We start from the raw sequence: 72,089 nt of genomic DNA, 5'->3' as shown, positions 1-72,089 counted from the left end.
GTAATTGATATCTAGTCTCATGGCATTGTGGTCGGAAAAGATACTTGATACAATTTCAATTTTCTTAAATTTACCAAGGCTTGATTTGTGACCCAAGACATGATCTATCCTGGAGAGTGTTCCATGAACACTTGAGAAAAATGTGTATTCTGTTGTTTTTGGATGGAGTCTCCTATAAATATCAAATAAGTCCATCTTGTTTAATGTATCATTTAAAGCTTGTGTTTCCTTATTTATTTTCATTTTGGATGATCTGTCCATTGGTGAAAGTGGGGTGTTAAAGTCCCCTACTATGAATGTGTTACTGTTGATTTCCCCTTTTATGGCTGTTAGTATTTGACTTATGTATTGAGGTGCTCCTATGTTGGGTGCATAAATATTTACAATTGCTATATCTTCTTCTTGGATTGATCCCTTGCTCATTATGTAGTGTCCTTCTTTGTCTCTTCTAATAGTCTTTATTTTAAAGTCTATTTTGTCTGATATGAGAATTGCTACTCCAGCTTTCTTTTGGTTTCCATTTGCACGGAATATCTTTTTCCATCCCCTTACTTTCAGCCTCTATGTGTCTCTAGGTCTGAAGTGGGTCTCTTGTAGACAGCATATATATGGGTCTTGTTTTTGTATCCATTCAGCCAATCTGTGTCTTTTGGTGGGAACATTTAGTCCATTTACATTTAAGGTAATTGTCAATATGTATGTTCCTATTCCCATTTTCTAAATTGTTTTGGGTTTGTTATTATAGGTCTTTTCCTTCTCTTGTGTTTCTTGCCTAGAGAAGTTCCTTTAGCATTTGTTGTAAAGCTGGTTTGGTGGTGCTGAACTCTCTCAGCTTTTGCTTCTCTGTAAAGGTTTTAATTCTCCATCAAATCTGAATGAGATCCTTGTTGGGTAGAGTAATCTTGGTTGCAGGTTTTTCTCCTTCATCACTTTCAGTATGTCCTGCCACTCCCTTCTGGCTTGCAGAGTTTCTGCTGAGAGATCAGCTGTTAACCTTATGGAGATTCCCTTGTGTGCTAGTTGTTGTTTTTCCCTTGCTGCTTTTAATATGCTTTCTTTGTATTTAATTTTTGACAGTTTGATTAATATGTGTCTTGGTGTATTTCTCCTTGGATGTATCCTGTATGGGACCCTCTGTGCTTCCTGGACTTGATTAACTATTTCCTTTCCCATATTAGGGAAGTTTTCAACTATAATCTCTTCAAATATTTTCTCAGTCCCTTTCTTTTTCTCTTCTTCTTCTGGAACCCCTAGAATTCGAATGTTGGGGCGTTTAATGTTGTCCCAGAGGTCTCTGAGACTGTCCTTAGTTCTTTTCATTCTTTTTTCTTTACTCTGCTCTGCAGTAGTTATTTCCACTATTTTATCTTCCAGGTCACTTATCCATTCTTCTGCCTCAGTTATTCTGCTATTGATCCCATCTAGAGTATTTTTCATTTCATTTATTTTGTTGTTCATCATTGTTTGTTTCACCTTTAGCTCTTCTAGGTACTTGTTAATGGTTTCTTGCATTTTGTCCATTCTATTTCCACGATTTTGGATCATCTTTACTATCATTATTTTGAATTCTTTTTCAGGTAGACCACCTATTTCCTCTTCATTTGTTAGGTCTGGTGGGTTTTTTATCTTGCTCCTTCATCTGCAGTGTGTTTTTCTGTCTTCTCATTTTGCTTATCTTACTGTGTTTGGGGTCTCCTTTTTGCAGGCTGCAGGTTTGTAGTTCCCACTGTTTTTGCTGTCTCTCCCCAGTGACTAAGGTTGGTTCAGTGGGTTGTGTAGGCTTCCTGGTGGAGGGGACTAGTGCTTGTGTTCTGGTGGATGAGGCTGGATCTTGTCTCTGTAGTGGGCAGGTCCACATCTGGTGGTGTGTTGTGGGGTGTCTGTGGACTTATTATGATTTTAGGCAGCCTCTCTGCTAATGGGTGGGGTTGTGCTCCTTTTTTTGCTAGTTGTTTGGCATACGGTGTCCAGCACTGTAGCTTGCTGGTCATTGAGTGAAGCTGGGTGCTGGTGTTGAGATGGAGATCTCTGGGAGATTTTCGCTGTTTGATATTATGTGGAGCTGGGAGGTCTGTTGTTGACCAGTGTTCTGAATTAGGCTCTCCCACCTCAGAGGCACAGCCCTGACTCCTGGCTGGAGCACCAATAGCCTTTCATCCACACGGCTCAGAATAAAAGGGAGAAAAAGTAGAGAGAAAGAATTAGTAGAAGTAGGAAGACAGAAGGAAAGAAAGAAAGAAAGGAGGGAAGGAAGGAAGGAAGGAAGAAAGAAAGAAAGAAGAAAAAAAGGAAAGAAGGAAAGAAAGGAGGCAGGGAGGGAGGGAGGGAGAAAGGAAGGAAAGAAGGAGGGAAGGAGGAAAAAAGAAAGAAAGAAAGAAGATACAGTAAATTAAAATAAAATATAGTAAAGCTATTAAATTAAAAAAATAATTATTTAGGAAAAAAAAGGGACAGATTGAACCTTAGGACAAATGGTGGAAGTAAAGACATACAGACAAAATCTTACACAGAAGCATACACATACACCCTCACAAAAAGAGGTAAAGGGGAAAAAATCATAAATCTTGCTCTCAAATTCCACCTCCTGAATTTGGGATGATTCGTTGTCTAAAGGAGGGAAGGAAGGAAAGAAAGAATGAAACAAAGGAAGGAAGGAAGAAAGAAAGAAAGAAGGTAAAGTATAATAAAGTTATTAAAATTAATTATTAAAAAACAAAACAAAACAAAAAAATGGATGGATAGAACCCTAGGACAAATGGTGGAAGCAAATGTTTACAGACAAAATCTCACACAGAAGCATACACACACACACTCACAAAAAAAGGAATAGGGGAAAAAATCATAAATCTTGCTCTCGAAGTCCACCTCCTCAATTTGGGATGATTCATTGTCTATTCACATATTCCACAGATGCAGGGTACATCAAGTTGATTGTGGAGCTTTAATCCGCTGCTTCTGAGGCTGCTGGGAGAGAGTTCCCTTTCTCTTCTTTGTTCTCACAGCTCCCAGGGGCTCAGCTTTGGATTTGGCCCCGCCTCTGCATGTAGGTCGCTGGAGGGCAAAAAACCCTGTTTTTTGCTCAGACAGGACAGGGTTAAAGGATCCGCTGATTCGGGGTCTCTGGCTCACTCAGGCCAGGGGGGAGGGAGGGGCGCAGAGTGCGGGGCAAGCCTGTGGCGGCAGAGGCTGGCATGATGTTGCACCTGCCTGAGGCCCGCTGTGCGTTCTTCCGGGGGAAGTTGTCCCTGGATCCCGGGAACCTGGCAGTGGCGGGCTGCACAGGCTTCCCGGAAGAGGGGTGTGGATAGTGACCTGGGCTCACACACAGGCCCCTTGTTGGCGGCAGCAGCAGCCTTAGCATCTCCCGCCCGTCTCTGGGGTCCGCGCTTTTAGCCGCGGCTCGCACCTGTCTCTGGAGTTCCTTTAAGCAGCGCTCTTAAACCCTACTCCTCGCGCACCAGCAAACAAAGAGGGAAGAAAAAGTCTCTTGCCTCTTCAGCCTCTTCCAGACCTTTTCCCGGACTCCCTCCCGGCTAGCCGTGGTGCACTAACCCCTTTAGGCTGTGTGCACGCAGCCAACCCCAGTCCTCTCCCTGCGCTCCGACCAAAGCCTGAGCCTCAGCTCGCAGCCCCGCACGCCCCGGCAGGTGAGCAGACAAGCCTCTCAAGCTGGTGAGTGCCGGTCGGCACCAATCCTCTGTGCGGGAATCTCCCTACTTTGCCCTCCACACCCCTGTTGCTGTGCTCTCCTCCGCGGCTCGGAAGCTCCCCCCTCCGCCTCCTGCAGTCTCTGCCCACGAAGGGGCTTCCTAGTGTGTGGAAACCTTTCCTCCTTCACTGCTCCCTCCCACTGGTGCAGGTGCCGTCCCTATTCTTTTGTCTCTGTTTTTTCTTTTGCCCTACCCAGGTACGTGGGGAGTTTCTTGCCTTTTGGGAGGTCTGAGGTCTTCTGCCAGCATTCAGTAGGTGTTCTGTAGGAGTTGTTTCACGTGTAGATGTATTTCTGGTGTATCTGTGGGGAGGAAGGTGATCTCCGCGTCTTACTGTTCCGCCATCTTCCCCTCTGCCCCAGGAATAATTATGTTTTAAGAATATCTACTTTAAAATAATCTCTCCATACTTTGGTAACTTGAAACTTTAGAGTTTTGCTAAAGTAAGTTAAATGGTGAAATTTTATTGAATAACTAAAAGCCATTCCCAAATAAAATAATATACTGAAACATTAATTACTGAATATTGGCTTCCTTTTACACAGAAACTGAAGATATTTAAGACTATTAATAAATATGTTTGGTGCCATGCTAGGACATTTTCTATAAGAAAGCACATAATTTTAGAAATTATTATTGGTATTTATAAGTTTGCCAATCTACAGAATGCTAATGTAAAAGACAGTTCACAACTGCTTACTTCTTACTTTTTACTAGAAATTAAAGTTTTTAAGAATTGAGAATTCTAATTTAAATCTGTAATTAAAGCTACTAGAAATAATAAGGGAAACGTTTCAGTATACAAGGAAAGTACGATGTGTGTTTTCAGTATAAGAAAGTATGAGGGGCTTCCCTGGTGGTGCAGTGTTTAAGAATCCACCTGTAAATGCAGGGGACAAAGGATCGAGCCTTGGTCCGGGAAGATCTCACATGCTGCAGAGTAACTAAGCCCACGCACCACAACTACGGAGCCTACACTCTAGAGCCTGTGAGCCACAACTGCTGAAGCCCACATGCCACAACTACTGAAGCCCACACGCCTAGAGACCATGCTCTGCAACAAGAGAAGCAATCACAATGAGAAGCCCGCATACCAAAATGAAGGGTAGCCCCTGCTCGCCACAACTAGAGCAAGCTCGCACGCAGCAATAAATACCCAACATAGCCAAAAATAAATAAATAAACAAATAAATAAATAAAATAAATCTAAAAAAAAGAAGGTATGAGGAATGAAATTGCATTTTTTTTTTTTTTTTTTTGCGGTACATGGGCCTCTTACTGTTGTGGCCTCTCCCGTTGTGGAGCACAGGCTCCGGATGCGCAGGCTCAGCAGCCATGGCTCACAGGTCCAGCTGCTCCGCGGCATGTGAGATCCTCCTGGACCGGGGCACGAACCCGTGTCCCCTGCATTGGCAGGTGGACTCTCAACCACTGCGCCATCAGGGAAACCCCGAAATTGCATTTTGTTAAGGGAAAGAAAGCAATTTTGTCTCAATGCTGTTATTTCTAAATAAGAAAGAAAATAAGGGTCAAATTAATATGGACATAGAAATTTGTAGAAGGTTCCTGGGAAAGAAAAAAAATATTTATAATGGTATTCTATGTGTGGTCAGAACTGACTAAGATTAGAATAAATTTAATTGAGTTCTAATATTAAAGGTAAAGTGGTTCTAACCTGAATTTGGTTTCTGTCTCTGTTAAGAGGGCACAGTTTTCTTTAACTATTGATCTGCTTTTGATAACAGATTGTAAAGTTTCTTTACCTTTAACTGGTAACCTGCTACAACTTTCTGTATTTGCCTTTGAAATATTTTATTGTCACTTTGGTTAAGTGAATAAGTATTGTTTCACAGTGACATATGATCCTATTTGACCACGTGTTTGAAAGCCTTTTGATATTTTTGACAAACTTCCAACTCACATTCCAATGAAGTTCCTTGGACCTCTTACTAACTTTGGAAGGGCTTCAAAGGGCCCATGAAACATCCCAAAGAGAGATATTAAACTAATTAGGTTCATTTGATATGTTGAATTACATGGGAAGCACTGTCAAATGAGTAAGAAACCTTTCGATGTTATATGGTATGGGTAAATGTTATTTTAAATATTCTAGAAATTATATGGAATTTCTAAAAATTAAATATGACCTGATAAAATGTTATTGGTCATAATCTAGTTATTATTTTAAAATGTTGTATGTCACAACAGTAACTGAGTTTCTTTGTCAATTGCATTGTAATCAGTTCTTTAACCATGCCGTCTTAAGTCTTTTGTCATTCATAGACAGTTTTAGGTTTACTTTGATGTCTTTGCAAAAATACTTCATCTTCAGGAAGATTCATAGAAAGGACTTTTTGACAAGTACAGGTTTCTGATAACTTTCAGATCATACCGCTGAACTGGATAAAACATTAAGGAATGGAAACCCTGATGGCTTTATAAAACTGTTAACAAGAGATCAAGGATTAGGTACATAAGACTGAATTATGAATATTGTTATAATTTTTATGGTTTCTGTCTAAAATGTTAGTAGCTTTTAATTTGTGTTTTCCAGATATTAAGAAACACTTCCCCTCAAGCTAATTATGACTTAGAGCAGTTTGGTAAATTATTCTTTTATAAGCAGAATTTAAAAATTTATCTTTTCTCTCTACCTGATCCCTCCATAGATAGGAAACGCTTAGGTTCCCAGCTGCCTTATCAGGTAAGTAAAGCAGTACACCTCCTGACAGGTGCAAGAATCTCAAGATATTTTGAGAATCTCAGAAAGAGAGGAATTCGCCCAAATCTATAGATATTGCAGGCAGAATCTGATGGAAAGCCAGTTTTAAAAGAGCCTGTATGATCAACTACACTTATGTAAGTAGTCAGGCCAAATGTATTGAAACCAGAATTATTTGCAAACAAATTCGTCTTAATTTGGCTATATTTGGTGGAAATGCGGGTAAATTTAGAGAGAAAAAATTTGTTTCAGCAGTATACCTTTGTGGATATTAAATTCTAATGTTGTTTGTCTAAGACTCACTTCCTTATTACTCACTCATTATTCTTCATTACTATGTTACATTATTGTAAAATTTAATTGAATTATTAAAAGGACATTCTAAGCTTGTTTCTTTTTTCTATTTATACATTTTTAATTGAAGTACAGTTGATTTACAATGTTTCAGGTGTACAGCAAAGTGATTCAGTTTTTTATATATATATAATATATACATTATATATATATATTATTTTTCGGATTCTTTTCCATTATAGGTTATTACAAAATATTGACTATAGTTCCTTATGCTATACAGTAGGTCCTTGTTGTTTATCTATTTTATATATAGTAGTGTGTATCTATTAATCCCAAATTCCTAATTTATCCCTGCCCCCCTGCCCCATTGGTAACCGTAAGTTTGTTTTCTATGTCTGCGAGTCGATTTCTGTTTTATAAGTAAGTTCATTTGTATCATTTTTTAAGATTTCACATATAAGTGATATCATATGATATTTGTCTTTCTCTGTCTGACTTACTTCACTTAGTATGATTATCTCTAGGTCCATCCATGTTGCTGCAAATGGCATTATTTCATTCTTTTTTATGGCTGAGTCTATTCCATTGTGTGTGTTTATACACACACACACACACACACACGCACACCACATCTTCTTTATCCATTCATCTGCCTAGACATTTAGGTTGCTTCAATATTTTGGCTACTGCAAATAGTCTAAGCTTGTTTCTGAAGCTTAGACTATCTTTGGATGGAGATCAGCTGCTCCATGACCTGCAACCAGGAGGTTATGCATACTGGAAAAGACATCATTTAAAGGACTAACTCCAACCTAGATTGAAAGAACCTTATCAAGTGCTCTTAACTAGCTCATGTACAGCAAAACTGAAGGGAATTAACTCTTGGATTCATATTTTCCACTTAGAAAATGTCCTTGCACTGGACTGGTCTATAGAGAAGGCTGTTGACCTCAAACTCACCTTAAAACAACACTCAAACAGAGGAGAAACTAAGAGACCAAAGTGAGAAGAAGATGACATCTGAAGTAGCCAGCTGACCCAAGATACCAGACCAGGCCTGTATACCAATTACTTTGATAACTGCTCACACTTTTGCTTATGAACCAAATGTATTTCTTTCTTGGGTCCAATCATATGTAAGTTTCAAAAAAGAAAAAGAAACCAATCCAATTGTTGGGTTTATGTTCAATTACCTACATTCAGTACTTCTGGGTTACTTTGGTGGATTTCTCCTTTCCAAGGCTCTAATTGGATGGCCCTTAGGAAATGTATTCTAGAAGAAAGAAGTTACAGTTTTGTTCAGGCTACTATTGATATTACTAGATGGAAGCCCCTCACTTGGACAATCAATCTACTTGCTCTGACCATAATAATAAATATGAATTTTCTTTTAAAGTCACTTAAGCTCAATCAGAGCAAAGAGCTAAATTTCAGTCAAAGAATATAAGCTCCCTGTTATGGGATTGATTTATATGTTTAACACCAGGCCACAGTCGTTTAAGTTTAAAGATCTCCCTTGTGTTGGGAACAATTAAACCATACTAAGGATAATCAGCCTAATAACACTAGGAAATTGGGCTAGGTGCCTTATGAACAATGCCAATATATCATTTCCCTTAAAGACAAGGATTGGTACAGAACAGACTAAATCAGATGACCTGGGGATATACTGGGATGCACCTAATGGAAGTTCTTGGCTTAAATTCTTACTTATGACCTTACTAATGCTACTATCTATATTACTTGTATTCTGCCCATTTTACAAGATTGTTGCTTCTTACATTACCAAATGTATGACTGTGCCTCTGATAAAATGATGACTAGGTGACTTGAAACGGTTGACCAAATACATAGTTCTATAAGATCAATTGATTGTAATAGTGTAACTCTAGATATGGGAGGAAGCAATAAGAGGGAATCATTTCTTGGACCATAGCAGACTAGTAAGTCAGATGGTCCAAAGACTTTTGGCTACTGTTAACGGGGCCTAGTCCAGTAATACCACGTTGAATGGTCTATCTATGAAATCTTAGCCTGACCTAGGAATGAACATTCCTAGTACTGTGGGACAAAATGGTCATGAAATGCCTCCCAAAACATGGTCAATTTTATGACCATGGAGTGGGGGAGGGAGCGTTGGGGGGGCCCTGACTACAAAAATATGGCAATTGCCACCTGGTTCTATAAGAATGAAGTAACTTAGCCACTGAAGTTACAGACCTTTAACACAACCTGAAAGGAGATCAGGGCAGAGATCACGAATGAGGTACTCTGTGCTCTGGGAAAACTGGCAGACCAGGCCTTCAAATCCATCAGATAATTAAATATTTTCAGAAGAAAATTTTATGAACCCAATTTTTTGCATCTTCTCATACCTAGAAAAGCACTTAAAATCATTAACAGAGACATCTGGTCCTCGTGAGTAGCAGCAACCTTCCCATGACTAGCAGCAACCTTCTACTGAGATGTGTGCTTGATTGCACATACTCCCTTCACCAAAACTATGTATATATACACTGACCTCTCCCCTGACCTCTTTGGAGCAGTTCCTCAGAGCTATCTGAGAGGCTGTCTCCCAGGCTACAGTCCTCAGTAAGTCCCCAAATAAAACTGAACTGACAGTTATCATGTTGTGAACTGTTTTTCAGTCAACAATTCATGCCCACTAATATGAGTAGAATCAAAATTTCATATGATAACAAATGGTGAGGATGTGGCAAATTCAGAAATCTCATACAGTGTTGGTAGGTATGTAAAAGGGTCAACACTGTGGAAAACATTTTGGCAGTTCCTCAAATGATTAATCATATTATTGCCATGAAGTATGAAAACATTATGCTAAATCAAGAAGTGAGCCTCAAAAGAACACATATTATATATTGTTTCATTTATATGAAATGTTCAGAATGGGGAAATCTACAGAGATAGAAAGTACGTTTGCTTTGTATGGTTGCTTTGACCTGGAGAGGATGGGAGGATAGGAGAGTGATAGTTAAAGAGTACTTTCTGAATTTTTTTTGAGGTGATGAAGATGTTCTAAAATTGACTGTGGTGATGGTTGTACATATCTGTGAATAAAGTAAACAATTGAAGTGTACACTTTAAATGGATATTGTATGATATGTGGATTATAGCTCCACGATGCTGTTATTAAAAGACATAAATAGAGTCTTAGCCCGATTTGGTTATTAATTGAATATGAGAGACAATGAAGAAGGATTCAAGGATGATGGCCTGGTTCTGAGTTGGCCAATGGGTGGATACTAAGGCAGAAAACAAAGGGAAAAGAAGCAGGTCTAAGGTGAGAATAAATGACTAGAGTTAGTGAGACAGCATATATAGACACTTTTAACCTTTTTTAGGGCCAAAGAACCACAGCCTCTTTTGAGAATCTTCTAAAAATTATAGCCTTTCTTCCCACAAAAATGTGAATATATAATCACCCCCCATACAGATAATTTTGAATAACATTTAAGGTGTTCCACAGACTTCCATGTTTGCATGCCTAATATAAGGTTACTCAGAATTGTTAGCAGAGAATGTTCCTTGGACCCTGGCATAAGTGAGGGAGTATCAGGGTGGGTATGGACTGGAAGATAGTGACCCTGCAGCAAGGCTGGGTTCTTCCTGAGTGCACTGGAGGTGAGGAGGTAAGGGTGAGGATCTCAACTCTCTGCACTTCCCAAGCCAGGTGAGAGATAGCAGAAAGGTCCCAAAGAGGTTTCCACTTGGACAAGGTGAAAAAAAGGAGAGAGCAGGCAGACCTGGGAGGCTCTCTCTGAAGGAATTACTTTTCTACAATTATTGTAATCCCCCACCACAGAGGTGTAGAAGAGCCCCATCTGGTTTTGAGTATGAGAACAAACCCCTCATCTATGTGGGAGATAAGTCACTAGGTAGGATTTTGGGGAAGAAATGGAGGGAAGGAACCAAAGGAATTTACTCAGGTCAAGACCTTGGTCACCTATCTATATTTTTGGAGTAAGAAACAATCAGGAGCCTGAATGTAGGAAATGGGAGGCTCTGGAATGTGGCAGCAGGAAGACCAGCCCCTTCCCAACCTCTTGATAGGGCAGTGGTGATCCGATTATCTCCGCATCCCTCAACCTGCATCAGCCTCATAGCTCTTCCCTTTGCTTAGGTCTTCAAAACCAACTTTAATAACAGCTGTTAAATTTAAGCAGATGACTTCAGTTGCCAGCAAATGCTTTTCCATATTTAATGAATGTTTATTATAGTAGAATAAAATGTAAATGTTTATTAATAAAACTTGAAATCTGTCCCAGAAGGAATATAAAGGCAGATTATTTACATAAAATAGCCAAGATTTGACAATCAGACTTCTCCGTGAATATTAACTTCACAGATAATTTTCAAAACATCGCGACTGTGTTTAGTAAGATTTCCCCCATTTTTTTAATTCCATAAAATTCTGAAACAAGCTAGAATATTCTAAAAATGAAGTTGTGTGGAGCCCAAAGAAAATACTTTCTGTGTGGTGCAAGAGAACATAAACAATGAGTTTTCTTTTTTTTTTTTTTACTTCCCCAGCTTGAGGCATGTCTTTCAAAAAACGAAATTTCGTAATTTTCAGGTTTTTTAGAGGCATACTGATTTTTAAAAAGGAAATAAAGAGAAATTACTAGGAAGTAAATAACATACAGCTAGTGAGAACAGGAGAAAAAAGCAGAAAGGGCCAAAGTCAATACCAAGGCCTTGGAGTGGTGGGAAGGGAGATGCAGACTCTCCCTGGTAACCAGAGAAGGTCAAACCCCAAACATAAGAGCAGTGAGGCCGCCTGTGGGCCCTCGGATCGGAAAGGACCAAGCTGAGGAACGGGACATAGCGCACAGCTGCGTGTAGGGGGAGATCTTGCGTGCTGAGGTGGAGGGGAGGGTCCTGTTGAACTCTGCGTCAGCCCGGGTGGGTGGGGAGGAGGATCTGAGGGCGAGGTCCGCGGTGACGCGAAGCCTTCACGTGACCGCGAGCTGCAGAGCGACGCAGCCTTTGGTGCAGTCGTCACTCGTGTCTGGGTACCAGCTCCCCGCTGCCCTGCGCACGGCGGGCTGGCATCGGGCCCGGGGGAAGCGGAGCAGGTAAGGGCCCCGAGGCCCACGCGCTGACGCCTGGGCGGCAGCGGCCAGCCAACCCCAGAGGCCGGTGCACGGGTTCTGCGCAGGGGATCACCGCGGCGGGTCCCGGTGAGCTCTCTCCACACCCTTGCTTTCTTGGGAACAGAAATAGGGGCCCCCTGGCGTGAAGGTTGCAGGGGCAGCAGGGTTCCAGGCCTCAAAGCAACTTAAGAGCAATGGGAAATCATCCCTGAGTTCCTGCAGGGCAATGGTGAACCCGGGAAGGGGGCGGTGGACGCAGGTCGGGGGTGGCGGCGAGGGGTGGGCGGTGAGGGGCGGTGGTTCAACGCCGAGAGCTTGGCGATAGTACTCGCTCCCTCCATCCCTGCCTTCTGCAGGTCTGCGGATCTAAGTGTCAAGTGTTGCGGCGACGCACTTGCAGCGAGAATCGGGAGGAGGAGGAGACAGCAAGGATAGGCCCAGGTCGGTGCAGGGGACGGTGTGTGTGGGTGGGTGCAGAGCCCCGTCATAACCCCCCCCGCCCCCCCCCCCCCCCCCCCCCCCGCCCCGCCACCTTCCCCATGCCCTGTCCTCCACTTTGTTGTTTGAAGAGGCCTGGGGGAGGGATCAGTAAGGAAAATGGTGGGTTTGGGAGGAGGGAGGGAAAGAACTGAGCGGGGGAGGGCTCGGACTGGGGGCCCCCTAGAGGGCTCATGAAGCCTTTCAGGTGGGAAAATGAAATTTAAAAAATAATAATAACACATGCTATCCAGGTCTCTGTCCTTGGTGCTGGTCTATCCACGAAAAATGCAGCCCTTTTTCTTGTCTTTTGTCTCCTAGGAGCAATGGCGTCCAAAGAGGAACAAGTGATGAAAAATATCAACATGGAAAATGCCAACGAGGAAAATGATAAAAAGGATGAAAAAGAGCAAGTTGCTAATAAAGGAGAGCCTTTGGCCCTACCTTCGGAATCCGGTGAATATTGTGTACCTGGAGGAAATGATAGGCGGTTCCATGTTAGGCAGCCCATCCTGCAGTATAGATGGGACATGACTCAGAGTCTTGAAGAGCCACAGGCAAGGATGAGAGAGGAGAATATAGAAAGGATTGGGGAAGAGATGAGACAACTCATGCAAAAGCTGAGGGAAAAGCAGTTGAGTCATAGTCTGCGGGCAGTTAGCACTGACCCCCCTCACCATGACCATCATGATGAGTTTTGCCTTATGCCTTGAATCCTGATGTTTTCCCTGAAGTTAGTAGGGAGACACACCTGCTTCCTAAACTTACATGTTCATGATGTACCTTTGTTGTAAACCTGTTGATGCCACTCATTTCTGGTGGGTCTCATATTACCAGCTTCTAGTTGAATGTGTTTTTGACCCAGTCTGTAAGATTCTGTTAGCAGAAGAATTTTACCTATTGCATGGCAAGATGCTTATTATATACTGTGAAGTTAATAAAGCAGTTTTAAAAAGCAATCTATGTATTCTTTTTAATTTCAAATCTCATATTTATCTAATACATGAGGAGAAAATGCTGAAATTAAATGTACCAAAAGATTAATACAGGGACTCGATTCTGTGAGATGGTTTGATGTGTTTTCTTTTATAATTTAGTTTGAGAAGATATGCAAACTATTTTTAATGACTGTATGAGAGCCATAGGGTCACAATAAATACTTGGTCCCTAAATTTGGATCTTTTAGCCAGATGAATAAACCCAGGAATTCTTTATAAATTAGGAACTATATTCACTTTACATGACTGTGAAACAAGGTCAGGAGTGTGTGAGCTGTGTTTCCCTATTTTTGCCCCCATCCCCACATATTAGGCAAGAACCACCTCCCCATAAGTTTTCCCTTCAAATATTTAGCAGAGTCCCCAAAGATAGATCTGCCCAATACAGCATCCCTCTTCCCCTTCAGGCCTGCAATTTCTGCTAGTCAAGGTGTGATTTCTGCCCGACAAAAACTTAACAAAGTATGATTAATAACGATTGAATCAGGAGCTCTGAGTTCTTGTCTCATTCCATCCCTGAATAAAATAACCTTGGATATGTAACTTCAGTTCTCTAGAGGAGATTACCTGCAATTTCTAACGGAACACTGAATTTATTTAATAATGTCCTAGTGTTTCTAAAAGTATGCTGATCAGCCACCTGTGTGAGAATCATCTGAGGAGTTTCTTGAAAATGTCCCACTCCAAATCTACTGAATGGAGTTCCAGAACTTTAGTTTTTAACAAACTTCCCTGGTGATTATGATGCACATTAACATTTAAAAGGCTACTGGTGTGTATATACTTACTATGATCTCAATTCTTCAATAGGAACAAGAATAATTAGAAGAACATAAAGATGAATATCTGAATTCAATGGAGAGAAGCATTAAAATGCAAAGGATGAAAAAAATTTAAAGACTTTTAGACTTACTACATAAAAATTGAAAGTGTATACACTAAAAAGTTAACAGTGGTTATCTCTTGAGGGATATTGGGTGATTTTTTTCTTTGTATTAAACTACATTTTTCTTAAGGAATATGGATTACTTGTGCAAAAAAGAAATAAAAACCAATAATAGATCCAGATCCAAAGAACTCTTCAGTGAGCTTATAAATGCAATGGAGGCACTTAAAACATTCTCATTGACAGAAAGATATGTAGATTTCAAATTACTTATGGATATGGTATTCATGTCTTGGTTTAATTTTCTCTCCTATTGAATGTAGGCAAAATCACTGTCTTACTTCTAATCAATAGAATACAGCAAAAGTGATGTGTTGTAACATCTGTGATTGCATTTACAGAAGATTATGACTTCTCTCTTGCTAGGAGGCTCTCTCCCTGTCCCCTACCCCCTTGCTGGCTTTGATGAAACAAGCTGCCATGTTGGAGAGGCCCGTATGGCAAAATCCTGAGAGTCTTACAGCCAACAGGCAGTGAGGAACTAAGACTCTCAGTTCTATAGCTCTTGAGGGAGTGAATCTTGCCAAAAAACATAAGTGAGTTTGGAAACAGATGCTTCCCTACTCAAGCCTTCAGATAAGACCCTGGCCCTGGCCAACAAATTAATTGCAGATTTGCAAAAGACCCCGAGGCAGAAGACACAGATTAGCCACACCCAGACTTCTGATTCACAGAATCTCTAGGACAATAAATGTGTGTGGTTTTAAGTTGCTAAATTTGGGGGTAATTTGTTACACAACAATGGTTAGCTGATACAGTATGTATATCTAAAGGATAATTATGCTTTTAAAACATAACCACAGTACCATAATCACAAACAAATGTGGGAAACAATTATTTAATATCCAGTCATTGTTCAAATTTCCAGTGGTCTCATATTTTTTAACCCCAAACTATATAAACTAACAAAATATAAAATTTTAACCACAAACTACATGTTAACAAAAAATAAATTGGCCAACAATATTGGCCTTGTCAGGTTACAAATAACAGGAACAACCTAATGTAAAGTTTTCTACTGGGAATTTGACAAGAGTGTGTGTTTGAAAAAGAGTCTCATATCCAACATAGACCTGAAGCCACAGATTCTGAAAATCTAGCAAATATTAAGAGAGAAACTAGTCTGTTCTATACAATGAAAATATAGGGTAGAGTCAGGGTCAGGAAGGGGAATTACACAGACAACTTCATAACCCAAAACAGTCATTTGAGATTCTGACACCTGCATTTTGCAGAAGTATTGGAAAACAGTTATATATATATTTTTTAAAGGTATTTTTTTTTTTTAGCTGTACGCGGGCCTCTCACTGCTGTGGCCTCTCCCGTTGTGGAGCACAGGCTCTGGACACGCAGGCTCAGTGGCCATGGCTCACGGGCCCAGCTGCTCCGCGGCATGTGGGATCTTCCCAGACTGGGGCATGAACCCGTGTCCCCTGCATCGACAGGCGGACTCTCAACCACTGTACCACCAGGGAAGCCCGAAAACAGTTATACTTAATCAAATTTGCCAAAATAATGTGTTTAACTCCGGAAAGAAATGCAATTGGATAGAAAAAGTGGCTGTCAGGCTGGCAAAGTTGGAAAGATGCAGGTATAAATCATCATATTACTAATCATTCCTGTGGTTGAGTAAATACCTACAAAAAAAAAGTGCTCTTACGGTTAGAGGAAACATAGGACTGAGATAACAGGATGAGCAAGCAGGTATATGAAACCATTTTATCATCTAGTTTGATTGAATAAGGCATGGGGTATGTTTTTAAGAAGTCTTTTTTTTTCCCCAAGAAACACAAAATTCAGAGGACTAATGTAAGTACATGGAGGATGGGGATTCCCTGACGGTCCAGTGGTCAGGACTCGGCACTTTCACTGCTCGGGCCGGGTTCAATCCCTGGTCAGGGAACTAAGAACCCACAAACTGCATGGTGCATCCAAAAAAGAAAAAAGATAAGTACATGGAGGATATAATTTGTGGGTCCCCAGGACCTCAAACCTTGAAAATGAGGATGCCCTCTGAGAGTTCTAAATGGATAAATCTGATAGATAATGAACATGGCTTTCCATCTCTGTGAATAACATAAGAAATTATCTGTGAATGTGATACTAAAAAGGTTGCAAAGATCCAGTATTCCAATCAGCATCATTTGGGACTTGTCCAATGAAAGCAGGAACATGGAAATGCTCCAGGAAGGAAAATAATAATAATATGCCCATAAGAAGCAAGGTCTTGGAAATCCTTTAAGAGACTTGAAGTTAAAACAGGTAGAAGTCCAAGGAATATTTTAGAAGATTTTTAAGGGAAAAAGCTATGAAATAGAAGGCATAAATGTGCCATAAGAGAAGGAAACATGCAAAAACAGGACAAAAATTAAAGCAAAATGAACTGAAGGGGGTTCTGACCATAATATCCAGCTGTCCCAGTGAGGAAATATATTCAGAAAAGATATCAGTTAATGCATAGTCAAGGTACTAAAAATAGATCTCTTTAAAAAGAATAAAAAGGAATTTCATTTCATGCATAACTGGAAAATAAAGTTGTCTTCTGAATGTCAAAGAACTAAAATTCACCATACACATTAGGAATCAATGTAATAAGCTAGGGAGTTAATGTAAGAGTTTGGGTTCCAGAAAATAACAGAATTTACAAAACCAAAGGGAAAAGTAGATGGGCAGATAAGCTACCTAACACCTACATTGATCCCCAGACAGAAAAAATCAGATGTGTAACCAGTGCTAAAGCCAGTGGTGTGCTGATAAATTAAATGTTAAACAACTAGGTTTCCAGTAAACTATGTGTAGTGTTAGCTTATCTCCATTGTGTAAATACTCCTACTACAGCTGATTTTCAGCTGCCAACATGATGTCACTTAATGCAAAGTTCAGAAGAGATATGTATAATTAACTGTCCTGAGCCAGTAAGAGCTGGCTTTAGCACACCACTGGCTGAGAGCTTCCCTTATCACGGTGGATAAAACAGAGACGATACTATGCAATGAAAATGAAAGATGAGAATGGGAAAAGGAAGTATGTTTTGGAAAGGAGATGTAGGATGAGCATAAAGGAGAGAAAGATAAAAGAAAAAGAAACAGGGGCTTCTCTGGTGGCACAGTGGTTGAGAATCTACCTGCTAATGCAGGGGACACGGGTTGGAGCCCTGGTCTGGGAGGATCTCACATGCCGTGGAGCAACTAGGCCCGTGAGCCACAACTACTGAGCCTGCATGTCTGGAGCCTGTGCTCCGCAACAAGAGAGGCTGTGATAGTGAGAGGCCCGTGCACCACGATGAACAATGTCCCCCGCTTGCCACAACTAGAGAAAGCCCTCACACAGAAATGAAGACCCAACACAGCAAAAATAAATAAATAAAATAAATTAATAAACTCCTACTCCCAACATCTTAAAAAAAAAAAAAGAAACAGAGGATAAGAGAAAAAGGACTAGAGGAATGTGTGTGTGTGTGTGTGTGTGTGTGTGTGTGTGTAGAGGGAGAGAGAGAAGGAGGGAGATTGGTAGATTACCTAGACGTGGATACTCCTAGGCAATTTAAAGGAGTGTTTGTAAAAGCACAGACTGGAGTCAGGCAGACTTTAGTTCAAATATTGGCAACATCACTTACAAGTTTTTTGACCTTAAACAAAATTGGTCAACCTCCCTTAGTTTCATTTCTCTCATTGGTAAAATGTGGAAAGTGTTTAGCAAGATGCCTGTCATATACTAAGCTCCCAGTAAATGTTAGCTGTTAATGTTATAACACATGTAAAATGAAAAAAAAAAAAGGTTTAGGTCACCAAAAATGAGTAGCCTAATGTTTCAGAGTTAATAAAATTAGTGGATTTTTGAAAGTATGTATTGATCCCAGTAGAAAATTTAAAATTAGATACATGGCTTACATTATCTTTATACTGAAACACACCACTCCAAATCATTTTAAGATACAACACATCTTTTAATTAAAAAATAATCTTATTTTTAAAATTTCTGATAGCAAATGGTACACATTCATTTTGGAAAACACAAAGGAGCATAAATAAGAAATTATAAAAAATCATCTTAACCCTGCTAAACTTTGTTAAATATTTCAGTTTCTTTTCTTTTAGTCTTTTTTCTACACAAAATATTCACAAATGAAATCTAGTTTTATAAAATTTGAATAATACTGTACACACTGTTTTGTATGCTCCTCTTTCACTTAACATTTTAAGATAATCCTTTTCCACTATCCTTAAGAATTATTTGAAACAAAGTTGTTACTTAAATGGATTGACAAATTGAATATAATAATAACAGAACTGGGAGAACGTAGATGATTATTTAACTTAAGCATGCTAAAGACATTTCTCAACATATAACCCAAGGCTGAAATTATGCAGAAAAATAACTTTTATTACTTTAAAACTAAGCCTTTAGAGACCTTCAAGATGATGGAGGAGTAAGACGTGGAGATCACCTTCCTCCCCACAAATACATCAGAAATACATCTACATGTGGAAAAACTCCTACAGAACACCTACTGAAGGCTGGCAGAAGACCTCAGACTTCTCAAAAGGCAAGAAACTCCCCACGTACCTGGGTAGGGCAAAAGAAAAAACAGAGACAAAATAATAGGGCCAGGACCTGCACCTCTGGGAGGCAGCTGTGAAGGGGGAAAGGTTTCCACACACTAGGAAGCCCCTTCACTGGTGGAGACGGGGGCAGCGTGGGGGAAGCTTCAAAGCCACAGAGGAGAGCACAGCAACAGTGTGAAAAGGGCAAAGCAGAGAGATTCCCACACAGAGGATAAGTGCCGACCAGGGCTCACCAGCCTGAGAAGCTTGTCTGCTCACCCACCAGGGCAGGCAGCGGCTGGGAGCTGAGGTTCAGGCTTCGGAGGTCAGATCCCAGGGAGAGGACTGGAGTTGGCCACGTGAACACAGCCTGAAGGGGGCTAGTGCACTTCAGCTAGCCGGGAGGGAGTCCGGGAAAAAGTCTGGAGCTGCCGAAGAAGCAAGAGACCATTGTTTCACGGTGTGTGAGGAGAGGGGATTCAGAGCACTGCCTAAACAAGCTCCAGAGATGGGTGCAAGCTGCGGCTATCAGTGCGGACACCAGAGATGGGCATCAAACGCTAAGGCTGCTACTGCAGCCACCAAGAGCCAGTGTGCAAGCACAGGTCACTATCCACACCTCCCCTCCCGGGATCCTGTGCAGCCCACCACTGCTAGGGTCCCGTGATCCACGGACAACTTCCCAGGGAGAACACACGAAGCACCTCAGGCTGTTGCAACATCACACCGGTCTCTGCCACCGCAGTTTCGCCCCACGTTCCATACCCTTCCCTCCCCCTGGCCTGAGTGGGCCAGAGCCCCCTAATCAGCTGCTACTTTAACCCCATCCTGTCTGAGAAAAGAACAGACGCCCTCAGGTGACCTACATGCAGACGTGGGGCCAAATCCAAAGCTGAACCCCAGGAGCTGTGCAAACAAAGCAGAGAAAGGGAAATATCTCCCAGAAACCTCAGGAGCAGCGGATTAAATCTCCACAATCAACCTGATGTACCCTGCATCTGTGGAATACCTGAATAAACAACAAATCATCCCAAAATTGAGGTGATGGACTACGGGAGCAACTGTAGATTTGGGGTTTGCTTTCTGCATCTAATTTGTTTCTGTTCTTATGTTTATCTTAGTTTAGTATTTAGAGTTTATTATCATTAGTAGATTTGTTAATTGAATTGGTTGCTCTTTTCCTTTTATTTATATACATATATATATTTCCTTTTTCTCTTTCTGTGAGTGTGCATGTGTATGCTTCTTTGTGTGATTTTGTCCGTATAGCTTTGCTTTTACCATTTGTCCTAGGGTTCTGTCTGTCCATTTTTTTTTTAAATATACTTTTTAGTGCTTGTTACCATTGGTGGATTTGTTTTTTGGTTGGTGTCTTCTTCTTTCTTTCTTTTTATTACTTTTAATTTTTAATAATTTTTCCATTTTTATTTTAATACTTTTATTTTATTTTGTTATCTTTTTTTTCTCCTTTTTCTTCTGAGCAGTGTGGCTGACAGGGTCTTTGTGCTCCAGCTGGGTGTCAGGCCTGTGCTTCTGAGGTGGGAGAGCCGAGTTCAGGACATTGGTCCACCAGAGACCTCCCAGCTCCATGTAATATCAAACAGTGAAAGCTCTCTCAGAGACCTCCATCTCAGAACTAAGACCCAACTCCTTTCAATGACCAGTAAGCTACAGTGCTGCACACCCAATGCCAAACAACTAGCAAGACACAAACACAACCCCACCCATTAGCAGAGAGGCTGCCTAAAATCATAATAAGGTCACAGACAGCCTAAAACACAACACCAGACATAGTGCTGTCACCAGAAAGACAAGATCCAGCCTCATGCACCAGAACACAAGCACCAGTCCACTCCACCAGGAAGCATTCACAACTCACTGAATCAACTATACCCACTGGGGGCAGATACCAAAAACAATGGGAACTATGAATATGCAGGCTGCAAAAAAGAAACCCCAAACACAGTAAGTTAAGCAAACTGAGAAGGCAGAGAAACACACAGCACATGAAGGAGCAAGGTAAAAACCCACCACACCAAACAAATGAAGAGCAAATAGGCAGTCTACGGGAAAAAGAATTCAATACTGACAGTACAGATGATCCAAAATCTTGGAAATGGATGGAGAAAACACAAGAAACGTTTAACAAGGACACAGAAGAACTAAAGAGCAAACAGTGATGAACAACGCAATAAATGAAATTAAAAATTCTCTAGAAGGAATCAATAGCAGAATAACTGAGGTAGAAGAACAGGTAAGTGACAGAGAAGATAAAATAGTGAAAATAACTATCACAGAGCAGAATAAAGAAAAACGAATGAAAAGAATTGAGGACCGTCTCAGAGACCTCTGGGACAACATTAAACAAACCAACATGTGAAATATAGGGTGCCCAGAAGAGCAAGAGAAAAATAAAGGGACTGAGAAAATATTTGAAGAGATTATAGTTGAAAACTTCAATAATATGGGAAAGGAAAGAGTCAACCAAGTCCATGAAGCACAGAGTCCCATACAGAATAAATGCAAGCAGAAACATGCCAAGACACATAATAATCAAACCATCAAAAATTAAATAGAAAGAAAAAATATTAAAAGTAGCAAGGGAAAAACAGCAAATAACATACAAGGGAATCCCCATAAGGTTAACAGCTGATCTTTCAGCAGAAACTCTGCAAGCCAGAAGAGAGTGGCAGGACATATTTAAAGTGATGAAACAGAAGAACCTACAACCAAGATTACTCTACCCAGCAAGGATCTCATTCAGATTCGACAGAGAAATTAAAACCTTTACAGACAAGCAAAAGCTAAGAGAATTCAGCACCACCAAACCAGCTTTACAATAAATGCTAAAGGAACTTCTCTAAGCAGGAAACACAAGAAAAGGAAAAGACCTACAATAACATGCCCAAAACAATTAAGAAAATGGTAATAGGGACATACATATCAATAACTACCTTAAATGTAAATGGATTAAAGGCTCCAACCAAAAGACATAGACTGGCTGAATGGATAAAAAACAAGACCCATATATACACTGTCTACAAGACACCCACTTCAGACCTGGGGACAAATACAGACTCAAAGTGAGGGGATGGAAAAAGATATTCCATGCAAATGGAAACCAAAGAAAGCTGGAGTAGCAATTCTCATATCAGACAAAATAGACTTTAAAATAAAGACTATTGAAAGAGACAAAGAAGGACACTACATAATGATTACGGGATCGATCCAAGAAGAAGATATAACAATTGTAAATATTTGTGCACCCAACATAGAGGCACCTCAGTACATAAGGCAAGTGTTAACAGCCATCAAAGGGGAAATCAACAGTAACACATTCATAGTAGGGAACTTTAACACCCCACTTTCACTAACAGACAGATCATCCAAAGAGAAAATTAATAAGGAAACACAAGCTTTAAATGATACATTAAACAAGATGGACTTAATTGATATTTATAGGACACTCCAACCAAAAACAACAGAATACACATTTTTCTCAAGTGCTCATGGAACATTCTCCAGGATAGATCATATCTTGGGTCACAAAACAAGGCTTGGTAAATTTAAGAAAATTGAAATTGTATCAAGTATCTTTTCTGACCACAATGCTATGAGACAAGATATTAATCACAGGAAAAGATCTGTAAAAAATACAAACACATGGAGGCTAAACAATACACTAATAACGAAGTGATCACTGAAGAAATCAGAGAGGAAATCAAAAAATACCTAGAAACAAATGACAATGAAAACATGACGACCTAAACCTACGGGATGCAGCAAAAGCAGTCCTAAGTGGGAAGTTTATAGCAATACAAACCTACCTCAAGAAACAAGAAACACCTCCAATAAACACCTGACCTTACACCTAAAGCAGTTAGAGAAAGAAGAACCAAAAAAACCCCAAAGTTATCAGAAGGAAAGAAATCATAAAGTTCAGATTAGAAATAAAGGAAAAAGAAATGAAGGAAACAAGAGCAAAGATCAATAAAACTAAAAGTTTGTTCTTTGAGAAGAAAAGCAAAATTGGTAAACCATTAGCCAGACTTATCAAGAAAAAGAGGGAGAAGACTCAAATCAATAGAATTAGAAATGAAAAACGAGAAGTAATAACTGACACTGCAGAAATAAAAGGATCATTAGACATTACTACAAGCAATTATGCGCCAATAAAATGGACAACCTGGAAGAAATGGACAAATTCTTAGAAAAGCAACCTTCCAAGACTGAACCAGGAAGAAATAAAAACTATAAACAGACCAATCACAAGCACTGACATTGAAACTGTGAATAAAAATCTTCCAACAAACAAAAGCCCAGGGCCAGATGGCTTCACAGGCAAATTCTATCAAACATTTAGAGAACACCTACGCTTCTCCAACTCTTCCAAAACATAGCAGAGTGAGCAACACACCCAACCTCGTTCCACAAGGCCACCATCACCCTTATACCAAAACCAGACAAAGATGTCACAAAGAAAGAAAACTAGAGGCCAATATCAGTGATGAACATAGATGCAAATATCCTGAAGAAAATACTAGTAAACAGAATCCAGCAGCACACTAAAAGGATCATACAACATGATCAATTAGGGTTTATCCCAGGAATGCAAGGATTCTTCAATATGTGCAAATCAATCAATGTGATACAACATATTAAAAAATTGAAGGGGAAAAACCATATGATCATCTCAATAGATGCAGAAAAAGCTTTCCACAAAATTAACACCCATTTATGATAAAAACCCACCAGGTAGTAGGCATAGAGGGAACTTACCTCAACATAATAAAGGCCATATATGACAAACCCACAGCCAACGTTGTTCTCAGTGGTGAAAATCTGAAACCATTTCCTCTAAGATCAGGAACAAGACAAGGCTGCCCACTCTCACCACTATTATTCAACATAGTTTTGGAAGTTTTAGACACAGCAATCAGAGAAGAAAAAGAAATAAAAGGAATCCAAATTGGAAAAGAAGAAGTAAAGCTGTCACTGTTTGCAGATGACATGCTACTATACATAGAGAATCCTAAAGATGCTACCAGAAAACTACTAGAGCTAATCAATGAATTTGGTAAAGTAACAGGATACAAAGTTAATGTGCAGACATCTCTTGCATTCCTATACACTAACGATGAAAACTCTGAAAGAGAAATTAAGGAAACACTCCCATTTATCAATGCAACAAAAAGAATAAAATACCTAGGAATAAACCTACCTAAGAAGACAAAATACCTGCATGCAGAAAGCTATAAGACACTGATGAAAGAAATTAAAGATGATACAAACAGATGGAGAGATATACCAAGTTCTTGGATTGGAAGAATCAACAATGTGAGAATGACTCTACTACTCAAAGCAATGTACAGATTCAATGCAATCCATATCAATTTACCACTGGCATTTTTCACAGAACTAGAACAAAAAATTTCACAATTTGTATGGAAACACCAAAGATCGTGAATAGCCAAAGCAATCTTGCAAAGGAAAGACAGAGCTGGAGGAATGAGGCTCCTGGACTTCAGAGTATACTGCAAAGCTACAGTAATCAAGACAGTATGGTACTGGCACATAAACAGAAATACAGATCAATGGAACAAGATAGAAAGCCGAGAGATAAACCCACACACATATGGTCACCTTGTTTTTGATAAAGGAGGCAATAATATACAATGGAGAAAAGACAGTCTCTTCAATAAGTGGTGCTGGGAAAATTGGACAGCTACATGTAAAAGAATGAAATTAGAGCACTCCCTAATACCATACACAAAAATAAACACAAAATGGATTAGAGACCTTAATGTTATGCCAGACACTATAAAACTCTTAGAGGAAAACTTAGGCAGGACACACTATGACATAAATCACAGCAAGATCCTTTTTGACACACCTCCTAGAGAAATGGAAATAAAAACAAAAATTAAAAAATGGAACCTAATGAAACATAAAAGCTTTTGCACAGGGGAAGAAAACCATAAAGAAGACGAAAAGACAACCCTCAGACTGGGAGATAATATTTGCAAATGAAGCAACTTAAAAAGGGTTAATCTCCAAAATATACAAGCAGTTCTTGCAGCTCAACATCAAAAAAACAAACAACCCAATCCAAAAAATGGGTAGAGGATCTAAATAGGCATTTCTCCAAAGAAGATATACAGATTTCCAACAAACACTTGAAAGGATGCTCAACATCACTAATCATTAGAGAAATGGAAATCAAAACTACAATGAGGTATCATCACCTCACACCAGTTAGAATGGCCATCATCAAAAATATCTACAAACAATAAATTCTGGAGAGGATGTGGAGAGAAGGGAACCCTCTTGCACTGTTGGTGGAATGTAAATTGATACAGTCACTATGGAGAACAGTATAGAGGTTCCTTAAAAAACTAAAAATAGAACTACCATACAACCCAGCAATCCCACTACTAGGCATATACCCTGACAAAACCATAATTCAAAAGAGTCATGGACCACAATGTTCATTGCAACGCTGTTTACAATAGCCAGGACATGGAAGCAACCTAAGTGTCCATCGACAGATGAATGGATAAAGAAGATGTGGCATACATATACAATGGAATATTACTTAGCCAAAAAAGAAACGAAATTGAGTTGTTTGTAGTGAGGTGGATGGACATAGAGTCTGTCATACAGAGTGAAGTAAGTCAGAAAGAGAAAAACAATTACCTTATGCTAACACATATATATGGAATCTAAGAGAAAAAATGGTTCTGAAGAACCTAGGAGCAAGACAGGAATAAAGACGCAGATGTAGAGAGTGGAGTTGAGGACACGGGGAGGGGGAAGGGTAAGCTGGGATGAAGTGAGAGAGTGGCATGGATTAATATATACTACCAAATATTAAATACATAGCTAGTGGGAAGCAGCCACATAGCACAGGCAGATCAGCTTGGTGCTTTGTGACTACCTAGAGGGTTGGGATCGGGAGGGTGGGAGGGAGATGCACGAGGGAGGAGATATGGGGATATATGTATATATATAGCTGATTCACTTTGTTATAAAGCAGAAACTAACACACCATTGTAAAGAAATTATACTCCAATAAAGATGTTACAAAAATAAAAATATGCTTTTTCATGATGTAAGTATAATTTTAAAATGCAAAGAAACTACTGGAAAAATAACATATAGGAAAAACAAAGAGTTAATATTATAACTATATATTGAATTGGGTTCAAGTTATCAAGGAAACGGCAACACAGATATCAAAATGGACAAGAAAGATAAAGGTAAACCATTTTACAATTGAGTAACAGACATGTGGAATAAATGATGTTTCATCAGTATTCAAGGAAATGCAAATGAGAACAAGAAAACATTTTCAAGTCACAGGTTGGTAAATAATCTTAATAACGATAACAACCAACATTTATTGACCACTTATAATCTAAGCACTTTACATGACTTATTTTATTTCCCTAACCACGCAAGTTGCTTGCAGATACCATTGTTAGGCCCATTTTGTAGTTAAGGATAATGAACCACATACCCAAAGCCACATCACTATTAAGTTTTGGAGCTGGAATTTGAACAGACACTCTGACTTCTGAGTCCATGCCATTATTAGTGATTTATCCCAGAGGTGAAGGTTCAGAGAAATGGCCATGTTCATGCAGTGCTGGTGAGAATGAGAACTGACAACTTTTCTGAAAGTTAGCTTGAAAATATGTTTCAAAAACCTTATAATAGGGCTTCCCTGGTGGCGCAGTGATTGAGAGTCCGCCTGCTGATGCAGGGGACATGGGTTCGTGCCCCGGTCCGGGAAGATACCACATGCCATGGAGCGGCTGGGCCTGTGAGCCATGGCCGCTGAGCCTGCGTGTCTGGAGCCTGTGCTCCACAACGGGAGAGGCCACAACAGTGAGAGGCCCGCGTACCGCAAAAAAAACAAAATGAACAAACAAAAAACCTTACAATAATTCTACAGCCTTTAACCCCAAAATTCTATTCCTATGACTACCTCCCAGATGAAAAGTCATACAATGTTCTATGTCCGAGCTGCTAAAACATCCAAGTGTGCAAGTATGTTACTATATGCAATAACAGGATTTTATTTCAGCATTTTTGAAATACGAAAATTCCCACAAAACGGAATACAACTTTAATACTTATAAATAAGGGTGAAAATAAATACATTAAGGTGCAATAATACTTTGGAAAGCTATACAGCCATTATAAATAATGGAGTAGGTCTGAACAGAATAAAATGGAAAATTCTGTAAGAAATATTGTTATATCCATTCTACTGGATGGGGGAATTTTAGCTGTATGTAAAGAATAATTGACTGAAACTCGGTAAAATATTAAGGAAGTTTATGATTTCATTTAGCCAGAAAAGCAGAAGTAGATAGGACAAGCTTCAGGACTGATTGATTCAACAACTAAAGTGTGTCATTAAGGTTCCTTCTATCTCAATCTTAAATTTACTAAGACTTGTTTTGTGTCCTATCGTATAGTCTATCCTGGAGAATGTTCATTTTGCACTTGAGAAGAACATGTATTTTCTTTCTTTTGGATGGAATATTCTATAAATATTTGTTACGTTCTTTTGCTCTAATGTATGATTCAAGTCTATCATTTTCTTGTTGATTTCTTGTCTGAATGATATACCTAATGCTGAGAGTGGGGTATTGAAATCCCCTACTATTATCATATTGCTGTCTATATCTTTCTTCAGGTCTGTTAATATTTACTTAAAACATTTGGGGGCTCTGATGTTGAGTGCATATATATTTACAATTGTATATCTTCTTGGTAAATTGACCCCTTTATCATTATAGAATGACCTTCTTTGTCTCTTATTAGCATTTTTGACTTAGAGTCTATTTTGTCTGATATAAGTATAGCTACTCCTGCTTTCTTTTGTTTTCCACTGCATGGAATATCTTTTCCCATCCCTTCAATTTGTGCCTATGTTTGTCCTTAAATCTGAAGTGAGTCTCTTGTTGGCAGCATGTAGTTTGGTCTTGCTTTTATATCCATCTAGCCACCCTGTGCCTTTTGATTGGTGAATTCAATCCATTTGTTTACATTTAGAGCAATTATTGATCTGTAAGAATTTACTAAAGCCATCTTCTTAACTGCTTTCTGGCTATTTTGTAGTTCCACTATTTCTTTATTCCTCTGTTTCTGTCTACCTTTTTGAATTGGTGATTTTCCATGGTGGTATTCTCTGTTTCTCCTTCCTTTACCTTTTGTGAATGGTTACCATGAGGCTTACATAAAACATCTTACAGATAAAATAGTCCATTTTAAACTGACAGCAACTTAACTCTGATTGCATACAAAAGTTCAACATTTTTATTCCCTCCTTTTATATTTTTGATGTCAAAATTTAACAAGAAAGATGTCTCTTTTTATATTGTGTATTCATGAATAAATTATAATAGCTATAGTTATTTTTAATATTCTTTTCCTTTAGCCTTTATACTATAGTTAAGTGGTTAATCCCCTATCATGTTACAAAATTAGAGTTTTCTAAATATGACTGTATATTTACCTTTACCAATGTGTTGTATACTTTCATATGTTTTTATGTCAGTGACTAGCATCTTCTAATTTCAGCATGAAGCCCTTCTTTCAGCATTTCTTGCAAAGCAGGTCTAGCAGCAATGAGATCCCTCAGCTTTCATTTGTCTGGAAAAGTCTTTTTTTCTCCTTTATATATGAAAAAATAGCTTCACTGGATAGGGTATTCTTGGCTGATTTTTTTTCTTTTAACACTTTGAATGCATCGTTCCACTCTCTTCTGACCTGTAGGGTTTCTTCAGAGAAGTGTTCTGATAGCATAATGGGGGTTCCCTTTTAGGTTACAATCTTTTTCTCTCTGATGGCTTTCAGGAATCTCTATCATTGATTTTTGACAGTTTCATGTAGTGTGTCTTGGAGAAGGTCTTTTTGCATTGAGATGAGGGTGATTTATTAGCTTCATGAACTTGGATGTCTAAGTTTCTCCCCAGGTTTGGGACGTTCTCATCTATTATTTCTTTAAATAAACTTTCTGCCCCTTCTCCCCCTCTTTTTCTTCTGGAGTCCCACTTATTTCAATATTTTATATTTAGTTTTCTTTGCTTTTTAAAATTCTTATTTCTTTGTTCTCTAATTCTTTTATTTCAAATTTCCTATCCTTCAGATCACTTATTATATCTTTCATTTGGTCTACTCTGTTGTAGATACAGTTTATTGCATTTTTCATTTCATTTATTGAATTCTTCAGCTCCAGAATTTCTGTTTGGTTCTTTTTAATGATTTCTGTTCCTTTGTTAAATTTCTCATTTTGTTTATGTATTGTTTTCCTGTTTCATTGAATTGTCTTTCTGTGCTTTCTTTGAGTTTCCTCGAAACTGCTATTTTGAATTCTTTATCAGCTAGATCTGTGTCATTGAGTTTGGTTATTGGAAGATTTATTATTATCTTTTGGTGATGACATGATTCCTTGATTCTTCATGTTCCTTGAGGTTTTCTGTTACTGCTTTCACATTTGAAGTAGCAGTCACCTCTTACAAACATTATTAGCTGTGTTCAAGTGGGGGATATTTTTCATTGGTCTTTCTTATATCTAGGGTTTTCCCAAATCTTGTATGGATACACCTGCTCTGCACTTCCAACTCCCTCTTGTAGCAGAATTTTTAACTTTTATGTCCTCTATGGTTCTTACAACTTGCCAGGCTATTTGCTGGAAACGTCTCTTTTGTTTTCCAAAAGGTGGCACTATAGCTCAAGTGTGTGTTTTTTCCCCTGCCTAGAACCGTGGCCTGTTTTTCTGAAAACACTCTGTTTACCTCTGCACTTGGGGGTGCACACATGGAGCCAGCCACAGAATGGGGAAAGTGTGGGTTTAACACTCAGAGTTTTGGGAGTGCCCATGGGCCCAGTGGGAGGATCTTCCAGTGAAGTTTTCTCAGAGGCTTGTGGTCCAACTTCCTGTTGAAGTCCTGTGTACAGTGAGCAAGTAATGTCCCTTTAATGCCCTTCAATATTCTTATCTGCCTCTTTCCCAAAATACTCCCTTTCCCAAGTCATCGAGTTCTTGCCTCAGTCCTTTGGGTGCTTCTGGAGAGAAATGAGTCCAGCAGCATCCCACAAAGCTGGAGTAGCCAGGTACTCACTCACTGCTCTCCTTTTCCCCTATGGGAGAGGTCACCAGCTAGGTCACCCCCATGTTTTTTTGCCTTAGGGGATGGGCAGCATTGGTAAAGTTCCTCTTACCCTCTTGAATGCATCCAAACTCAAGGAAAAATATAATTATTTAGAATGGTAAATAGCTTCTAAGCAGAGTATTCCTTATACAAAAAACTATTGTTCACTAACCTAGAAACTCACGTGGTAGATAAGAATTGTTCTAACGCTGAAAGTTTTATTACTGTTTTATTCATGGTCATTAAAGATTTTTTGTTGCATCTATTTCAAGTTGAAACATTTTCCATATGATAACACAAGTTGCAAACAATGGTGATTGTAAAAATTATTGGTGCTTTAAAACATGTAACAGTTAATGTAACATATCTAGTTCAAAGCTTAATAAGATTTTTATTAAAGAAAGAATTTTGTTCATCCCCTATGAAAGCCAGATTGTCTTGATAAAATCAGGAAGGATTATTTTAAAATTTTCTTCCAATTGAGACAGAAACAAAAGTGAGTGTGATAGTTTTCCTAAATTTTAAATACAATGCAAAAGATTGTGTTTTATTTACATCTCCATCATGCAGAATCACATATAAATTATATGCATACATAGAAGCATCTCACTCCTTTCAATGGCTGCATAGCATTCCACCATATTGGTGTACTCAAAATTGTTTAACAAGTGTTGTTGATGCCTCATAAGAAGATTGACCCCTCCCCACCAAAACACCAATGTTGCTCCTGTTGAAAAACATTGGGGGTTTTGGATTCTTAACAAAATTCCACAATCATCAAATCACTCCCATGAAGCTCCATGAATGTTATTTGTTCTCCAGAACGATTGTGAAATTTAGATATTACAGTAGCTGTTTGCCCACACTTTCACCAACAGTTATTTTTAAATTTAAATGCAATATGGCAAACATATATATATGTGTGCAACGAAGTGCAGAGAGTAATTTTACAAACACAAAAGTACCCATTATCCAGATTTGCCACCTGCTGGTGTTTAGCATTCTCTTTATAGTCCTAACACTAACTGCATTAGAGCAACATACTAGAAAGGTAAGTGACATGCTGTGGATGAACAGCGTATGGGTGGTTCCTGCCAATAGTGGGATTGGGGATTGTAAGTGAAGCCTCAAGAAGGAAGTGCCATCTGAGCTGAGAAAGGATGAGTAGTCAAGGAAAAGTTTCCAGGGGGGCATTCCAGGTATGATCCATGGTACAGAAGAAAGAATGTGCAAAGGTATATACTTGGTAGTTATGATGAACAGTTCAGTGTTGCTTCAGTGTAAGGTACTTTGATGGATGAGGTGAGAACTAATGAAGGGATAGGACCAGACAAGTGTCTGAGAGCCTAGAACCTGTGACCAGTCTATTCTTTGACTTTACTAAATTTATCTATTCTTGTTGATGGGCATTGTTTTGTTTTCAGCATTGGGTTATTATGAATGATGCTGCTATGAACATTTTGTATATTTATTTTTGGCATACATACAAATTAATTGTTGTTAAGTATTATATATTTGCCTATGGGTACAATACAGGCTATCAGGATAACCTGTAGGCTATCAGGTATGTGTAAGTTCAGCCCTAGTAGATGCTGCATAACAGTTTTTCAAAATGGCTGTACCGATTCACACCCCACTTACGCTACATCTTCACCAACTGTATTTTTAGTTTTACTTTCAGCCATTCCAGAAGGCATTGCATTATGTTTTTAGTCTGGATTTTCCTAATAAATAATTATGTTGAGCAGCATTTTATATACTAAGTGGTCATTTGGATAAAGTAGGGTCATATCTTTTTCTCACAGCATATGCTACATTTGGCTAAAACATATATATGAAATTTATGTATGTGTGCACTTATACACACTTATATGAAGAATATGGACCTGACTATTATTAGTGGCAATATTAAGCATTTGTTCTGTGCCATGTATACTTCTAAAGTGCCTCATTTATATGAACTCATTTAATCCTTATAAAACTTTAAAGGGTACATTTTCAAGCCAGTGAAGGATTCAAAATGCAGAAATATTAATATCACACCTATTTGTTATACTGGTTGTCAGTGGTTAATGGGCTCCCTGATTATATGCATTTTCTTCTTTATGCTTGATTGAAATATTGAACGTTACCAGCACCTCAGAGGACTTCTTATGCATGTAAAGGGATGAATATGTTACCTTCCCAGTGGTCACTAAAATTCCTCTTAGGACTGGTGTGGCAAACAAATTATGTGGCATTAATCCCTTGCACTCTGAGTCTTTGTATATTTCATAGGTCATAAAGGTGTTATCTGATATAAGTGCAGAGACAAATGTTCCCAGGTCATTTGGTAAAGTATTTAGAAAAGAACAAAGTTATACTCCAGCACCTGCAGTATAGTTCCATTTAATTTTTTTATTGTATGCATAATGTATACATATGTGCATCTATGGGCATATACAGAAAAATAATGTAACTGAAAAATAGTCAAAGATAATGATAATAAGTATCAGGGCATTTTCTCCGAACTTCTGCCCTTCAAAATCTGGCTCCTTTGTCACATGACAAAGTCCTCTGAAAGTGCAGACACCCTTCCAGTCCTAAGGTGAAGTGGATGTGAAACAAGCATTATTTTGGTCTCCAGAAGAGCTTTCTGCCCCCTATAGAAAAACCTGCAAGGGGAAATATTGCACAATGATAACAGCGGTTGCCAGCAGGTGGTGGGTCTATTGGCTGCCTGTGCTTCCATTATATTTTCATGTGTCCACAATTTTAAGAAATTGTAAATGGTCACCAATGGAACAGAAATGAGACAGGCTGGGCACTGAGGTAATACATTAATTAGAAAATGGTTCAGACAACAGATAACGGGTTGGGGTAGATTGAAAGTATGTATGCCAGCAAGAATGTAACTTTTATCTGCAATTATATGGTTAAGAAGATGGACTTCACTAGAGGGACAAATGTTCCCAGAACATTAATAGATATTTGGTGCTTTAATAGATATTTGGCTTAACATCTTTGTACTTAATGGTCTAGTTTTTGCTTTGCTTTGTTATAGATTTCTGTGGAGAGGGACAAATTTAGAGCATCGAGTGAGTGTATTTGTATGTATTAATTTTCATTAAACAAAGCAGATTGAACGACATTATATTGTGACATGTTTCTTAAAAGGATAATTACTACATAAATTGCTAAAATATGCATACACAAATACAAACACTACATTGAAACTGTAACAGCAGTTGTCATTGGAAGAGAGGAATACCAAAGAATTTCACTTTCCATGCCCTATACTTGTGTACTTATTTTTGTTTTTTACAAATGGAGCTTATGTTCTTTTTTTCATTTATTTTATTTTGGTAAAATACATAGAACATAAAATTTACCATATTCACCATTTTTAAGTGTACAATTCAGTGATATTAAAAATTCATAATGTTGTGCAACCATCATCACCATCCACCTCCAATTTTTTTTCATCTTATAAAACTGAAACTCTATACCCATTAAAAAATAGCTCCTCATTTCCCTTCCTCCAGCTCCTGGCAACCACCATTCTACTTGTCATCTACTCTAAATACTTCATATAAATGAACTCATATAGTATTTGTCTTTTTATGACTGGCTTATTTCACATAGCATAATGTCCTAAAGGTTCATTCATGCTGTAGCATATGACAGAATTTCATCCATTTTACAGGCTGAATAATATCCCATTGTATGTATATACCACATTTTGTTTATCCATTCATCTGTGAATGGACACATGTTGCCCCCAAATTTTAGCTATTGTGAATAATGCTGCTCTCTATGAATGTGGGTGTACAAATATTTCTTCAAGACCCTGCTTTCAAAGTTTTTGGATAAATATCCAGATTTGGATCATATGGAAATTTCCTTTTTAATTTTCATGGAACCACCATACTGTTTTCCACAGTGGCTGTACCATTTTACATTCCCATCAATAATGCACAGGGTTCCAGTTTCTTCACATCCTCACCAACACTTGTTGTTTTCTGGGTTTTTTTCTTTCTGATATTAGTTATCCTAATGAGTATGAGGTGGTATCTCATTGTAGTTTTAATTTGCATTTCCCTAATAATGATGTTCAGCATTAGTGATGCTGAGCATCTTTTCATGTACTTATTGGACATTTGTATATTTTTTAGAGAAATGTCTATTCATGTCCTTTGCTCTGCTTATTTTTGAATCAGGTTGTTTGGTTTTTGTTTTTATTTTTTAGGATATTAATTTCTTATTATATATGATTTGCAAATATTTTCTTTCATTCTGTGGGTTGCCTCTGTGGGTTTACTCTGCTGATAGTATCTTTTGATGTACAAATTTAAAATTTTTCATGAAGTCCAATTTTTCTATTTTTTTCTTTTGTTATCTGTGTCTTTGGTGTCATATCGTAGAAATCACTGCCAAATCCAATGCTGTGAAGCTTTTGTTTTCTTTTTAGAGTTTTATTGTTTTAGATATTACATTTAGGTCGTTGATCCATTTTTAGTTAACATTTCCATATGTTGTTAGGTAAGGGTCCAACTTCATTCTTTTGCATGTGAATATTTAGTTTTCCCAGCACCATTTGTTGAAAAGACTTTTCTTTTCCCATTGAATAGTCTTGGCACCCTTGTCAAAAATCATTTGACTAGGGCTTCCCTGATGGCGCAGTGGTTGAGAGTCCGCCTGCCGATGCAGGGGACATGGGTTCGTGCCCCGGTCCGGGAAGATACCACATGCCGTGGAGCGGCTAGGCCCGTGAGCCATGGCTGCTGAGCCTGCGCGTCCGGAGCCTGTGCTCCACAACGGGAGAGGCCACAACAGTGAGAGGCCCGTGTACTGCAAAAAAAAAGAAAAAAAATCATTTGACTAGATACATGAGTGTTTATTTCTGGGATCTCTATTCTTTTCCTTTTGTCTATATGTCTGTCTTTATACCATTACCACACTGGTTACTGTAGCTTTGTAGTAAGTTTTGAAATCAAGAAGTGTGAGTCCTCCAAATTTGTTCTTTCATTTCAAGGTTGTTTGGGCTATTTATGGTCCCTTGAGATTCTATATTAATTTAAAGATAGATTTTTCTATACTTGTGGAAAACATCATTGGGATTTTGATAAGGATCACATTGAATATATATATTGTTTTGGATAGTGTTGACATTTGAACAATGTTATATCTTCCAATCCATGAATATGGGGTGTGTTTTCATTTGTCTATGTCTTCTTTCATTTCTTTCAGCAATGTTCTGTTTTTATTGTTCAAGTCTTTAACATCCTTAATTTCTATTTTCTCATTCTTTTGATACTATCATAAATGAAATCATTCTCATAATTTCCTTTTCAGATTATTCATTGTTATAGTGTAGAAACACAATTGATTTTTGCATGTTGACTTTGTATTCTGCTAATTTTCTGGATTCATTTATTAGTTCTAACAGCTTTCTGTAGAGTCTTTAGGGTTTCTACATATAAGATCATATCATCTACAGATAATTTTACTCCTTCCTTTCCAATTTGGATGCCTTTATTTATTTATTTTTCTTGCCTCATTGCTCTGGCTAGAACTTCTAGTACAATGTTGAATAGATGTGGTGAAAATAGACATACTTGCTTTGCTCCTTGCCTTAGAAAGAAAGCTTTCATTCTTTCACCATTGAGTATGATGCTTACCATGAGTTTTTCATATGTCTTTTATTATGTTGAGGTAGATTCCTTCTATTCCTAGTTTATTGAGTATTTTTTATCATGAAATGGTGTTGAATTTTGTAAAATGCTTTTCCTGCATCAATTGAAATAACTGTGTGGGGTTTTTTCTTTCATTATGTTGATGTAGTGAATTACACTGATCAATTTTTGTATGTTGAACAATACTTGAATTCCTGCATCTAATATAAACTGGATCGAGCTCCCTCAATTTGTGTTTGTCTGAGAAAGTCTTTATCTCTCCACTTCTGAAGGATAATTTCATTGGATACAGAATTCTAAACTAGTGATTTTTTTCTTTTCAAACCTTTAAATGATTTACTTCACTCTCTTCTTGCTTTCATGGTTTTTGAAGAGAAGTCTGATTTAATTCTTATCCTTGCTCCTCTATAGGTTTTTTTCCCCTTCTTTGCGTTCTTTCAATATTTTCTCTTTGACTTTGATTTCCTGAAGTTCAAATATGATATACATTGGTGTACATTGTTTGGTATTTATACTGCTTGGTATTCCTGAGCTTTCTTGATCTGTGGTTTAATATCTGTCATTAATTTTGGAAAACTCTTATCCATTATTACTCAACTATTTCTTCTGTTCCTTTCTTCCTTTTAATTCTGGTATTCCTATTACATATATGTTACACCTTTTGTAATTGTCCCACAGTTCTTGGATATTCTATTCTATCATTTTCTTTCTTTTTTTCTTTTTACTTTTCAGTTTGGGAAGATTCTACTGACATATCTTTAATCTCACCGATTGTTTCCTCACCCATGCCCAGTCTATGGGCATGAGCCTATGAAAGACATTCTTCATTTCTCTTACAATGTTTTTGTTTTTAGCATTTACTTTTTTTTTTTTTCACATGGGCCCAGCTGCTCCACAACATGTGGGATCCTCCCGGACCAGGGCATGAGCCCGTGTCCCCTGCATCGGCAGGCGGACTCTCAACCACGACGCCACCAGGGAAGCCCTAGCATTTACTTTTGACTCTTTCAATCTCCATGCTTACATTACCAAACTGTTCTTGCATGTTGTCTACTTTACCTATTAGAGCTCTCACCATAAGTTCTTGGTCTGATAATTCCAAAATCTATCATATCTGAGTCTGGTTCTAATACTTGCTCTCTCTCTCTCTTCAAACTATGTTTTTTTTATATTTGTTATGACATAAGTTTTTGTTAAAATCCAAACATAATGTACTGAGGAAAAAGAATTGAGATACATAGGCTTTTAGTGTGAGGCATATGTTTACCTGACTAGAAGTTACACTGTTTTCACTGTTTGCTGTAGCTGTAGGTATCAGAGGTTAAAATTTCCTCTGGTGTCCTTGCTTTTGTCTTTCCTGTTGACTTTGGATTTTACTAGAGACTTCTTTTTAAGTAAGTTCTTATACATGCAATGTGCAATTTTTTCCATTGTATCCCTCTCTTATTTTACAGGAAGCTTATTGGTGTGATGGTAAGATGTGGGGGGAAGGGAAGTGTTCTACTATCTTATGATTAAGTTTCAGTCTTCTAGTGTGACTGTGCCATGGGCTGTGACCTTCAAAAGTGCTCCTCAGTCCTGCCTGCGCAATTAGGTGAGTCAGGAATGCTAGAGGGGGATATTTCCCTTCCCCCACTTGAAAAACTGGAGAGAACAAGAGTTGGGTATTTTCCTTCCCCCAGTTTAATTAGTTTCTTATGAGGGCAGGTCTTTTTAAGAAAAACAAATTCTTTGGGTGTATTTCAAAATGGCTACTTTTCCCCTCCCCTTGCTAGAAGCCTGAGAGTACTTTACTCTGATCTTCACTGTGAGGAACTGTATGGCTCTTGGAGATAAAACTCAAGAAAATGAGGAGGGACCCATAGACTGGGTCCACCAGAGTTTTTAACTCTTAAGCTTGTCCACACTGAGCCCCCAGAAATTAATTATAGATTGTTTTCCTATCATGGTTCTGGCTCCAGCAGTGGTCTGCTCCTGAGTTTCTGCTCCAGTAAGTTGTAATTCTCTATATACACCTGCTTATCTCTCCAATTTGTGAGGACAGTAGTTTGCCCTGTGATCTCAATTCTCTGATCGTCTAAGAATTGTTGATTTTAAATTTGTAAGCTTTTTATTGTGTGAGAATGGGCATGGTGGCTTTCAAGCTCCTTACATGCTGAACTGGAAACCAAAAAGTGAAAGGTACACTTTTAATAAGGAAAGGCAAAAACAACAACATCAACAGCAAAGCAGTCTGCTTTATTTTATAACATAAGATTTTGCCACAGTATATACCAAATGAACCTACTTCTGTTTGAAATATACATAGAGATGAAAAAAGACTGTGGGAGGTTATACTTTAATGGTTTTCATTGGCTGATGTTTCCTAAAACAACTCATTTATTCATTCATTCACTGTGTATTTATGCAGTACCTCCTGTGTATCAAACACTGGTAGCCCAAATCAATACCCCAACATTAGATCTTCTTCTTGGACTTAAGTTCTATCTTTTCAAGACACCCAGGAAATACATGATTTTTGTTCCAATACCTGATTTTTGGTTTTGTTCTATACAATAATTTTCAAACTTTATTCAGAACTCTGGTAGATTCTGTGACCCTCCCCTTCTCTCAATTGCCCTGATGATGAGTCAAGAGTCACACCACTGCTGTAATTGCTGTCTCCTGGATATGAGAGGGAAGGAAAAGTGGAACTGTGAAGTGGAGGCAACCCTGAAATTTCTTAGGTTCTTTCTGCCTTCAATACCTCACAGATACTCCACTCCAATGCTGTAATTCTCCAGGGTAAGAAGTTTCTTCCTTCATCATTCAATACAGCCACTGATTCTTCTTTTTAGTCTCTCAGTTGGATAAATCAAATATTATTATGAACTGGCAAAGAACATTGGGGAACTTATCAGCAAAAGGGAGTAAAGAAATATCACATAGAATTCCTTATGCCCTTGATGAGTTAGTTGCCAAAAATAGCTGTGAAAAGGGAGGAAAACATGAAAGAGCATGGGAGGAGATAGAGCTTAAGCAGGAACACAAAACCTGGGAGTGTGAAGCATGGACTTTGAGGAATTCAGTGGGGAGAGACACTCATGACAAGGATCAGAGGTGCTCCTTCCTTTAGAGGGAAGGACTCAGGGTCAGCAACTCAGCCAGATTCCTGAGAGTAAAACATATTCCTCAGGCTCCTTTCTCATTCTCTTTGCTTAATAATTCACCTGTCTCATCTTTCATTAATTCAAAAAGTATTATGTTGCACTTTATGAAGTTGCTGATGTGTGCCTGGTTTTTACTTAAAAATGGCAATTTAGTAGGATTTAATCTACTATCTCGTGGGACTTACCATGTGTCAGGCACTGGGCTAAATGTTGGATATGTCCTGGTGAATAAGACAGACATGGTCCCTCAGAGCATGAAATGTACAATCTAGTGGGGAAGAGAAACACTAAACAAACATGTAATCCCAAATTATGATAAAGAAAGAGAACAAGTTTCTGTGAGGTATAATATGAGGAACTAGACCAGGGAATGATAGTAGGCATGCTATTTAAGTTGAATCCTAAAGGGGAAATGAGGAAATGAGTTAGTCGGGTGGGGGTGGGAAGAGGTGGCAGGGGAGTGGTTAACCTTTCAGGAGTCATAGCACATGCACGGGCTCTAGGGCAGGAAAGTCCTTGGCCCAGTTATAACCAAAGGAGGCCAGTGTAGCTGGAGCTTATCAATAGAGGGGGAGAATGGCCTGGCTGAGTGGGAGAGGTGGCCAGGAACCAAGTCTTGCAGGACCTGAAGGCCATGGTAAGGATTCATTTTGTTTTATTTTGTTTTAAAGTATTTAAATGTAATGGAGGCATTTAAGGTATGTAATTGAAAGGAGGAGCTTGTTCTAATTCTTCTTTAAAATATTCCTTGAATTCCCATATAGAGACTGGATTGGAGAAGGGCAAGAGGAGAAACAGGACAGTTCACTGATCACTCAGTGCTCTAAAGTCTATGAAAGATACAAAAATAATTATAAACCACAGTCTAAGATATCACCGGGGAAGCAGAACAAGAGGTGCCTGGACAGGTCTGCTATTGCACATAACAACTTCTGGTAAAAAAAAAAAAAATTGAAAAACTATGGGGTTCTCTCAGCTTAACAGGAGTACAAGAAGGGAGGTACTCACAGAGCCAAGGAAGCTGTCATGAGGGAGAAGGATCTGGGTTGAGCCTTGAAAGGTGGGTAGGATTGGAACATTTTTCCAGGAGAAGGAGTTCTGGAAAGAAATAATGAGAGAGAGAGAGTAGCCTAGCTCGGGTAGAGGTCATGAGCCTGCCAAGTGAGCAAGCAACGCCCAGTGGAAGTCCCTGCAAACCCCAATAAGATGAAAAGCTGAGACAACCAAAGCTTTTGCTTTTTAGAGGTGTTGTTAAACGACATTCAAGGCTGACTTTCTAACTACTTCTGGAGGAAGGGATGTCCCCAACACATCTGGAACTGGTTCACAGAGCAGGGCACAGAAGGGAGGTGTTATGTACGTGATGAAAGTGGAAACTCTGTGAAGAATTAATCTTCTTGGAATTCTCTCCACTGGGTTGTTCCTTGGGTATCTGTGGGCACAGACCCACATGACTTCCACTTAGCCTTGGTAACTGGTCTTAGTGGACCTGGTACCTTGGAGAAACTGCCCCTTGTTTTGGTTTTTAATCACAGGACTCCAGGGACGCCTCAGATTTCTATCAATTGGGGAGATTTTGCCAAGTCACATTCAAGATTTCCTCTCTCTTCCTTTCTCTCTCTTTCTCCTCCTCCCTCCCCTCGCCCCACCCTCTCTCTTTTTCCTTCCCCTGCATGTTGGCATGTTTGGGAAACTTCCTTTTTTTATGTTCTACCTCCTTTCCTTCCAAAGTTTATTCAGTGTGTCTTCTGGCTGTTTCATCTACCACTCAAGGCCTCTTGGAGGTCAGAGTGTTCTGAGCCATTCTTATTTTTAAGCCATCCAGTGTAGTATATGCTTACATAACATCAATTTCCCACTTCCTCACTAACAGAACTCCAAATATCAGGATGTCCAATCCACCTCATCTCACTGATAGCTTCTGGGGGCAAGTCCTAATTATTCTGAACCTATCAGGATCTGGAATTTCTCTGACAACTGTTACTGGTTGAGGGTGGCCAACAATCTTAAAATGGCCCAGTCAGATTGAAAAGGCCTTACATTCCATGGTTTGAAGAGATTTTTCCTTTTCTCCTGAGTGACAGAAACAGAGAATGTACCCTCAGTCACCATAAGCAGCCTTCTAGTTGCATCAGGGGTAACCATCAGCCTTAGGAAGAAGCTAACACTTGGCAAGGCAGAAGCTGACCAGAGAATAATATCAACTATATTTTCTGACCACAGTGTTATGAAACTAGAAATCAAGAACAAGAGAAAAACTGGAAGACACACAGATATGTGGAAATTATACAACACATTCCTTAACAACCAATGGGTCAAAGAAGAAATCAGAAGCAAAATGAAAAACTATTTCAAAATAAATTAAAAAGGAAGCACAGCATACGAAATCATGTGAGATGCTGCAAAAGCAGTTTGAGAGGGAAGTTTATGCATATATTAAGAAACTAGAAAGAACTCAAATAAATCACCTAACTTTACATCTCAAGGAACTAAAAAAGAAGAACAAAGTAAGTCCAAAGTTAGCAGAAGAAAGGAAATAACAAAGACCAGAGCAGAGGTAAATGACACAGAGATGAGAAAAACAATAGAAAAAATCAATGAAACTAAGAGTTAATTTTTGAAAACAGAAGCAAAATTGACAAACCTTTACCTAGACTAAAAAGAGAGAGAGAGAGAGAGAGAGAGAGAGAGAGAGAGAGAGAGAGAGAGAGATGAGGGGCTTCCCTGGTGGCGCAGTGGTTGAGAGTCCGCCTGCCAATGCAGGGGACATGGGTTCGTGCCCTGGTCCGGGAAGATCCCACATGCCGTGGAGCCATGGGAGGGAGATGCAAGAGGGAGGGGATATGGGGATATATGTATACATATAGCTGATTCACTTTGTTATACAGCAGAAACTAATACAACATTGTAAAGCAATTATACTCCAATAAAGATGTTTAAAAAAAAAAGACAAGAGATAGCAAGTTTGGGCCAGAATGTGGAGAAAAGGGATCACTTGTACATTATTGGTGGGAATGTAACTTGGTTCAGCCACTATGGAAATCAGTATGGATTTTCCTCATAAACTTAAAAATATAACTACTATGTCATCAGCAATCCCATTTTAGGTATATATCTAAAAGAAATGAAAACAGAATGTCAAAATGATATCTGCACTCCCATGTTTATTGCAGCATTATTCACAATAACCAAAATGTGGAAACAACCTAAGTGTCTGTCAAAGGATGTGTGCCTAGTGAGATAAGCCAGACAGAGAAAGACAAATACTGTATGATATCACTTATAGGTGGACTCTAAAAAAGCCAAACTCGTAGAAACAGAGAGTAGAATGATAGTTACCAGGGGCTACAGGTGGAGAAATTGGGAGATGTTGTTAAAGGGTACAGGCTTGCATCCAGTAAATGAATAAATTTTGGAAATCTAATGCACAGCATAGTGATTATGTCAACAGTACGGTATTATCCTTCAAAATTGCTGAGAGATTAGATCTTATATGTACTCGCCACAAAAGAGAAATGATAATTATGTGATGTGATAGAGGTTATAACTAAAGCTATGGTGGTTATCATATTGCCAAATATAAATGTATCAAATCAACATGTTGTACACCTTAAAGTTAAACAACGTTATATATAAATTCTATCTCATTTTTTTAAAAAAAGAATGAATACTTGTATGTTTACTGACATGAATAATTATCCAAGGAATATTTTTAAAGGGGGGGAAAAAAGCAAGTGGAAGAACCATATACAGCTGTCTTTGCAGGGAGTTTGTTCCAGGAGCCCCGCAGATACTAAAGTCTGCAGATGCCCAAGTCCCTTATATAAAATAGTGTAGTATTTCCATATAACTTATGCACATCCTCCCATATACTCTAAATGTCATCAAGATAACTTATAATAACTAATACAATGTAAATGGTAAGTAAATAGCTGTGAATAAGATGTAAACGTTATGTAAATAGTTGCTGGAATGCGACAAATTCAAGTTTTGCTCTTTGGAAGTTTCTGGAATTTTTTTCCCTGGATATTTTCTATCTGCAGTTGGTTGAGTCCAAGGATGCAGAACCTGCAGATACAGAGGATTGACTATATAGCATGTGATTTCATTAAAACATATAAATATATGGTATGTATTTTTCTACATGAATTGAAAGTAAAACTCTAAACTGTTTCATATTCTATGCTACTAGTGTTCGTGTTGTTTAAAAACACATGAACTAAGATTAAAAGAAATGTTCATCAGGCAGACCAATAAGCAACAATTTTTATATCTATCCCAGTTAGGGTTTCTCTAATTTAACTGATTTTAGGAACGCGTGGGGTGACTTTTCAAAATGCAGGCTCCCATGCTACATCCCAGACCTATTAAATTAGCAACTCTAGAAAAGAAATCTGTGTATCTACTTTTAAAATTGCTCTCAGCCGTGGCGGGGGGACCTTCAAGACGGAGGAGGAATAACACTTGGAGATCACCTTCTTCCTCACAAATGCATCAAAAATACATCTACACGTAGAACAACTCCTACAGAACACTTACTGAACGCTGGCAGAAGACCTCAGACTTCCCAAAAGGCAAGAAACTCCCCCAAGTACCTCTGTAGGGAAAAAGAAAAAAGAAAAAACAGAGACAAAAGAATAGGGATGGGACCTGCACCTCTGGGAGGGAGCGGTGAAGGAGGAAAAGTTTCCACACACTTCGAAGCCCATTCACTGGCAGAGATGGGGGCTGGTGGTGGGGAAGCTTCAGAGCCACAGAGGACAGCGCAGCAACAAGGGTGCAGAGGGCAAAGCTGAGAGATTCCTGCACAGAGGATGGGTGCCAACCAACACTCACCAGCCCGAGAGGCTTGTCTGCTCACCCGCCGGGGCAGGCGGGGGCTGGAAGCTGAGGTTCAGGCTTTGGAGGTCAGACCCCAGGGAAAGGACTGGGGTTGGCTGTGTGAACACAGCCTGAAGGGGGCTAGTGCACCTCAGCTAGCTGGGAGGGAGTCCAGGAAAATGTCTGGATCTGCCAAAGAGGCAAGAGACCATTGTTTCGGGGTGCGCAAGGAGAGGCGATTCAGAGCACCGCCTAAATGAGCTCCAGAGACAGGCGCGAGCCACGGCTATCAGCGCAGACACCAGAGACGGGTATGAAATGCTAACGCTGCTGCTGCAGCCACCAAGAATCCTGTGTGCAAGCACAGGTTACTGTCCACACCTCCCCTGGGCCTGCCAGAGAGGCAAGAGACCATTGTTGCGGGGTATGCAAGGAGACGGGTGGGCCCACCATAGGAACTTCCTGCTCCATGTGCCCACAGATGGCAGGGCACTGCCTACGTGAGCTCCAGAGGAGGGAGGGAGTCGCAGCTGTTATCTCGGACCCCACAGGAGGACACCACGACTGCTGCCACTGCCAGCAAGGATCCTGTGTGCAAGCACGGGTCACTGCCCACAACTTCCTGGGAGCCTGTGCAGCCTGCCACTGCCGAGGATCCTGCAATCGGGGCCAACTTCCACTGGAGAATGCATGGCGCACCTCACACTGTGGCAACATCCTGCTGGTCTCTGCTGCCGCAGGCACTCCCCACACATTCTTACTGTGACAGCTGTATCCCTTCCTCTCTCTGGCCTTAGTGAGCAGGTGGGCCTTAATCAGCCCTTGCTTTCGCCCCCTCTTGCCTGAGTGAGGAACAGACACCTGAGGGCAGCCCACATGCAGAGGCAGAGCCAAAACCAAAGCTGAACCCCAGGATCTGTGAGACCAAAGAAGAGAAAGGGAAATATCCCCGTGCAGCCACAAGAGCAGCAGATTAAATCCCCACAATCAGTTTGGTAAATCCTGCATCTGTGGAATACCTGAATAGACAATGAGTGTTCCCACAATTGAGGCTGTGGACCTCGGGGGCAACTGTGGAATTTGGGGGCAAGTACACGCCAGAGTAAGGACAGATCAGAGTCTAAGCTGGCCTCACAGTGCCCACAGCAGGTCCAGAAACCTACCTGGAAGTATTGGAGACCCTGTCAGCCACACGGCCAGGTGCCTGGGGAGTTTCTTGCCTTTTGGGAAGTCTGAGGTCTTCTGCCAGCATTCATTAGGTGTTCTGTAGGATTTATTCCACATGTAGATGTATTTCTGATGCATTTGTGAGGAGGAAGGCGATCTCCACATCTCACTCCTCTGCCATCTTGAAGGTCTCCTCCCAAAATATCTTTCAGAAGGCAACAATTTCCAGATGTCATAAACTGTTATACACCACCAATTACATTTTGTCACATCCACTCCCTGGGTATTAGATGATTCTGCTCCAAGGTCAAAGGACTCAGCTCAGTGCAGGACTCATTCCCTGTATCTTCGATAATCTTTACCTTCAGTAGGTTGGCAGACAGATCACTTTAAAGACAGAAGAACGTGGTGGGGGACGAGGGGAAGATGGCAGAAGAGTAAGACGTGGAGATCACCTTCCTCCCCACAGATACACCAGAAATACATCTGCACGTGAAACAACTCCTACAGAACACTTACTGAATGCTGGCAGAGGACCTCAGACCTCCCAAAAGGCAAAAAACTCCCCATGTACCTGGGTAGGGCAAAAGAAAAAAAGAAAAAACAGAGACAAAAGAATAGGGACGGGACCTGCACCAGTGGGAGGGAGCAGTGAAGGAGGAAAGGTTTCCACACACTAGGAAGCCCCTTCGCAGGTGGAGACTGCAGGTGGCAGAGGGGGGAGCTTCCGAGCTGCGGAGGAGAGCACAGCAACAGGGGTGCGAAGGGCAAAGCGGGGAGATTCCCGCACAGAGGATCGGTGCTGACCAGCACTCACCAGCTCGAGAGGCTTGTCTGCTCACCCGCCAGGGTGGGCGAGGCTGCGAGCTGAGGCTCGGGCTTTGGTCAGAGCGCAGGGAGAGGACTGGGGTGGGCGGCATGAACACAGCCTGAAGGGGTTAGTGCACCACAGCTAGCCGGGAGAGAGTCCGGGAAAAGGTCTGGAGCTGCCGAAGAGGCAAGAGACTTTTTCTTCCCTCTTTGTTTCCTGGTGCGCGAGGAGAGGGGATTGAGAGTGCTGCTTAAAGGAACTCCAGAGACGGGCGCGAGCCGCGGCTAAAATCGTGGACCCCAGAGACGGGCATGAGACACTAAGGCTGCCGCTGCCACCATCAAGGGGCCTGTGTGCGAGCACAGCTCACTATCCACACCCCTCTTCCGGGGAGCCTGTGCAGCCCGCCACTGCCAGGTTCCCGGGATCCAGGAACAACTTCCCCAGAAGAACGCAAGTCGGGCCTCAGGCAGGTGCAACGTCACGCTGGCCTCTGCCGCCGCAGGCTCGCCCCGCACTCCACGCCCCTCCCTCCCCCCGGCCTGAGTAAGCCAGAGCCCCGGAATCAGCGGCTCCTTTATCCCCGTCTTGTCTGAGTGAAAAACAGACGCCCTCCAGCGGCCTACACGCAGAGGCGGGGCCAAATCCAAAGCTGAGCTCCCAGCAGCCTCAGAAGCAGCAGATTAAAGCTCCACAATCAACTTGATGTACCCTGCATCTGTGCAATACATGAATAGACAACGAATCATCCCAAATTGAGGAGGTGGTCTCTGAGAGCAAGATTTATGATTTTTTCCCCTTTTCCTCTTTTTGTGAGTGTGTATGTGTATGCTTCTGTGTGAGATTTTGTCTGTATAGCTTTGCTTCCACCATTTGTCCTAAGGTTCTCTCCGTCCGTTTTTTTTAAAAAATTTTTTTCTTAATAATTAATTTTAATAACTTTATTTTATTTTACTTTATCTTCTTTCTTTCTTTCTTTCTTTCCTTCCTTCCTTCCCTCCTTTAGACAACGAATCATCCCAAATTGAGGAGGTGGACTTTGAGAGCAAAATTTATGATTTTTCCCCTTTTTCTCTTTTTGTGAGTGTGTGTGTGTACGCTTATGTGTGAGATTTTGTCTGTATAGCTTTGCTTCCACCATTTGTCCTAAGGTTCTATCTGTCCATTTAAAATTTTTTTTTCTTAATAATTATTTTTTAATTTAATAACTTTATTATATTTTATTTTGTTTTACTTTATCTTCTTTCTTTCTTACTTTTTCCCTTCCTTCCCTCCTTCCTTGCTTCCTTCCACTGTCCCTCCCTCCCTCCCTCCCTTTCTTTCTTTCTTTCCTTCTTTCCTTTTCTTCTTTCTTTCTTTCTTTTTTCCTTCCTACCTTCCTTACCTCCTTTCTTTCTTTCTTCCTACTTCTACTAATTCTTTCTGTCTACTTTTCTCCCTTTTATTCTGAGCCGTGTGGATGAAAGGCTATTGGTGCTGCAGCCAGGAGTCAGTTCTGTGCCTCTGAGGTGGGAGAGCCAGCCAACTTCAGGACACTGGTCAACAAGAGACCTCCCAGCTCCACATAATATCAAATGGCGAAAATCTCCCAGAAATCTCCATCTCAACACCAGCACTCAACTTCACTCAACGACCAGCAAGCTACAGTGCTGGACACCCTATGCCAAACAACTAGCAAAACAGGAACACAACCCCCACCCATTAGCAGAGAGGCTGCCTAAAATCATAATAAGTTCACAGACACCCCAAAACACACCACCAGATGTGGACCTGCTCACCAGAGAGACAAGATCCATCCTCATCCACCAGAACACAGGCACTAGTCCCCTCCACCAGGAAGCCTACACAACCCACTGAACCAACTTTAGGCACTGGGGACAGACAGCAAAAACAACGGGAACTAGGAACCTGCAGCCTGCAAAAAGGAGACCCCAAACACAGTAAGATAAGCAAAATGAGAAAACAGAAAAACACAGAGCAGATGAAGGAGCAAGATAAAAACCCACCAGACCTAACAAATGAAGAGGAAATATGCAGTATACCTGAAAAAGAATTCAGAAAAATGATAGTAAAGATGATCCAAAATCTTGGAAATAGAATAGACAAAATGCAAGAAACATTTAACAAGGACCTAGAAGAACTAAAGATGAAACAAACAATGATGAACAACAAAATAAATGAAATGAAAAATACTCTAGATGGGATCAATAGCAGAATAACTGAGGCAGAAGAACGGATAAGTGACCTGGAAGGCAAATACTAACAGCCATAAAAAGGGAAATCGACAGTAACACATTCATAGTAGGGGACTTTAACACCCCACTTTCACCAATGGACAGATCATCCAAAATGAAAATAAATAAGGAAACACAAGCTTTAAATGACACATTAAACAAGATGGACTTAATTGATATTTATAGGATACTCCATCCAAAAACAACAGAATACACATTTTTCTCAAGTGCTCATGGAACATTCTCCAGGATAGATCATATCATGGGTCACAAATCAAGCCTTGGTAAATTTAAGAAAATTGAAATTGTATCAAGTATCTTTTCCGACCACAATGCCATGAGACTAGATATCAATTACAGGAAAAGATCTGTAAAAAATACAAACACATGGAGGCTAAACAATACACTACTTAATAACGAAGTGATCACTGAAGAAATCAAAGAGGAAGTCAAAAAGTACCTAGAAACAAATGACAATGGAGACCCGATGACCCAAAACCTATGGGATGCAGCAAAAGCAGTTCTAAGAGGGAAGTTTATGGCAATACAAGCCCACCTTAAGAAACAGGAAACATCTTGAGTACACAACCTAACCTTGCACCTAAAGCAATTAGAGAAAGAAGAACAAAAAAACCCCAAAGTTAGCAGAAGGAAAGAAATCATAAAAATCAGATCAGAAATAAATGAAAAAGAAATGAAGGAAACAATAACAAAGATCAATAAAACTAAAAGCTGGTTCTTTGAGAAGATTAAAAAAATAGGTAAGCCATTAGGCAGACTCATCAAGAAAAAAAGGGAATAGACTCAATTCAATAGAATTAGAAATGAAAAAGGAGAAGTAACAACTGACACTGCAGAAATACAAAGGATCATGAGAGATTACTAAAAGCAATTCTTTACCAATAAAATGGAAAACCTGGAAGAAATGGACAAATTCTTAGAAATGCACAACCTTCAAAGACTGAATCAGGAAGAAATAGAAAATATGAACAGACCAATCACAAGCACTGAAATTGAAACTGTGATTAAAAATCTTCCAAAAAAAAACTTCCAACAAACAAAAGCCAGGACCAGATGGCTTCACAGGCCAATTCTATCAAACATTTAGAGAAGAGCTAACACCTATCCTTCTCAAACTCTTCCAAAATATAGCGGAGGGAAGAACACTCCCAAATTCATTCTACGATGCCACCATAATCTTGATACCAAAACCAGACAAGGATGTCACAAAGAAAGAAAACTACAGGCCAATATCACTGATGAACATAGATCCAAAAATCCTCAACAAAATACTAGCAAAAAGAATCCAACAACACATTAAAAGGATCATACACCATGGTCAAGTGGGGTTTATTCCAGGAATGCAAGGATTCTTCAATATATGCAAATCAATCAATATGATAAACCATATTAAAAAATTGAAGGAGAAAAACCATATGATCATCTCAGTAGATGCAGAGAAAGCTTTTGACAAAATTCAACACCAATTTATGATAAAAACCCTGCAGAAAATAAGCATAGAGGGAACTTTCCTCAACATAATAAAGGCCATATATGACAAACCCACAGCCAACATCATCCTCAATGGTGAAAACGTGAAAGCATTTGCACTAACATCAGGAACAAGACAAGGTTGCCCACTCTCACCACTCTTATTCAACATAGTTTTGGAAGTTTTAGCCACAGCAATCAGAGAAGAAAAGGAAATAAGAGGGATCCAAATCGGAAAAGAGGAAGTAAAGATGTCACTGTTTGCAGATGACATGATACTATACGTACAGAATCCTAAAGATGCTACCAGAAAACTACTAGAGCTAATCAATGAATTTGGTAAAGTTGCAGGATACAAAATTAATGCACAGAAATCTCTGGCATTCCTATACACGAATGATGAAAAATCTGAAAGTGAAATCAAGAAAACACTCCCATTTACCATTGTAACAAAAAAAATAAAATATCTAGGAATAAACCTACCTAAGGAGACAAAGGACCTGTATGCAGAAAATTATAAGACACTGATGAAAGAAATTAAAGATGATACAAATAGATGGAGAGATATACCATGTTCTTGAATTGGAAGATTCCAAGATACTTGACCCTTCTTAACCTCAGCTTCTTAATTAGATACAGAGACAAAATAATTAGTCATACAACTCCAACTGTGAGAATTAAATGAAATTGAGATCTACTTCTGCACATAATCAGGGCTGATTGCTGGGTGGAAGGTTTGGAAAGCTGTTTCCTCAGCCATTTATGCACAGAATGTTCAGGCTTATTCTATTCTAACAGCTCTATGTTCTAGGTCATGCCACAGCATTGTCAATGAGACATGCCGAAGGGGAAGAGTTGCGTCTGTGCACTGGGGTTAGACCTTTCGGGGCCCCAATTATCTCACCAAATACCTCCCTTACTATTTAGCAACCAGAGCCACTTGCAGTTCTCTATTTTGACTCCTAATCTTCAGGAAGACTGAGACATTGTCTGAATTTGTTCATGGTCCTATCTTCCCTTCTTAGCACTAAGCTTGACATGCACTAGGTGCATGAATGAATGAATAAGTGGATGAATGATAGTTATATTCCACACATATATCTTTCTTCTCTGACAGTTTGTAACCCCTGGCAGGCCAGAGCCTTAGGCTTACAGCTAAGTCCAGTGGTTAGGACTCGGCGCTCTCACTGCGAGGGGTCCAGTTAGATCCCCGGTTGGAGAACTAAGATCCTGCAAGCTGCACAGCACAGCCAAAAAGAAAAAAGAAAAAACGATGGATGCATTATGTTGAACACAAATTATAACTCAGTGAAGTTGGTTTTTAATATGTCTTTGTATCCCTTCCAGAATCCAGAGCTGTGTCATGCTCATATGTGGAATCAACCTGTATTTTCAGATTGAACTGTACAGTTGAGTTTTTCGTTTGCTTGCTTACATGCTTGTTTTTTTGTGTTTGTTTTGGGTTTTTTTTTTGTTTGTTTTGGGGTTTTTTTGCCACAGCCAAGAATGTTCTCAGGATCTCCTGACTTATACATCCAACCACATGCTCCCCACCCAGATTATTCATAGGCTCCACAAACGACATGGTCAAAACAGAACTGTCAGTTTGCTGACATAGCACCAAAGCTGGTCCTCCATTCATTTCCCCATCGAAGAAAACCGCCCTAACCCAGCTGAAAAAAATCCACATTCCAAGAGACACACTTAATTCCTCTCCAACCCTTACCACAAACGTGGACTTCATCAACAAGTTCAGTTCTTCCAACATATGTCTCATTTCAAACCCCATCTCACCCCTTCCATTGCTACAACTGTGGTCTATGAGACTGTAACCTCTCACTGTCACGTGTGTAGTAGCCTCCTAATCTTGTCTCTTGATCTTACAGTTGCTCTATTTCCGTCTGTCCTCCAAGGAACATTTAGAATGAGCTTTAATAAAGCAGATTTTAATAATAATTTCCCTTCATTTCAGAAAGCACGCAATGGCTCCATCATAATAAGAACAAAACCCAGAGTCCTTACTATGGCCCACAGGACCTTCTGTTTGGGCCCCTCCTACCATTCTCACCTCATTTTCTAACACTGTCCTCCCAATACACACTGCATACAAGCTGTTCCTTAAAACTGCCAAGCTTGCCCATATCTTAGGGCCTTTCATTTTGCTCTTCCCTCTGCCTCGAGGGCTCAGATCCTATATCTTCCCACTGCTGACTGTGTACTTCTTGTTATTTCAATATTAAATCTAAGTTACGTCTTCAGAAAATCCTTCCTTGCCTTCCCCACACTAGTCATTCTCTGTCACATTTTCCCATATTATTTTCTTAATGGCTCTCAAATCTTGAGTGTATCAACCCCTGAAGAATGTGAGCTCCATGAGAACCATGACCCTGTCTGTCATGTTCTCTGATTTATCTCCAGTGCCTATCACAGTGCCTCACATATCATTGGTAACCAATAAATATTTGTTGAATGAATGACTGAGTGAGTGAATGACGTAGATTTAGCATGCTAAGTTGTGAGGACTCAGGCATAGTCTGGGACATGGGATTTGGGAGGATGGGAGAGTGAGCTCAGGTGTCTCTGAAGCAGCAGTTTTGTTTAAACCCATGAAAACTGTGGTTGGAAAACTGGGTAGAAAGGACATGATAATTGAGGTAGTGCTTCTAGCTGCCTTGGGTATGAAAGTGTAGCTTATGTTCTATACCTATTCTCCTTCTTTTTTAATAAAAGAATCCTAAATTTATTTGGGAGAGTAATATTTCCAGTAAAAGACCACATTTATAGCCTCCTTTGCAGCCAAGAATGGTCACATGACCGACTTCTACCTAATGAGGTGATGGCAGAAGTGCTGTATAGTAGTTCCAGGAAGGTGGCTAAAAGGGAGATGAATTTCTCAGACCCAGGTATTTCTCATACCATCTGTTGTGGACTGAACTGTGTCCTACCCAAATTCATATGTTGAAGCTTTACCCCCAGTACCTCAGAATGTGACTGTGTTTGAAGATAGGACCTTTAAACAGGTGATTAAATTAAAATGAGGCCATTAGGGTTGACACTAATCCAATATGATTGGTTTCCTTATAAGAGGAGTTTAAGACACATAGATACCAGGGTATGTACACAGAGGGACAACCATGTGAAGAAGGAGTAAGAAGGAGGCCATTTGCAAGCCAAGGAGAGAGGCCTCAGAAGAAAACAAACCTGTGGACACCTGGATCTTGGACTTCTAACCTTTAAAACTGTGAGAAATAAATTTCTGTTGTTTAAGCTACTCAGCCTGTGGTGTCTTGTTATGGTAGCCATAGCAAACTAATACACCATCAGATAAGGTTTTCAAGTTTGACAGCTCATTAGAATCAACTGGGGTGAACCTTAAAGATACTGATGACTGGGCTTATCCCTAGAGGCTCTGATTCAGTTGGTTGAATCTGAGCATTCGAGGGGATCCTAATGGATATCCAGAGTTGAAAACCACACGTCTAGGAGAATAGTTTCTTGCACTCCATTGAGCAGGCTGAGAGTGATGAATCTAGCATCGTTTAGAAGGCATCCCCCCGTATCTCCCTCCTTCCACTGTGTTTCCTCTACCCCATATCCCCCGTCTTTTTCTGCCCTATCCAGATCTCCACAGATGGACCCAGAGATGCCCCCACCTCTTAATCCTGTTCCATATCCAAGTTCAGTCCTAATTTGAGGAACATTTAATAGCTTCAGCCCCACTTCTGCCCTCCCTGTCAAGAAAAGTGAGTCTCGAGGGGCCTCACATTCTCTTACTCTGCCTGTTAGCCAGAGCCAGGGCAGCTCTCTAGAGGTAACTTCTTGCCTCTTAATCCAATTATAAAATGGATGAAAGACATGAACAGAGGGCAAATGGGCTTAGGAAAAGCTATTCAACATCTTTAGCCATCATGCAAATGCAAATTAAAGGCACAATGAAATGTTAAACCCACCTATCAGAATGGCTGAAAAAAAGAGTGACAAAACCAAATGCAGGCAACACTGGATAAACTGAGTCACTCACACATTGCCAAAGGGAATGCAAAGTGGTACAGGCCGTCTGGAAAACAATTTGGCAGGTTTATCACAACGAAACGTGCGATTACCAAATGATACAGCAGTTGCACTCTGGGCAATTTACCCAGAGAAATGAAAATTTATGTTTACACAAAAACCTTTACATGAAGTTCATCACAGTTTTACTCACAATAGTTAAAAAGTGGAAATAGCCCAGATGTCTTTCAACGGGGGAATGGGTAAGCAAACTGTGGTACATTCACACCGTGGAATCCTATTCAGCAATAAAAAGGAACAGACGATAGACACACTTTACAACTTGGATGGATCTCAGGAGAATTATGCTGAGTGAAAGAAATCCATTCCTAAAGGTAGTGTACTATATGATTCCATTTCTATGACATTTAGGAAGTTATAATAGTGTTTGACAGAGTTTAGGGATGTGGGATCAGGAAGAAGGTGGGTGTGGCTATAAAGGCTAACATGAGGGAAACGTGTGGTGATGAAACAGTTTTTGATCTTGTTTGTGGTGATAGAACACCTACACTGCTGGTAAAAGTGCATGGAATTATTAAATATATAAGTATTATACACAAGTGTTCTAACACACAAATGAGTGCATGTAAAATGGCGAAATTGTGGTAAGCTCAGTGAATTCTACCAATGTCCATTTCTAAGTTTCGATACTGTACTAAAGTAATACAAGGTGTTATCATTAGGAGAAGGTGAGTGATGGGTATACATGACCTCTCTACACAATTTTTTGCAACTTTTGGTAAATCAATAATTATTTCAAAATATAAAAGTTAAAAAAAACAACACTGGAGTTGTGGGGAAAATAGTCTTAGGTACAGAACCTAAGAAACTAATAAATATGTTAACACAGTTTTAGACCTGTTAAATAATTAAGAAATCCATAATTAATGGAGTAAATATGGTACTTTACTTGCTAAATCCCTTATATTTGTTTTTAGAAGTGAACATCAGAACGGTCACAACTTGTGAGTACTGAAGTGGTGGGGAGAAGGTTATCGGGAGGCAAAGCGTGGATTTTAGTGTTGTCCAGGAATGGAGTCCTTACTCTATAATTTTCAAGCACTGTGTAGGTTGGATATAAATGCTAGAGACTGCCAGGGATGATGTGGGAGATGGGACCTTTTGGTCCTGGCCCCACTAACTCATGGTTGGGTCAGGGGAAAAGCAATACAAGACACACAGCATACAATGTGCAATGTTACTCTTTAATATAAAGATGAACAAGGATCATGCGTTGGAAAAATAAAAACCAATGGGCAGGCCTACACGGTAAACTTTGGCTTCCTGATTAGCTGGACTGCAAGCTTAGTCATGGATATGGCTTCAGTTAAGAGAAGAGAGGTGACAAATACGATGAGGATGAAACTGACATCTAAAGGCTCCTTTGCAGAAATTTGTTCTCAAGATCCCAGGTCAGTGGATGAGGGTCACATCTGGAATTTTGCCCTTGGACTGAAGAAAGTAAAGAGAAAGAATTGGGATGTGAGCAGAGCCAGCAGCCGTGAGTGTCAACCCCAGGGCACCTGACTTCTGTCCACCTTCACCTTCCTGAAACCCTAGAGGTCTATTTCTTCTTATCTCTGAATTCTCAGAATTCACTTTTTGAAGAGTAAAGAAATTTTTAGCTCTGGTATAGTCTAGTCATTGTACTGAAAGCACCTCTAGTGGGGGAGGATAGATGACCTCCCTTAGGACCAAACTGGAGACACTTGACCACACAACTTCACTGCTACATCTATGCTACAAGAGCAAGCCTTCAAGTTTACCAACATGTATGTACCAGAATGAGCAGATGCCACTGCATGTAATGCTGAAAAAGAGGCGAAAAGCTAAATGCCTATCAATAACAGCTTATGGCTTCCTGGAATTCAATTGTTTAATATATTGATCTTAGAAAGAATAATGTAGCTTCACATATACTGAGAAGAAACTATGCTGGCACTAATAATAAAAGAAGTTTCAAAACAGCATATAAGATAGGATACCTGTATTTTACAATACATGGAAATGTATTAGTATGAAATTAGGGTATTTCTCACAAGTAAACGTTTGTAAGGAAAAATAGATTTAAAATAATTACCTGAAAATTCCCATTAATCACCCCTCTACTCCTCCCAGCTCCCTCCTATCCCCATGCAACCCCAGCACTCACTTCTGAGACCACTAGCGGTTCATCTCAGATGGGGTGGAGGATGCCTGCATGATGTCCTGCTGCTGCTGGGAGAGGGGGTGCATGGAGCTGGAGGTGGGTGTAGGCAGTGGGATGGAGAACACACTCTGGGTCTCACTGGGGTCGGCATCCCTCACAAACAGCTCGTCATTCACGATGCACAGACTGAAGGAAAAATGGGCCCTCAGACAACTGGTGGATGGACACCCACACCCCCAGTACTGACTCTGCTCCCACTGGCACTCAGCAACCAGATTCCTTCCACGTCCCTCCTGTGTCTGTCTCCCAGGTTCCTTGACTGGTACCTCTACCCCTCGCTACAGAGCCCACCTTTGGAGAGACTGTCTACCACTTTCACTTGATTTATAGGTTCATCCCCAAACCAGGGGCAATTTCGCATTTACCCTTTACCACAGTGCAAGGGGTGGACAGTCTGATCCCCATTCTCAGAAGAAGACATTGAGTCACACAGAGGTCATGTGAATTGACCAAGGTCACACAGCGAGTGAGTGTTGGGTCAAGGAGTGAACGCTTAGGCCGATTCCAGGCCCATGTTCTTCTTAACCACTAGGCTACACTGCTCCTGGGATCCCCCTGCTGGCTTTCCACAATACTGAGTAAACCTAAGGTCTTTGCCACCACATTCCCACGCCCCTGAGCCCCAGGCGGGGATGGGCATTCCCGCCCACAACAGGGCTCTCACCTGCAGGAGCCGGCAGGGGTAGCGATGAAGGTCCGGGTGAAGGCACGCACACAGCCCTGAGAACTTCCTTCCACTTCAACAGCAAACAAACAACAGCACCCCTTACAGCTGCATGTGCTGTACACGCTCACACGGCGGTCCCCAATCAGGGTGTGACTGGACACTCATGCTGAGAGGGCAGTTGTTCACGGGGGCCAGGGTGTCGGGAATGGGGAGGGCATCTATAGGAGCAGTCTGCACCCAGTGACAGGGCCCCTGACGACCACTACACAAGTTCACGGGATGCATTTTTCACAGCCGCCCAAGAGGTGGATACTACTGCCCCATTTTGCAAATGAGGAAACCGAGAGGTTGAGTAATGGCCCAAGTTCTCAGAGTAAGAATCTGGGATGAGAGCCACCAAAATCCACAGCCTGTGCCCTCAATGCCCAGGGTGTGCAGGGCAGACAGGCATGGACACAGCTCAGACCGGGGTTGTCTGTGGGAAGCCTGAGGGCAGGAGAACACAGTGGGGAAGGGGAGGCGAGGGGTAGGGGAGGGGAGGGGAGGGAAGGGAATGGAAGGGGAAAGAAAGCGAAGGGAAGGGAAGGGGTCAGGGAAGCTGAGTGGTTCTGGGTGTGAGCCTGGCCAGGGGGAGGCAGCAGTGGGGCATCTGCGCTGGGGGTTTACACACACTCACCTGCCTTGAACACCCCGCTGACGGAGAAGCAGAGCATTGTTTCCTGAAAGGGAAGAGCCCAGGCGCCCAGTCACCACCTCCACCTCCCACCCACCTGCGGCTTCCTGGGCCCACCCGAGGGAGGAAGCAGGCACTTACCGTCTGGAACCACGTGTCCACCACGAAGGAGCTGAAGTCATGCTGAGTCTTGGGCAACACACAGAGGGTGTGCACAATGACACGTTTTGTGTGCTTCAGCAGCTGGACCCGCAGGTCTGTGAGGGGAGGGGAAGCGAGCGAAGGTCAGGGGCTGCCACGCCCTGGGCCCTATGATTGACTCCTTCACCACCCTTTCCCACGCAGTCTTCCCATCACACACTCACGGGGGTCCTTGAGCTTCTTCATATTCCTGCTGTCCTTGAAATACTCGCACAACCTGCTTCTAGGAGACAAAGAGCAACAGTGGGTGGTGGGTGATTGCAGGAGCTGGCCTGTGTCTGCTGGGGAGCCACACGGCCCAGGAGCACAGCCTGTGCCGTGATACTCACGGGGCTGGGTCCTTGGGGTGGAAGGGAATCGTCAGGGAGAAGCAGGCCTCCTCGTGATAAGCACCCGCGAGAACCTGTCTGTCTCCATAGTCATGGATCAAGTAGTACCTAAGGAGGAGCAATGAAGACAGTCTATCTCTGTGGTCTGGACCTCAAATGAACTTGAAAACTCCCCTGAGCAGACCTGTGCTTAGGTGGCCTCACCTGTCCTAGCCCTTCCCCCCTTGCTCAGCTTCCCTGAGGTACTTACTGCTTCAGGAATTGCAGGACTAGGCCTTTCAGCTCATCAGAACCAAAGTAGCTTCCCTGGAATCAAAACAGTCCTCAGGACCATGGCTGACACCCCCTTCTCAGGCACCACTTAAAACCCGGCTTGATCCTCCGTCCTCACCTTGCAGGTTGGTAAGCGCTTGCAGGCTTCAATACCACACTTAGCCAGTGCGGATGTCTCCTGGTCATCCTGGGGAAGAGAAGAGGATGTCAGCAGTGCAGACCAGGAGGTGGTGCTGGATGATCAGGGAAAAGGATGGGCCCAAGAGAGGGTGAGGGTCAGAGGTCAGTGGTGAAAGGGCCCTGGAAATTCCATGGGCAGGACTACAGTTTGGATCATCACCATGGATTCCCCAAAGCCTATGAAGAATGTGCTTGTAGAAGATCCAGAGCGTTTGTCAGGTTCCCACAGGGACTGTACCATCCCCCTCCACCCAGGACTTTGAAGGGTCAGTTTCAAAACTGTAACTGGGGCAAGACCTAATGGGGTTCAGAGTAGTTTGTGGGTGCTGTCAGTGCCAGTTAGAGGAGTCAGTAAACAAGGAATACACTTACCAAGGTTAGTAACTTGGGGAACAATTCCAGGATGGAGCTGCCAAAATCAAGACAAAACAGAAAAGTCAGTGAAACTGTGGAGGTGACCTTCTTCCTCATGGGAGCAAGTACACCCACACCACAGCGTCCCAGGCTTCCAGGGCCCTGAACACGTCCCCCATCGACTGACACAGAGGGAGAGCAGGCCCTACCTCCCCCCCCGCCTCCCTCCCTCCCTTCCTCTCCTTCCCCTGGGTAGCTCCCCCGCAGACTGCCTGGACTCTCTTCTCCAGTGCCACTGGGACCAGCATTTCAAACCCATGCTTCAGGGCTTCCTTCCCCTCCCTTCCTTCCTCCAGGGCCCCACTGAAGGCTGTGGAGAGAAGAGGGAATGGGGTGTGTGCCCGAGGCTCTGCTACCTCACTGGCGGTCCAGCACTCTGCCAAGACCTGGACCAAGACCTGGACTTCCCCCTTGGATGGCCCAGGGTGCTGAGGCAGGGAGGTGAGTGAGGTGGGGCTCAGGGAGGGAGATGGAGGGGGATGAAGACAGAAAGGGAGTGAAGGTACGAGGGGATAGATGAGAGAGACATATGGGCCTAGACACAAGGGAGAGAGAGAAAACAAAGGGAAGGGAAAGAAGCTCTCCCGTGGTGGGGGTAACGGAAGAAGAGAGGAGAAAGGGGAAATGGCGCCCCATTTGCAGCTCTTCACCTGCCCCAGAATGGCTCAGACACAGCACGTAAGAATGTAAAATATGCACATGTTGGGCTGGGGGCCCACTGGGTGCTGGTTGAAACTTTGGCAGCTTTGTGATGCAGAGAGGAGAGCATAGGGCCTGTAGTCCTCCCTGAGGTCCACGTCAGCTGCCCCTTGCAAACGGGCACTTTCGGGAGTAGCTCAGGCTGCCACCGGGTGACAGAGGATGCATCTGACCTTATGTTGGTTGACATATCAGGGAAGGTGGTGCACAGGGGGCTTCTGTCTGCACACATCCCTTCTGGCTCCAGCCGCTCACCCTTGTCCATCTCCCCTGCAGACTTCACCTGTGATTATGAGGAGGAACCACATGGGCCAGAGAAACAGAGCCAGGATGGCCGTGCACCCCTAGTCGCTTCCTTTTCCTACAAATCCATTTCCCTTCCTCTGTCACCACCACATGAGCCTTCCCACCTTCCCTTCAAAGACGGATCTGGGTACCACACCTCACCTCAGTGTTGGAGAGGTTCAAGTTCTTGGTGTTGGAAGCATTCGGCATAGTGTTGGACAGGCTGTGCAGCTGGTAGGGTTTCTTATTGCTCAGGTCCAAGGCCAAAAGCTATGATGAGGAAAGAGTTAGAGTGAGGACCCCAGCAGGGGATACCTGAGACAAATCTGCCTCTTCTACCTAATCTCTCCCACCATCACCACCTGCTCCAACATCGGGTCTAAGGTCCTCACCTTGGGCATATTCCCTGGACGGATCTGCAGGGAGGCGGCCATGCCAGTTCTAGGGTTTCGTGCCATTCCAGTATCAGGGGTCATCAAGTCTCCAGGAAGACAGGAGGAGGGAAACGGGGGCTGAGAGGCTCCTGGCTGGTACAGCTCCAGCACCAACCCCTCCCCGAGTTACCATTCCTGAGTATCCTTTCCAGCCAGACCCCTCTGCCCTCACCTGCTCTACAATTACTGCTGTAGCCATACCAGGGTCAGAGCGGACTCTCTGGATGTCAAGAGATTGCTGGGAGGCATCATATTGTTCCTTCACGGGCAGCTGCAGAGTTAGGGATGGGGTTCAGGGGCCTGAGGCTGAGGTGGTGATCGGGGGCAATAGGTGGGTCTGGCTGTGAGTGCACAGGTTGTGTTGAGTCTGCATTACCTTTATCTGCTCCACCTTTTCTGACCTCAGCTCCTTCAGCACAGAGTGGGGTGCATCACAGGGATCAACAAAGATAGATATCTGTTGAGAACACAAAAGGGGCTGGGTAAGCTCCAGGAAATCTGAGCCCTGGGATCAAGCAAGACCATGCCCCTGTCCTGCCCTCTTGCCCCCAGCTAGCCCTGCTCATGCCCTTGATACATACCCTTTCATTAGCCTCATTGTAAATCTTGCCGTTGACATTCTTCAGTGCGAAGGCAATGTTGGCATTCTCAACGAAGAACTGGGCCTGCATTTTCTCATAGTGAAACTGTAGGGAGAGTGACAAGAGAAGCATAATATGAGACCAGAGCCATTTCTCATCTGGGCCTGCCATCTACCCCGTTTCCTCTCATCGGCCTCAATGTCCTCTCTTACTTCGACTGGGGTGAAGGGGACACTGCATTGCTTCTGAATCAAATTCAGCAGCCACTTCTCTTCATATTTAATACCGAAGGGAATCTAGGAGCCAAAGAAATAATTGGGGAAAGAAAAGTGATACAATGGAATCCAAGGGTAAGATAAGACCCAGCTGTGTCTTGCTTTAGGACCTTTTTTCAGGCTTTAGGTAATTTCTTAAGATAGGACAATATCTGTTATCGCTAACTTTTACACCAGACATGGACTTCCTAAATACCCTTTCTTTCCATTTAAATACTTCTCCTGAAATAATCGACTTCATATCTTTCACATGTACTTACTTTTATAAAGTTCTAAGAGATCTTACCTAAGGCAGACCTAGCCCGCCCCTCTGACGAGGACCCCAGAGACTCAACCTCCTCCCACACTCAGCTTGAGCCAAACTGCGTCTTCTGGTGTGGAGTTGCTCCATCTCCTTGGCAGTAGTTTCCTCCTTTGCTTTTAGACAGCCTCTCCCATGCTCCCTGCAGTCAGTCTGCTCCCTTTATATTGCTTCTCTGAACCTGCCCTCACATGATCTAGGAAGTTAACTCCTAGTAATAACAAGACAGATTACCAACTCCACTGCCACGAGAGAAAAGTTCCCAGCATCTCTACACGCGCCCAACATGACTCTCTCTGTCATCTTCTTCTACATGTTAGGTCCATTTAGCCAGCACACTCACTCTGATCTTGAACCAGCTCCCCAAGGTCTCATCCTGCCTGTTTCTCTCCATTCTTCTCTCTGGAGGCTTTTGCTCTGTCTCCTTGTTAACATGGGTTTCGTCTTGTTCCTGAAAATTGCCTCTCCGATGACAGGATGGAATGGCATAGGGAGCACTGTGGGGAAGTGGAGAGAAGAAAGTGGTCCGTATAGTCTTGGGAAGTCTTCTCTACATTTTCCCCAATGATAGCAGAGCTACAATAAAGACTGCTCAACCGTTAACCTGATCCCATCATTCCTCACTCTTCCAGGTTAGAGAGAAGAATGACATATTTAACTACAAGGTTTTGTTTTTCACTGGTTCATACTGGTCAGCCATGCTGCCTCGTCACTTACTATCTTGCTTGGGTGTCCACGTGAGCATCACTTCTTAGTGATTCTCTATCTTGCTGCTGCTGGGATGAAGGATGAATACCAGACCTGACTTGTTCAGACCAATTGTTATACCTCCTTTGGTAAATACGCCAGCATCTGGCTCTTCTTTGTAAGGAGGTTACTTGCTTATTGTACCCTGAAATTGAGAATATCACATCAATGGTCTCAGTACCAGAAAAATTCCTGGGTAAATATCACGGCTAATGAAGAGACACCACCAACTTTAAAATCTAAATAGGAAATTATCATAGTTAGGAAGAAAAAAAAAAGGCTGAGAGACTTCACTGTGTTTCTGCTTCTCAGGAAATGAGAGGTAGGCAGCATTCACAGCCAAGAAGAAAACAAGCACAGAGGAAAGGGTCTGGACCCAGGGTTTAGTCTGTGTTGTTAGTCCCTGCTCTGCTTGGTTCAGGTTATGTGACCTGGGACAAGTGACTTTTCATCTCTAACTCTCTCTTCTCTGCTCTGCTCTTGGGGGACAATAAAACCTACCCTGAAATCTAGCCTGGTGTGTTGGTTCAAGGGTCAAAGGTGATCTCCCTGCCTGATGGAAGAATTAGAGATATGAAGAATAGGTCCAATGAAAAGATCCAGAATGGAGCCTGGAGAGACATAACATGGAGAATACCAAAAGCGAGGGGGAGATAATTAAAGGAGATGCAGTGAACATACCTAACACATGGTTAATGTGAGTCCCGGAAAGAACGGGAGGGAACAGTGGAGAAGTGGTATTTGAAGAGATCTTGGTTGAGAAGTTTCCAAAAGTAACAAGGTATCAACTCAGTGTAACAGTATTATTGTAACTGGAGAAAAAGTATGCTTTAAAGAAAAACATTCTTAAAGAAAAGGCATTCATCCTGTAACAAAAACTTGGAAAATTTGTGACCAGAAGACTCAAACTAAAAGAAATATTATAAGCTCTTTCTTGGGCAGAAGAAATATCATCCCACCTGGAGGCGCATAGATACAGGAAAGAAAGACAAATGACATTTGTGAATATGTAGGCAAATTTAAATGAGTGTTGATTATATAACACAATGATAGTAATTTCTTCTGGGGATTTAAATATATAGAGAATGAAAATGCATGACAATAAATTTGGAGGGAGTGTATGGAATCAAAGTGTCTCAAGGTCCCATAATTGTCTGAGGAGTTCTAAAGAGATAATTAACTAATATGAGACAGTGACAAGGCAAAAATGTACATTGTAATCTTAAGGGTAAGCACCACCAGAATGGCAAAAGAATTTTTAACTAGATAGCCACATGAGGTGACAATTTAACAGTTACAAAATATTAACCCTTTCAAAGGAAAGGAAAGGAAAAGGAACTTAGAAGAGGCAAAAATAAATATACAGTAACATGATAAACATAAACCAAATTACATCTATTTTTACCTAAAAAGTTTCAGGCTAAATATTCCAAATAGAAAGACAGATATTATCAGACTGGACAAGAAACCTTCCATCAAATGCTCCTTAAAAGAGACACATGCAAAATTTAATCATCAGGAAAGTCTGAAAATGAAAAAATGGCAAAATGTATACCTTCTCCACATTAACCTAAAGAAAGCTGGTATAACCACATTAGTAAAAGAAAAGGTACACTTTAAAGAAAAAAACATTATAAGAGAAAGAGGGAGATTTCCTTATGATAACAGGTGCATTGCAATAACAAGATATTAATACAAAATTCTGAATCTGTATGCATGTCTTAAGGCAAAGCCAAAATATGCAAAGCAAATACTGACAGAAATAAACAGCAAATGGAGAAATCCACAGTCACAGTGGGAAATTTTAACACAGCTCACTGAGTGACCAATAAAGTGGCAGAGAAAAACTCAGCTAGAGGGAGGAGATTTTAAAATGTGACTTAAATCAATTAACAAATGTATTTAATTGACATAGAACAATTCACATAGCAACTACTCCTCAAACATTCCAGAATAGATCATATGTTGGGCAATAAAGCCAGCCTCAAGAACCTTTTCTGGGCTAATACAATTTACCCTGCCTAGTTAAAGTAAGATTCAAGGGTAATAGTGGGTTTTCTTCCCCTCTCCCACCTCTATTATTAATCCAAAGAATATTAGCTTATACTAACCCCATCCCCCGCCTAGGGGACCATTTCCACTCTCCAAGCCCTAGGTCACATGAATCAGGCCTTTTCCCTAACCAGGGGAAAAAATTCACCTCAGCTATGGCCATTTCCATAGGAGGGGAGGTTTTCCATGTGGAATCAGGATGGGAGTGTCAGAGACCATTTCCTCAAGAGAGTGGAAACTAGTCAGCCTGGGCCTTCTCCACCCCTTCTCTAAAGGGGGGTCAGCTGGTTGGGGTCCTGTGCGTTGGGGTTAGGGAGGAAACTCAGAACCCCTCCTGCCCTATGGAGATCTGAGGAAAAGGTCTCATGCTAATCAACTCACCCATGGGGTGGCCTGAAGGCAGTGATCTGTCACCACCCTCCTCACAGGCTGCTCGTGAAGAGAATCTGTGGGTCTGGAGCTGGAGGTTTGGAGAATATCAGGAAGGGCTTCCGAAGAAGGAGAGTGCAAGCCCCAAACCACTTTGTCAGAGCCACACAAACAAGATGGAGTCCTAACAGGAAGTCCCTTCCCCAAGGGCACAGAGGAGGAGAGCCCTGGGAGCCAGAGGAGACTTAACGTCCTGTAATTACTGCCCCCTGAGTTTGCTACCAACCTAACACCCAGGGAACTCTTTCCAACTGTATCACCCTTGCAGAGGAGGCCATCTGGAATCAGGAGGCTTAGGGGACCTTGATACTTCTGGTTACAAACACAAGGAGCTCTGTATGCCAGACTCTGGATCAGCTACACTACATTGTGTTCCTTCATTCTGCAAACCCAGATAACTCTGTGTGCCGGCTGTAGGCCAGACTCTGTACTTGCTACATTGCCTCTGTTCTTTCATGAATTCCTCACAAGGGGACTCTGATATCAGAATCACCAACTTTCCAAGGTTGCTGAGGCTTACTGAGGTGCTGGAGCTTGTCTAGGGTCATTCAGATGCTACCTAGAGAAACAGAGACTGGAATTGAGCTCTATGGAATGGAAGATGACTTCTCCATGCATAGCTTTACTAAATTCTTGGTGCAGTATAGGGGATTTTCTGAAGTTTACACAAAGTAACTGAATAGTCTAAAAATAATCAAATGGCTAGAATTAACTCTAACCCATTCCAGAGAGATAATACCAAAACAACAACAAAAGACACTTGAAAATATAAAGGAAATATCAAACAGAGTTTGGTGGATCACTGTAATGACAGTGAGAACAAAGAACAAACAAAAATGCGTAGCCTCTCCTTTTTTAAAAAAAATGTAGTTACTTTAGGCAGATATCCCCTAGTGGCTAGAACCACAACTGTAGCTCTGAAAGTCTCAAATCAGAGGGATTTGTAAAGAGGGAAGGAGGGAGGAGCCTGGGCTCCAGTTTATGAGCCAGAACTTTGTGGAATTTTCCAATACCTTCTGGAATTTTCCACCACTTGCCCTCCTTCCCTTCCTAGATCTCTATGCCCTGAAGTCCAATGCCTGAGCGAGGTGAAGAAAAATCTGCACATGAGAGTGTGAACATCTGAGGTGAGGGAAATGTAAGACAGAAATGCATATGAACACACAGATACACTGTCAAGTCAAAAGTTGAAAATTATGACTTTTTATGAAACAGTATCATGTGAACTCTTTGATAACATGGTAAATATACATGAACTTTTTTTGTTAGTTGATTATTAGATCCTTTCAAGTGTTCCTCTTGACAGATTAGCCTAATCACAGAATCTTAAACGTTAAAAATGTATACTTAGAAAATAAAAATAATTCTGCACCTTCCATCTACGTGATCCCCTTACCATGAGTCATAGATACCCAAGATATCCAATGTAAAAGGATTGGTGCACATTTTCCAGATGTGTTTCTCTTTAGGTGACATGAATACCTAACTTAAAACATTTGTGTAGTTATGCAGTTCTGTACATATTCTTTTTAAATTTTGCCATTACAGGGACTTCCCTGGCGGTCCAGTGGTTAAGACGCTGCACTGCCAATGCAGGAGACACAGGTTCGATCCCTGCTTGGGGAAGTAAGATCCCGCATGCTGCAAGGTGCAAAAATAAATAAACAAACAAACAAATAAATAAATAAATAAAAATTTTCAATTTCATAAGCAATTTTATGCAAATTGTTTTTTTCATTTATTATGACATCTTTCGATTTTTGCTTCTTCAGTTAATGGTTTGGCATCTTTCCAGATCTTTACTGAAGAAGCATTTTTATTTTTAGATGAATTGAATTATTTGTGGTTATCTTTTGTTCCTTTCTCTGCTGATAAATAGAAATCCTGTTTGTTATTGCACATGAGCACAAAATCTGTAATACTGTTTGAAATGTTGTCTCCAAGCTTTTCAAACTTTTAATTTTTTTCTTTTGACAGTACAGAAATTGCTTTAATTTTCATGGATTTTTAAAATTTAAAAATAACACAGCTATGACAGAAAAAAATGAGTAATACATAGGGTTGCATCAAATACTAGCCCACTGGGAATTCTAAATTCAAAGCCTTGATGGCTTCAGGGCAAAATGGAAAAGAGCTTTAGACCAAATTCTACATTGGTGAATACTGGGGAAAATATTTGAATATTTGTTTGCTTATAGGAAACACCATGTAAAGTGCCTCTGGCCTAAAATAATTCCGTAAATGATCATTTCCTTCCCTCCATAGAGGTTAATTTCCTCTGCTTCAACCTGAGCCCCACACAAATTCCTCAGGACAGTTCAATCTCTGTAGCCCCATATCCAGGCCTCCAGGCTCAAGGGAGTAGATTTCATCTACATCCCCTTCAAGATCAAGACATGGGGGAGAGGGCTGTTTGAGTACCCTATCAGCGTGGCATTGACACTACGACAACCAAAACGATATACGTGACCCAAGAAAAGCGTTTAACTCTGTCACAAACTTAATTAGAGAAATTGAAGGAAAGTTAGAAAAAGTCCATGTCTCCCAAACAGAAATGTCACATATAAAGGAATGCGAATTATTGGGAAAGTGTTTGGAACATATTTTATAGCCAAATGTTTAACATTATATTATATAAATATATCTGATTAGTAAAAGAACATCATTTAAAGTCTATTAAAAAATTTAAATAACAACTATGAATCACAAACATATAAAGATTAAACAAATACAAAAACAATTATATATGCATGTATGTATGGGTACATATATTTACATATGCATATGCACATAAGCATACACATATAACATATGTATACATAGTATGTATACACATTGTGAGTAAATTTTGGAAGAATAAGTATATTCATGTAAACTTACTTATATAGTACTGTACACAGAGAAATACATCTGGGAAATATAAACTAAATTACCAACAATATACATCTTGCTTTGTAAAAAGATGAAAACAAATAGAAAAATATTTTCTCTAGCATATACACATTCCTGCATTTCATTAGTTTTGGAAAGAAAGATATTAATTTGAAATCAGAAGAATAAATGATGCAAATTTTTATAACACTATAGTATATATCTAGCTGGGAATTTCATTGCAAAGAAATTATGTATGTGACTTAACTCTGTTTATATATAAATCTATATATTTTTTCACATTACCCTTGTCTCTCAATTATACATATAAACGTTTCCTGTCACTATTGGGAGGAAGGGGCTGAAGAAAATTCTTGCCACTAGACTTAATGTACCTGGGCTCTAACTCACCCTTAATGCTTCATTCGCCACAAAATCTTCCAGATATTACCATCCGATGGGCACCTTTCTCCCTTCCTCCTGCCAAGGCTTCCTGCTATGCGACATCCAAGTTGCCATTCCAGATATGCTCACCAGGTGGCACAGACCTCCAACTTCTGAATTTTCTCCAGTGAAAAATGTTATTTGGGAAAGGGAAAGAAAAATCTACTAAAAGTTACCTTGCATTGCGAGTGGTGGAAGAACATGTGAAATGAAATCATGCTCAAATTCCTTTACCTAACGATTTTCTTCTTCTCTATGGTTTCACAGATAGAAATCATAATAATAATATAGGACTCTTAGAGGGCTGGTGGTCAGTAAAGGCCTGAGGTGGGAGCAAGGAGGGCAGAAGGAGTTCAGATACTTTCTACAACTGTCCTGTTAAGTTTCACAAAGTTTCTCCCAGCGTGACAAACTTCTGGGTAAGGGATTTGCACTCTGGATTTTCCAAAGGGATGAACCAGGGTATTTCCTTCCTGTTATATCTGGCTAGTCTCCACTCTCTCCTCTTCTGCTGGCTAAAGCCTCCTTAGGCTCAGATCTCAGCTTAAACTTCACTTCACATGAGAAGTCTCAGACATACCCTACTGGTGTGATTACCGCTAGGCATCTAGTAGTAGCTCCACCACCTTTACCATCTCCAGACACATGTTCCATGTGAAAGGGGACCAAAGACTGTGACCTCACAATGTTTCATAGGCTGTAGCATCACACAGTGGACTTAAGATGCTGAAATTTTCAAATATCTTGTCTGAAGAGTTGCCTCAGATTCTCTCTGCCACTTTCGAGAGGGATGCTAGGGACACAGGTCAGTTCAGCAACGGAAATGCAGAGTTCTTCCACAGACAGCAATCGGAACGTGTAGTTCAGAGAAGCTGAGCAGGCTGTGGATTAATCTTCCTTCCTCTACAAGAGCCCATAAGAGTACTACAACGAGAGTCTGTGATTTTTAGCAGGCATAGTTTTGCATGGCAAAGACCAAATGAAACTTCCAGAGGTAAAATTGCAGATTTGAAAGGTTTTGAATAATTTGCTGTGTGGAATACTCTTAAATATATTTCAAAATATTTAAATGAACTTGGAAAACAGTAAAAAAAGAAATTAAGGAAGGAAGCAAAATGTTCCTTTAACCCCTGATGAGATATCATCATTTTTATATTCTCATTAATTATGCGCATAACAGGACACTGGCTTATCTTTTAATCTACACATAACACTTAATCCTTTTGACATAACTACAAACTCCATATTGTGATTCATTCTTTACTGATAAGGAAACCGAGCCTTAGATTTCAGGCCTGGCTGAGACTAAGGCACTTTTGTGACCTACACAGTCTTGTGATTTCAGTAAATCCTGACAAGGACCCTATGAGGGGGAGAATCCTCACTCCCGGGATGGGGAACCTGAGGTTTGGGACCTTAATGTCCCACACTGCCCCATGTCATGCTCCTACTCATTGGCTGATTCCAGACTGGAACCCACGTCTTCTGAACTCGAGGCCTTTGCTCTTCCTACTGATTCACCAGGCCTTGCTTTATTTATTGGATATAATTTTATGGGCTTTGTTTACAACCATAACAGGAATTCACACTCAGTTTACACAATGTGGAAAATACATTCAAGGATGGAGGGAAATTGCAAATAACAGCAACACTACAAAACACTGACATACATAGTTAACTTTATGGTTTCCCTTGCTGACAACTGAAAACAATATAAAAGCTAGTTTCAATTTACTGTGACGATTTGAGACAAGTTTTGTTTTTATTTCCACTGTTTTAAAACCATATCACCCATGCCACTCTCTCATTTTGTCCCAGCTTACCCTTCCCCCTCCCCGTATCCTCAAGTCCATTCTCTAGTAGGTCTGTGTCTTCATTCCCATCTTGCCCCTAGGTTCTTCATGACCATTATTTTTTTAGGTTCCATATATATGTGATAGCATACGATAGTTGTTTTTATCTTTCTGACATACTTCACTCTGTTTGACAGACTCTACGTCCATCCACCTCACTACAAATAACTCAGTTTCGTTTCTTTTTATGGCTGAGTAATATTCCATTGTATATATGTGCCACATCTTCTTTATCCATTCATCTGTTGCTGGACACTTAGGTTGCCTCCATGTCCTGGCTGTTGTAAATAGAGCTTCAATGAACATTTTGGTGCATGACTCTTTTTGAATTATGGTTTTCTCAGGGTATATGCCCAGTAGTGGGATTGCTGGGTCGTATGGTAGTTCTAGTTTTAGTTTTTTAAGAAACCTCCATACTGTTCTCCATAGTGGCTGTATCAATTTACATTCCCACCAACAGTGCAAGAGGGTTCCCTTTCCTCCACACCCTCTCCAGCATTTAGTTTTTGTAGATTTTTTGATGATGGCCATTTTGACCAGTGTGAGATGATATCTTATTGTAGTTTTGATTTACATTTCCTTAATGATTAATGATGTTGAGCATTCTTTCATGTCTTTGTTGGCAATCTGTATATCTTCTTTGGAGAAATGTCTATTTAGGTCATCTGCCCATTTTTGGATTGGGTTGTTTGTTTTTTTGATATTGAGTTGCATAGCTAGTGGGAAGCAGCCGCATAGAACAAGGAGATCAGCTCGGTGCTTTGTGACCACCTAGAGGGGTGGGATAGGGAGGGTGGGAGGGAGGAAGACACAAGAGGGAAGAGATATGGGGACATATGCATATGTATAACTGATTCACTTTGTTATAAAGCAGAAACTAACACACCATTGTAAAGTAATTATACTCCAATAAAGATGTTTAAAAAAAGTATATATAATTGAGCTTCCATCAATACCCTGTTGAGAAATAGTTGTCTTTTGAAAGGACTCAACATTTTAAGCTAATGGGATAATCTTTAGTGGAGTAATTTGAGGCCTAGAATAGGTAAGAGGGAGGTATTTTAGGCTAGATTATTTGAAATTATAGCATTTAGATACACAGTGGTGTGTTTAGCTTAACAATATGTTCTCTGATAAACTATGTGCATGCATGTACACACACACTCATATACGTATTATAACTTCACTGATAAAAAGATATGCAGCACGCTATTTACAAATAATACAATATAAAATCTTCTTTATTATAAATTCATATAGCCAACTGATTCTCACCAAAGGCTTTCATTGATTTTGGTGCAATGTTTGTATCCATAAACAGACAGTGATGAACAAGTATAATTCCTACATGAATGCTGATTGGTATTTTGTTTATGTTAATTAGTTTTATAAAAGGGAAACAATAAAGATGTATGTTGGAAACTACTATGTTCACTAGTTTTTCAATGACTAGTGATTTCTTTGCTGAACTATATAATAGTTTCAGATCACGGGAGACTATTCCTCCAATTTATAATAATTTTAAATTGTTACAATTTGTAGCAAATTATACCTATAGACCCACACACACACCAAAAAAAACCCATATCACCCAGATATTGCTTTTAACAGAAAAGAAAAGCTATATATCATTTCTCAATGGAAATGAATTAACAGCTGTAAGAATATCATTGGCCAAACCAAGTAGAAATACACGTTTCTCAAAAATAATTTATGTTCTCAAATTACAGAGTTTCCTTTTAAATCATTACAATTAAAATCTGCATTACAATGTGTTTGCTAATAGGTAACAAACTATAGTAATTGAGGTCAGAATTAAGATGCTTTCATTCATAGTCATGGATACTTTGAGCAAAACCCTTGAATCTGATTAGTTTGGTGATGCATCAAAACACAGTTTGACAAAAAGATAACCTACTGAGTGGGAGAAAAATATTTGCAAATGATATGACCAATAAAGGGTTAATATCCAAAACATATAAACAGCTCATACAACTCAATAGCAAAAAAACCAAACAAACTAATTACAAAATGGGCAGAAGAACTGAATAGACATGTTTCCAAAGAAGACAGATAGCCAACAGGTCATGGAAAGATGCTCAACATTGCTAATCATCAGAGAAATGAACATCAAAACCACAATGAGATATCACCTCACACTTGTCAGAATGGCTATCATCAAAAATTCTACAAATAACAAATGGCAAGGATGTAAAGAAAAGGGAACACTTGTACACTGTTGTTGAGAATGTAAATTGGTGCAGACACTATGGAAAGCAGTATGGAGGCTCCTCAGAAAGCTAAAAATAGAACTCCCATATGATCTAGCAATTCCACTCCTGGGTCTATTTCCAAAGAAAACAAAAACACATTGGAAAAGATACATGCACCCCAATGTTCATAGCAGCCTTATTTATAATAGTCAAGATATGGAAGCAACCTAAGTGTCCATCAACAGATGAATGGTTATTGAAGATGTGGTATATATATATATAATGGAATGTCATTCAGCCATAAAAAATAATGAAATTTTGCCATTTGCAACAACATAGATGGACTCGGAACATATTATGCTTATCAACATAAATTAGACAAAGACAAATACTGTATGATATCACTTATGTATGGAATCTAAACTATAAAATGAACTAGTGAATTTAACAAAAAAGAAACAGACTCACAGATACAGAGAACAAACTAGTGGTTACCAGTGGGTAACCATTACCTTATAGCACAGTGGTGCCCAGTTTTGCTCACTAAGTGGGCAGAGGGAAGGGAGGAGGGGCAAGATAGGGGTA

General features: G+C 40.6%; 2 protein-coding genes and 1 non-coding gene across 3 annotated transcripts; 2 read left to right on the top strand and 1 right to left on the bottom strand.

Moving 5' to 3' along the window:
• Positions 1–12,205: 12,205 nt before the first annotated feature.
• LOC136142879 (protein BEX2-like) lies at positions 12,206–13,269 on the top strand. The gene is made up of 2 exons (XM_065901182.1): positions 12,206–12,284; positions 12,642–13,269. Exon 2 carries the CDS (start codon positions 12,647–12,649, stop codon positions 13,031–13,033), a length of 387 nt encoding a protein of 128 aa, XP_065757254.1. The 5' UTR covers positions 12,206–12,284; positions 12,642–12,646; the 3' UTR covers positions 13,034–13,269.
• A 30,848-nt stretch (positions 13,270–44,117) lies between these two features.
• On the bottom strand, positions 44,118–67,621 carry LOC136142208 (nuclear RNA export factor 3-like). The gene is given in 21 exon segments (XM_065900229.1): positions 44,118–44,278; positions 44,383–44,537; positions 55,527–55,709; positions 56,248–56,320; positions 56,927–56,969; positions 57,065–57,180; positions 57,289–57,347; positions 57,454–57,561; positions 57,704–57,759; positions 57,845–57,913; positions 58,279–58,315; positions 59,193–59,302; positions 59,467–59,574; positions 59,697–59,785; positions 59,940–60,009; positions 60,115–60,195; positions 60,320–60,424; positions 60,532–60,615; positions 61,239–61,392; positions 61,613–61,787; positions 67,615–67,621. Coding segments are annotated over 21 exon segments (2,043 nt in total).
• TRNAG-GCC (transfer RNA glycine (anticodon GCC)) lies at positions 65,677–65,749 on the top strand. Its single transcript has one exon. It is a non-coding gene; the product is annotated as a tRNA-Gly (tRNA).
• Positions 67,622–72,089: the final 4,468 nt, after the last annotated feature.

Source organism: Phocoena phocoena, chromosome X, assembly GCF_963924675.1.
Source record: "Phocoena phocoena chromosome X, mPhoPho1.1, whole genome shotgun sequence".
Taxonomy (NCBI): Eukaryota; Metazoa; Chordata; class Mammalia; order Artiodactyla; family Phocoenidae; genus Phocoena; species Phocoena phocoena.
The sequence above is the reverse complement of the archived record's forward strand: the minus strand, read 5'-3'. Positions and strand labels throughout refer to the sequence as shown.

What these genes read in the sequence shown, in the direction of transcription:
- LOC136142879 (XM_065901182.1), top strand. Translation starts at nt 12,647, where the DNA reads ATGGCGTCCAAAGAGGAACAAGTGATGAAAAATATCAACATGGAAAAT.